Raw genomic sequence first — 61,029 nt, forward strand, 5'->3', positions numbered from 1 at the left:
GGCGAGTTTTGAAGAAAGACTTGTCTGAGGGAAGAAACAACCACATGCAGCAGTCAGTCAACCGACAGAGTTTTGATAACTCTGATTCACTAAAGAGTGAACCTGTTAAAATTACGCGATTTACTCACCATTCTTGACGCCAATACACGGAGTTGCCCTGAAGTACTGTTCTCTTTTTTCTTGAATGATTTTCCGCGTGGATGACAGGTGTCAATGGATACCATTCAAGTAGCCATTCGAGTAGCGGTAGGGCGGTGGAGCCGTACGTTTCTCTCAGAAAATTTTTTTACTGAAGTCTTGAGCCTTCATAAATGTTTGTCGCATTTTTTAAATTATTTTTTGCGGATCCTGGGCGATTTGAATAGAAAAAATTTTCTCCAAATATCAAAAATGTGAAACAAAGAAATAATTTCGTCCAACTCAGGGCAGCCATTACTATGACGCAAGACTTGGCAACGATGTACAGATGTTTAGAGCATTTTTCATATTTGACGCACCAGCAATAGTTCTAGCAACCGAAGCGAGATTAGGATTTTTACTGGGAACTTTTCAATTTTCGGCACTTTTGTAGCTAAATTTATTTAAAATTAATTTCCCAGGAAAAGAGAGTACCCTGGGAGCGAGGTTGTACCGTTTATACTCGTCCCCAGGGTCATCTCTGCTTTCAAGATGGCGGGCGAGCGGTTTATAGCGATAGTTTAGTGATAGTCGGGCGCGAGATGTTTCTTGGTGAAATAATCCACGACCTCTCAGACCAATCGAAGAAAAAAAAATACTCGCAAAAATGGCTCGCATGGCTCGCTGGCTCGCAGATTTAGCAGACCCTGTTTCATTTAGATAATGAAATATATCGATCGATTAAGATAAGCAAACTCTATACATAAAAGTACTCTACAGTTGTATAGGTACATGTAGCCTACAATATACGTTCCTGTAGAAAGCATTTTTTGAGCTTTAAGTCTTGCGAGTAAGCTTACGAGTGCATGCAGGTGCTGACCATACAAGTTTTACGACAGCAATTCCATACCACAGCGTTTGTGTTAAAATAAATTTTACGACTCGCTAAAGAAAGGTGCCATTTTGATTACAAAACAAACTAAGATCGTAATACTCACGTCTGGCGACACTTCCAAACTCTCGTGTTGCCGTCAATGTCCCCTAAACATCATTTGTCTCTCAAACGAAGCAAACGACTGTCAATCGAAACGACGCTGAATCGTGGCGGTTGAATCCAAAGCTCTAAATATTTACCGCGTTAACTACAAGTTTTCTTGTATTTCTCGGCATTTCTTTGGGAACAAAAACTTCGAATTGTTCAAATTGTCATTTTTCAAAGCATAAAAAGGAGATATTTGCGTTTAGGTGCCAAAATAATGGAAAAATTTCTGCTCCTTTCTTGTCATTCAACTGAACACGAAAGAACCACACATCACGTTCGCGCCGAAATTTGATTTTGTTGTGCTGACCTCTCGAACATGTGCAGACGTTATTCAGCCCTGTTGCTGTTGTCTGGTACTGAATAGTTGACAACTTATAACATGAGGATAATTACCACACAGTAGAACATAGCCGGGTCTTCATTTCCCAATGCATAAATGTTGTCCACCTTGCGCCTTGGTTAGAAACTGTTTTCACACACCATACTTGCAGTCTTAAGCATGGGAATGCCATGTCAGTTTTCACGCTGGAGTTCCTTCCTTATATATGCATGTTGGATAGGTTCAAGATGACACAGCCGGAACGTTTTACAACTGTGTTTCTTGAAGTACAACCTGGCGGGTATCACGGAACTTTCGCTAATGCTGCAGTTGCGCAACTCTAACAGTTAATCACTCATAATGTATCTCAGATGCCATTCCTAACATGAATGACTGTATCTGTAGTGCAAAGGGAAACGCACGCGTCGCTAGAGAACAGCTTCCACCTATCTGCTTTCTTTGCAAAGCGCATATCTTTCGCTACGCTCTCAGGGTCTTGTTAGCGAATGGTTTGCTGTTCAAGGCCAAAATTGTTCTCCAGTTACTTGTTGTCAGCTTCATTGAACCATGCTGACTTTTGGGGCGTTTTTGACGTCCAACCAGTCACTCTTCACCTGCCCAAATGCAAGTGAGATCAGGAGTAATTGTGACTTTCCAGGAGCGAAGCCACGTGTAAATTAGGGCTTAACAGGAGCTTGAAACACTCGAACGCACATTGTAATTCCAAAGAAACCAGGTCACAGTAAAATCAATCGTTAGCGTTCATTGGAAGGAGCGATGAATCAACAATAAAGGAATCAGGATAACAAAATAGAGATGTACTTGTGATGTAATAGAGATGTACTTGTGATGTACAGGAGGCAGCGCGGCCGAGTGGTTAGGGCGCCGGACTTGAAATCCGGAGGTCGTGGGTTCAAGTCCTGCTCCGACCACTAAGCTGGAGTTGTTTCTAGGTAGACCCTAGTTCAACTCCTGGGTCATGCTTGTAAATAGCCTACTGGTCTGCCTCCCGCCAGTTGGGATTTTTAAGCCAATTGTGTTTAGTTGATATACTTGTTTCTTTCAGTTTAAGTGGCATGCCTGTGAACTAGCTCGGTGTAGCTAAGCGCATTGACCACTATAAACAACATTTTTTTTGGTTGTGATTGTGTGGTTCGCACCAAAACCAAAACGATACAAAAGGCTTATGTAAGCTAATACTAGCTAAGATACAAAACATAAATCAAGGATAATGATGGAACATAGATCTTAAACTATAACGACACGATTACGACTTAAGATATGTAGACTTACTTTGATCTTGCTCCTGCGAGGGTAGCAATAGAAGAAGCGATAGCTTAGAACAATAGCGGTGACAGCGATAGCATAGAATAGCGAGAACGTAGATGGCGTAACTAAACTGATAAAAATGCGGTGTCTCTAATTACATGATTCCAAAGGTTATATTACGAAACTTGTATTGATCACAGCATGAAAAGCAAAAACTTAAAAAATGTACATAATCGTGAATAAGTAATAGGTATGTAAACAAAACGAACAAGAAAACGAGTTACGAAAGTAACAGTTATTTCATATGGGGAAGCTCCCGCCCGACGTCTTAACGCTTACTCTTTGAAACACTTTTTCTTGTTTTGACTGGCAAGATAACTCTTTCATATACCATCCATAAAAAGTCTGTCCCTTCCACACACTTAAAGTCGGCACAATGCATCCTCTTTTCAGAAACTTGCGATACCCCCCGTGTAGTCTATTAGAGGAGTACTTCCCTGAGGGGCGGGGTGGGGGTAAATTCGATTTTTTCCATCGCATCACCGCGTCGTTACCATAAACTGAATTTTCGCACATATTTCCATTGACTTACTATTGGCCTTTCAGTTGCTCAGGAATGACGGCGCCACTCAAATCATTTTGAGAGCGGTCACGCGCACACGTGCCAAATCATCATCTGTATCAAAGAAAACAATAAATCTTTGCTCAGAGTGGACTCATCGTTTTCTTTCATGCTCTTTTATCCGAGCGACCTTAATCATTGGGTCCAACCAACGCAGTGAGAATTTGTGCCATGAACGTTCCGCTTCTGTAGTGACATCGGCCATCTACCTCTTTGATCCAATCCAGGATATAACAGATCTTGACATATAGAAATGCGAAGTGGGTCAAATTTCACAAATACACCAGCTGTTATTTTATAGCGGGTAGATGCCTCCAGATTCAAAATCCTAACTTCTTCTACTTGAGAATATGTCAGAAAAGCAAGCAAAAGAAAGAAACGTGTATTCCGACAAATGAAAGTCAAATTAAGAGCTGCCGTGTGTCGATTTCCAAATGACATGAAAGGTCAAAAGGTCGCTCATATTGCTCAAGTGATCTATTTTGAAAATATTCTCAGAATTCGCCGATTAATTTACCCCAATTTTGTTTTCGCCCGACGTGTACTTGAAATGATTGTTCTTCCCCAGAGTATAGTCTCGTTGGGCGAAGCTATGTGCCAGAATGCTTTTTTGAGCCTTGAATTTCGTCTAAATTCAGAGTTGGTGAGCTCTGTCGCGAAGCATGAATTTAAAAAATTCGTCAAAAATTCACGTTAAACTTTCATTTAAATTTTACACCGCGAACAAGCAGAACAAATAAGGTCTTTTGATTTCCTGGGTTAACCTTTTCTTGAACGCTTTCACTTTTTAAACGGGAGCTTCCGAAAAATGCGAGCGCAAAATACAAAAAAAATTGCAAAAAAACAAAAAATAACAATCTAAACGACCTGAAACTTAGATTCTTAGAACTAGTTCACCTAGGCTTTTATTCTGGTAAGTTTGGGAAAATCGGTTTTTTTCTATTTTGCATGACCTTAGTTGATCCCTACAGCAAACTGCTCTTAAATTGCTTAGGTTTATAATCCTTCTCATGGAAAAGAGTGACATGTAGATGTTTCCCTTTCCAGCTTTCTTTGTTTTGTTTGTTTTAGTTTCCCGTGGATAGCGCAGTTCTCTTCCCTCTTTCTATCAGCCTGGCAACGTCAAATGTTGCGAACCATAATATGTAAAACCATGATTTCCTTGTAACAAGACCATAGCCCCTTACTACCGAGGCAATATCAGAACAAAGATTCCTTTTATATTTATTTTCTATTAAACTTTCAATTTCTGGCCTCCCACAGGAACCTGAAAAATTATACTGACGCCTATGGGAAATTACACAGCTTGTTAGCTAGTATTTTTTTCCTAATTCACACAGAAACAATCGTAAAAGAAATAAATAAGACCTAAAACAAATTTTTATCGAGGCAAGTGCCTCGGTTCGCCTCGTACTATCTGCAACCTTGATTTTTTTTACAATCCGGTAAAGAGGAAAGTTATCAACATTTGAAAATTGCAATGAAGGGCTTTGCAGGGAGATGGGGTTAAAGACAACGAACGGTCGTAATTGGCGCATAGCTATTAACACTCTCTTAACAATAGATTCAAAAAGTGAAAGCTCGCCTCTTATTTTATGAATACTTGTAGCTGTACATTATGTGCCTGAAATATGACTCAAATGGACATGGTTCCTCCCACAGCTGTTGTAATGTCAAAACTCAAAGCAGTTGCGAGGAGAACCTGGTTTTAAAAGTGTAAGCGAAATACTTAGATTGCGCTTTATTACTTTTTCTCGATGTATTTTAAAATTTTTTTTCACGTTCTGTCTCACATTTTGTTTAGTAAATGTAACGTCAGTGAATGGTGAGAGGCGTTTATCAAAAGGAGCTACATGCATAATAAATGGAGAGGTGATGTTAAGTTTCAAAGACTTGTCTGAACGTTTACTCTATATCTCGTCCTCGGAGACCCAGGGGCTACTAGCCGGGACGAAGCGATGTTTTCGGGCGAGCGATATCTTCGAGCGAAAGTTTACTCCAAGAGCTGAAGAGCCCCTGGGAACTTTTTGTTACCTAACCAGTTCCAGAAGTGGTCGAATTCTGTCCCGCTGATTGGCCAGAAAAATATTTTTCTGGCCAATCAGCGAGGAGGTGCAGCCGGGTAACTCTGTCGCCTTCTTACACGAAGTGGTTTTCTTCATCGATCGACCTGCTTGGACCGTACAGCGGGAAGATTCTCGTGGAGAGTTTCAGAAAAAAAGATTCAACGAAGCCGAGGAAATCGCAAGCCAACATGGGGGCTAGGAAGCAATACTCTTCCATCAATTTTCTCGGCGGATTTATCGAAGGTATATCGTAAATTTTTATAGCTAATGTACCCGATTTCTACACTGTTGTTTTTGGTTACGGGGAGAGCTAGTCGTCTGCATGAGCTTACATATTATTTCTCCTCGATCGTTTTACAACTTCTGAAACTCTCCACGATGTGCATTGCGCGGGTCACGCAACTATGTCGACCGAACGTGGGAACGATCGGCTAATTACAGTGCACGCACTTTCTTGCTATCGCCAAACCAAAATGCAACTTTAGTTTGTCTTCTGTACGATGGATCCACAGTGTGAGGTCGCTTGTTGCAGATTGTGTCTGTTTTTTTTTTTTTTTTGGATAAACGAAGGAAACGAAATATTGTTGGGAATTGAAAATTCCCCTAATGATGATTGTGCAGAAGTATTATTACGGTTGCCTGAAATTATTTTTAACTGAATTCATTCTGAACGACAACAGCGATAGATCATAGCTAGAGACTATAGCTGCCGAACACTAGCCAATTTTTTGTCGTAAAGCTGCAGATTTGTTTTTGTCGGGGTCAAATCGGGTTAGACTTTTGTTGGGCCATCAGCTTGCCGCACGCTAGCCGATTTTTTTGTCGCGACTAACCGCGTCGAGGCTTGGGGTCGAGTCATCCAAAATCAAGATGGCACCAATTTCACTGACGTGATTTCCATGACATTTTCTAATTGGTTGAGGCGCGCGCGAGCCCCGACAAATTGCCTTGGTCCACCGCACACTAGCCGACAAGGCTCGACAAGACGTTTTGAGAACTAGCACTGTCATATATCGCCCGACAAGCCCCGATCTTGTCGCAGACTTATCTGAATTCACCGCACACTAGCCGACAAGTGGAGATTTTTTGTCCGCCGACAAAAAATCCTCTAGTATGCGGCGGCCTTAAGGTCCGGTAATACGGGCAACAATTTTTTTAAACTTGCCTCGCAACATTGTTGCATTGTAAGTTGAAACACTCTGTTGCGCGTATTACCACATTTGTGATCAACTTGTCTCGCAGCAAAATACAGTGTTGCAAGTCTGCGAATTCTACACGCTTCATTTGTCAATCGTGTGTAAAAAAAGATGGGGCCTTTCATATAATTTAGCGTTTCGACGAACTTCCACTTGTGGCCGTCATTTTCTTCTTAATTTTCCGTGCCAGAGAAGTTCTCTCAGTACGAAGCTCAGTGTCGTTTCGGAACAAAATAAAGTTTTGTTGTTGTAAAAGATAGCTAGGGGAAAAGTTGTATTTCTGCAACAGTTTTTCCAAGCATTTTGCCTGTTTTGCCACTTGCTTTGAACGGACAAACGACGTGCCCCAAAGACTATGATACCCCTCGAGGTCTTTGCACAGCGCAAATTTATTACTTTCCGAGAGCCATGTTATATTTTTGGCCGCATTGCCGCGCTTTGCGACAGCCAATTACTCAAATTTGTTGCGAGACAAGTTGCAGCTTCAGTGGTAATACGAGCAGCAAAACTAAAATTTGTTGCAGAAAGCAGAACTCGAGCCTACTTAATAATAATAATAATAATAATAATAATAATAATAATAATAATAATAATAATATTTAGTGAGGAAATCCAACTCGCCAAAGGCGGTTTTCAGTGGAGTCCTCCTAAATAAAAATCACCTAAAAGTGACAAATAAGAATTACCTAATAAATTACTACGGTCAAAGTATTGAACACCGTCTGCCTCGATGCAGGATATGGGAGTTCTCTCCTTTCGAGATGTTATGTCATTAAGAGTTTTCCATAATGGACTTGGATTTGATTTGTTTTCGGTAATGAGAGTGGTATAGCATTCCGATTTACACCTCTTTATCTCCCTGTTTATTCCTCAGTTCTTTATAGCGCGACCAGTGGTGGGCAGCTTTTGATTTCAGGGCTTTACGATGGTAAAAATCTCGTTGGTGCATAGCTTCAGATAACCTTGCATTCATCCATGGAGAATGAACTCCTTTAATTCTTGATTTCCTTATGGGAGCGTGGCTGTCAGCTACGTTTGTAAAGAGCTTGTTCCAACAACCGACAGCGGAATCAATGTCCTCTTTGTTTAGCGCTTGGTCCCAGTCAATGTCTCTAAGATCTTTGAGAAATTCCTGCTTGGAGTAGTGTTTGTATGACCGGTATTCAATGGTTCTCCCAGGTGCCTTGGGAACACCTGATTTGATCACGCAGAAGATTAAACAGTGGTCGCTCAGAGGTGATGAGATGACGCCTTTGTCAATAACGCGATGAGAATTGTTGGTAAACAATAGGTCAATAAGTGTTGATGACTTCTCCGTTATTCTTGTTGGTGTATTAATTTCTTGGTCTAAATGGTGAGAATACTTTGCGCAACATGCTGCCTCAACTTGCAACACTGTAGTTTGCTGCGAGACAAGTTGGTCACAGAAGTGGTAATACGCACAACAGAGTGTTTCAACTTGCAATGCAACAATGTTGCGAGACAAGTTGAAGAAAAATGTTGCCCGTATTACCGGACCTTAAGGGATTTTTGGTTTGGCGCGATAGCAAGAACGTGAGTGCACTGTAATTAGCAGTAATTAGCCGATCGTTCCCACGTTCAGTCGACATAGTTGCGTGCCCGTGCAACGGCGATTTGCACATCGTGGAAAGTTTCAGAAGTTATTCAACGATTGAGGAGAAACAAGTAAGCTTGTGCACTCGACTAGCTTTCCCAGCAGTCAAAAACAAAAGTGTAGAAATCGGGTACGTTAGCTATAAAAATTTACGATATACCTTCGATAAATCCGCCGAGAAGAGTATCGCTTGCTAGCCCCCATGTTACGGTTTGGATTTCCTCGGCTTCGTTGAATCTTTTTTTCTGAAACTCTCCACGAGAATTTTCCGGCTGTACAAGCCAAGCAGGTCGATCGATGAAGAAATCTACTTCGTGTAAGAATGCGACAGAGTTAACCGACTGGACCTCCTCGCTGATTGGCCAGAAAAGTATTTTTCTGGCCAATCAGCGGGACGGAAATCGACCACTTCTGGACCTGGTTAGGTAAGAATAAGTTCCCAGGGGCTCTTCAGTTCTTGAAGTAAACTTTTGTCCGAAAATATCGCTTCGTCTCGGCTAGTAGCCCCTGCGTCTCCGAGGATGTCTATATTTAGATACAGATTTGTTTCTTCTGTCCGAAATGACTAAGTCATTTCCATTCCGAACGAAATTTGAGGAAACCGTTGCGACAGCGAAGACTTAAAAGAAGTCGGTCGTCTCATGGGAAGGAAAGGAGCTTTTAAATTAAAAACACGGCAAACTGTAGTTCAGGTGATCCAACAAAAACGACAGGTGTAGATCACAGCCCCTCAGATGGACCTATCAACCCTTCGACCAAGACGGGTGCATTTTTAAAACATTTTCTGCACAAAACGCGCTGCAACGCGACAAAATTTTTGGTTTTCACCATTGTTATAAAACAATTTTTTGCGTCTGAGAAACACTCAAAGACAAATGAGTTTTACAGGAGGAAAAAAGCAACAACTGACCACATTTTCTGACATTTTCTGGAATAATAGTCCAAACAATGTTAAAGGAAGAAGTTCAGAGGCACCAACGTGCACGGCCGTAGTAAAAGTCAGTAAAAGAAATAAACCAACCCTTAATCCTGTGATTACGTATAGGTTGCCAAACGGGTAATTGTTTCGCTCTGATAAATCAGTACAGATTTTCATGTAGCTCAGAATTGAATGTTTCATTTCAGAGTAGTTGCTCAGTCGCTCAGAGGGAACTGAACAACCTTATAGACCCAATAACGACTATATTGCTCATGACACTTTCAATACGTCACTACTGGAGGTTCCGTGCTTTCAAGAGCTGATTTCGAGTTCTACACCTATACACTGTCTCCTCTCTTACAACTGAGCGCGCTTTTCGATCAAAAGTCTTTCGTAGCGAACCAGCAAATGCAGTGCGACAACTCGACGCACTCGATTTTCTCAGAGGCCGGGATTGTATGAAGAGGATAGGATTTTGTTATAAAAAGGCGACTACGGGAGGTTAAAAACAAAAGAAAATTTCAAACCGTCTGTCTTAAAAGTGGTCGCGGTCGATGATGCGAGGAGGCCGGCGTCAAGGCTTTCCATTCACAGTAATGGGAAAACTTTAGTAGTTTGGAAACGCAGTCGCTCACGAGAGGTGGTCGCACAGGAGGCTTTACTGTAGGACAATCATGATTGCATCGACATATGGCCTGCAATTGCAATAATCTGGAGTGTACCGATCACAAACTGAAGAAATGGGTACCTTCTCTAACCCCATGCAATGTTAATTCTCTACAATGACGTGAAAATTTTTTTCGTTTTCTTTTTTTATTCCTTTACCACCAATTACAAAAAATCTTCTCATACTTATAATGACTATACAGTCACTTAAAAGTAGTTACAAACAAGCTACGAATATAAGTTAGCAGTGACTGAAAAAAGCAAATTAAAAAGGCGTTGACAACAGCGCCGGAAAAGGAAAGTGAAATTCTAGGAGACACCTGCACCTACAAAATATCTGTACTAAACTAACAGCTAGGTAAAAAGTATGTAGGCGTTATTTACGTTTAAAACTAATCAACATTTAGGAAAGACAACAAATCTCTTAATTCTATGGGACACGCTTAAATTGCCAGTTGTTCCGTTACAATCAAACGTATTAAGTGTTGCATCCACTTTTTTCAGCAAAAGTGGCACAGTTGTACAAGTTGTACATCTTGAATAGGCATTGCATTACAATGCGCTCAATTTGCCATCTTGGCGTTCAAATTTTATTTATTTTGACGATGGAACTCAACAGTCCCCGCCAAAGTAATATTTGGAATATTTGCGTCTCTTGACACAACATTTTTTAAATATACTGCCTTGACAATGAACAAGTGTGCATTGCATCATCTTGATATTGCCCCGCCAAAAGTAACAGTATTTTGTTACTGTACTTGTATTTTTCCAAACTGCGCAGTCTGGACATGTGTACTGCAACAGTCTGCATGAAAGTGTTCCGCTGTAACTTTCAGAAGTCATTTCGGTTACTTCAAATTTGTTTGTTGTGTTGAACTTGGCATTGTTTCGTGACTTGTTTTCTATTTTCTTAATTTTTTTGGCTTTGTTTTTTCCACTATTTTTCTTTTTTTTTTTTCTTTTTCTTTTTTCCTTTTTTTTTCTTTTTTTTTTTTGGCAATTTTTCCATGATTATATTGCTATATTTTTCTGCTGTAGACTACTTAAAGAGAAATTAAAGATGGTAAAGGTAAAAGTTTCTTTCTACTGAAAAAAAGGGGTCCTCTTTAACTGTTGCACCGCTTCATCTATCATTGCATTCGGCTGTTGACCGCCCACCGGGTTGTAACGTTCTTTCACATGCTCACAGAACTCTTCCTGTCAAGGAACAAATAGCGTTAGAGACCAGGGGAAGGTCACTTAACGAAAATTTGGGTAGGGGTGTGCCCCCGAGACCTTCAAATCCTGACCCTGTTTAAGACAAGAGGCCTTTTTTCAAGACCCTGATTTTTTTTTCATTGCGCGTACAGAAAGTATTTTTGTGTATAACTGACATCATATTATTAGATTTAAAAAAAAGTGTTGTGCCACACATGTAGACCAGGCACCACCAACGTTTACACCCTGTTCAAGCCTCTAAATAGTCAAACTGTATACTCTGTTTAAGATTCAAGACCTCGAAAACCATACCCTGTTTGGCGCTGGGCCAAATAAGGGAGAACCCCCCCTCCCTCCCCCACCCGATGATTAGAGATGAATGCAAAAGGTACATACATGCATACACGCATACATAAACTTTATTTAAGCTCGAATTTCAGAGTAGCTTGACAAGCTAATATTTCCGAGAACAAAATATTTGATAACGAAAAATGAAAATAGAAATTGCTATTTACATATTTACAATTGACATATTAACTAATTATAAAATTGTCATTTACATGTTTCATGAATTGGTTTTACTGATGTGCTTTTTGAAGTCTGACAAGTTACATAACCTTATAAAATCGGGTAGAGAATTCCAATTTTTTGTTGCCAGATAAGTAAAGGAGTGGAGACCAAAAGTTGCAGTTTTAGGTTTGGGCATTTCCAGTATATAGTTTCCACGCATGTTGTATGAAGTAGAACGGAACGAGAACATGTTTTCCATATAGGCCGGATAGCTAGTGAAAAATAGACTTCTGTACAAAATAGTGAGGAATTTACAGATGCGTTGATCGTGAAGTTGGAGACAGTTTACCCTGTCTAGCAGCACATTATAAGGCGATTCAAAATCGCTTAGAATGAATCTCAGAATCCTTTTGTTGAGAGCTTCTATTTTGTCCTTGTTGTTTGCACTGCAAAAGTGCCAAACTGTTGAGCAATAATCAAAATGAGGGAGTATGTAGGCCTTATACAGTTTCACTAAAATATCTTTGGAAATAAGGTTTCTGAACCTAACCATTACATCAAACTGGTTGTTGACTTTTTTGCAAATAAGAGATATGTAATTGTGAAAATTTAAATTGTTATCAATGTTCATTCCTAAAAGGTAGGCCTTGAGATCTCAGACTGTGCTTAGTGTCTTCTAAAGAGCAATTATACACTAATCAGTGAATCTTAATACAGTGGCTAGGGGAGCAGAGAGCTGAACATCGATCTTAGCTGACCACTCTAAGTGACACGCGGAGGATTGCGAAGAGTAGCGTGGAGGGTGTTGGTGGATTGCGTTACCGTTCTGTTCAAAGCCAGTCGACAAAAAGTAGCTCGAGAAATTTAAGATGAAGTCTTGATGCGAACACAAACTTTGCTCGTTTGTGGTTCCTTGCACAGTGCAAATTATAACTTCCTTTAATGTACGAAATGTTGAATTCTTCAACATTGGAAGGTAGGATGAATAACTGTAATTAATTCATCCATTAGTCTCTATTTTGCTCTGTAGAAAAGTGAGTGCGAGATAAAGACTAGGGGTGATGAGTGGTTCTCCCAAACACTAGAGCACGTTTTCTGAGTGCGAATGATTTTTCCACGCCGATAATACTCATTTCATAATACTAATCATACTTATTTCCCTAACATTCTCCACTTAATAAGTGTTATACGCATACAACTGATGCTGATCCTGCAATATACGTAATGGCCGCTTTTCCATATTTTCTAAAATAAACTTGGAATCTGTGCTTTGTGATCAGTGTGTTGAATAGTAAAACAATTTTACTGTTCGAGGAATATACCTTGATTTTAACATGGGAATATCGCCTGAGTAACAAGCGAGATTCCGCGCAAATTTCGCAAGATAAGTGTTAAATACAGGAGCCGAATTACAGTGATATCTAATTTTGTTTCCACTGTCGGTTCTAGCCATTAACTTTTCACAACTGTATCTCGGGAAGCAGTGAAGAATATGGTCCTGTTCATGTTACGCAGAGAGCAATTTCAGGTTACTAGCTGAACTCAAGTTAAAACACAGGCTTCCCAAACTCAAAATACGTGGTGTATGGGACAGCTTTTGTATATAGAGAATTGTATGGGAAAGTCACCGATCGGCGGAATTGTATGGGAGAGTCACCGATGAAGGCCGTTGGCGCGAGGTCGGTCACAAGCGAACTTTAAGCCAAATATTTTCGGTCTACACGGGTCTTTCGACCGCAGAAGCACACGTATGTTGAGTGAAATTTATTGGGCTTTATGGAACTGTTGGTTTTGTTGCGATTCGGGACTTTTCCTTTTGAGGAGAGAGTGATTTGTGGAGTGACATCTGGTCAGCGATCGATGAAGTGGTCCGCCTTTCCCTTCTTTTAGACGGAGAGACAACGATTTCGAACAACTTCACTAAACGGCGTCAGAATGGCTTCAAAATCGGCACAAGAGACAAGAACGCGACATATTTGAGGTAGGAAAACTCTGTTTCAAAGTAGATAGTTATTTACACTATTTTTGTACAATCGGTGACTTTCCCACACAATTCTCTATATACACAAGCTGTCCCATACACCACGTATTTTGAGCTTGGGAAGCCTGTGGTTAAAACCATTAGTTTACGCACACACCAGATAAGACAAAGACGATCGCTCTAAGCCAGACATAACTAATCGATGTTCAATGACATCAATTGGTAATCAGTGAGTAATCGAAGCCCAAAAATTTTGTGCCCTATCGATGACTCATCGATGACATCGATTACCCATTGATGTAATGGATTACCTATTGATGTTATTGATTACTCATCAATGACTCATCGATTACTCATTGACCATTATACTGCGCACGAAAGACGCATCTTTTTGCTTTCTTGTACCATTTTTTTCTTTTGTGATTCTTTTATCTGTGTTAGACGTATTTTTAAGCGATGACGTAGTCGGAGCTTATTGCTGGCACGCAGTGTATTCTTTTTGATAAGTGTCTTCCCACTTTTTTCGAGCTGCGCTTATGTCGCGCACGATTACCCCTTTGTGGGAGCGAAATGCACTCTGGGAGCTAGTGAATAAGACATACCAAAAATTCTCCATCTTTGGTTTCGGGGAGTGAGAAAGTTGTCCTTTGCGGCCGACCATTGCAGTTTGTAGGATCCGCGGAGTGCCTTTAACTTAAACTTCTTCTCATGTGCCTTGACAAATTCGTTGACTTTTCGCTCAACATTGTTTTGCGTGAATTTCTTGAGAATGAACAGGTCACGCTGTTCAAAACCTTATCAAAGTAAACACAATGAAAGCGTTACGGTTCCGGTCGCGTTGCGGAATGCAATTTGAACTGGATGCCCTGATCTGACCCATGTTGTATACATACAATGAGATACTGATCATAGAACTAACAATTTTTTTTTTTGAGTTATACCTGTTTACTTATTCACAGAAAATGCGCTTTAGAGGTTAGTTTTTAGCCACTCATTGTCATCTTTAGATTTTTCTGCGTGACTGAAACCCGTTACCTATTGATTACTCATTGGCCCGATTTATGCTGGAGACGGATCATCCGTCTGGGACGAGCTTGGCCAAAGAACGGTAGATCGTCTGATAATCCGTCTATGTGTAGGTAAGGGAAAGCAGATGGATCATCCGTCTTGACGAGTTATCAGCGACGATTCGTCTCACTAAACGGGCTATCGCGATAGCTCGTACACAGACGGATTATCAGACGAGCTACGTTCTTTGCCCAAGCTTGTTCCGGACGGATGATCCGTCTTCAGTATAAATCGGGCCATTGATTTCATTGATGTCATTGATGTCATCGATTAGTTATGTCTGGTTTACGACAGTGGCACTTTGCAATTCGCAATCGACATGATTTATATCGAACGGTATCGCAATACATGAAATACTCGATAAAACATTTTGCTAAGCTTAAGAACAATCAACAGGTCTTCGCTGGTCATAAAGCAAACCTACTTTCTTCAGAATTCAAAACCGTAAGATTTCTTCAAGCTTCCGCGTTGACCTTGCTGTCGAGTTTCGATTTCGGTTTGGCAAAGATCACGTGCTACTTTCAAACCAATCACACTCGAGAATGAAATGTTTTGTGTACTCCGATAGGGTATTTACATCTAGAAACAAGTGCGATTAAAAATTCTCCTTCCTACAAAACCTAAAGAGGAAAATACTTTTCATTATAATTTTTAATTATATCTCCGCTCGTCAACTCACCCAGCTTCCCTGTTCTATCATCCGAGTGCAAATCATATCAGCCAAGGTAGAAGACATATTCAGCACTTCTGGAGTGTAGCTAAGACCTGCGTTCGCCAAAGCTTCGGCAATCATTTCTCCGGTGATGAGGACAAGGATAGTCACCCTATCCCATGGATATGACAGCTCACGTTCGATTGCCCTCTCCCAGTCCAGCAACACTTTCTTCGTCCCTTTTATCGGTTCTGTCAATGATCTAACGATGTTTACGTCAAATCCATCTCGAACTATGGCCGTCATGAGGTCCAGCAAACATCGAGCTACTGATTCCACCGATTTAGAGAGGCTGCATGGTTGTAATTCAAGCTTCATCTCTGCATAGAAATTAAGAAGAATTGTCAGATTCCTCTTGATTTCGTAGCGGGATACCTTCCTCTCTAGATCCAATCTTGATATCTCGGTCAAAGCTTTCTTCAGGGAAGTTACGTCTAACCAGGAAACTTTGCCAGCATCTTCCAAAGAGCGAAGAATGTGCAAGGTATCTCTAGATATGTGCGCGGTAAAGTAATAATAAAGTTCAGCCCGCTGCTCTGCCTCCAAATCTTTAAAAACCTGGAGCAGAACAGCATTGTAAGCCTGTTTAAGTTCGTCAGTCAGTTTGTCTAAAGTCTGTGATGACATGGCGGTTGTCATCTGGCGGAAGAGAAGAACGGCGAGAACCCGACGTTTTATACCGTGGAATATTAAACAGCACCAAAATAGGGCAATACAATGACGTAATTAGAACCATGGTAACATGCATTAATTTATTTTGCATTAATCAGCACATCTAAAACACGCTGCGTCCTTGAAAAGGTGACTTCTCGGTACTATATATAGTGGTGTTATCCTTCATAAAGGCCCGTTTACACAGGCGATTTTTGTCGCGGCAACTCTATGCAATTTTTGTCGCGCTGAAGTTGCATCAAGTTTCACACATGCTCGAAACCCCTGCGATATCACGGCGACAAATCGCACTGAAAATCGCACCTGGTTTACACGTGCGATTTTGAAGTTGTAACTTTAGCGCGACAAAAATTGCCTGTGTAAACGGGCCTTAAGACAGCTGTCGGCTTAATAAGCTGGTTTAAATATCGAATGACGCTAAAGCACCTTGCGTCCATCCTGAAGTATCCATCCAACATCGTATTTCGAACGTGTTTAGGGAATATAAGCTTAAGGTGGCTCCCTACGGTATTAACAGTATCTACACCTAAAGACAGATGAAGAACTAAGAATGAACTATTTGATTGAACTTTGGATTTAAACTCCTGGCATTCGCATGAAGATAAGCAACACACCAGGGATTTCTTTTTCGTTCATAAGAGTGTATCGCAGACTGTTGCCATGGCAACAACCAATCGTAAAGATAACCATTGTTTGCTGTTTTCCACCTATTTGCTTTCCTTTCTACAGTTACCCTCGGTAAAATATTTTCAAACTCGGCAGTCTAGTGAAAACGATTTCGAACAATAATTCAATGTGAAAAAATGAAAAGTTTATCTGGTAGATACGTAAAAGATCTTTAAATTTCTTATTCAGTTGATCAAACAAGAGAAATCCCTAAGTAAAATTGTGTCAAAAAATGATGTTGTAAAATAGGCATCTATATTATGAAGAATACAAACTTTCAAAAAAATTTCACCCAAGGAAACACAAGATAAATGAGCGTGGTTTTGCTTCATTGGCTTCTTTGTGACGTCACAAAATCTCGAGACGACCGAGCGCGCATGCGTATCAATGGCCCACTGGTGTCATTGGCACGTTTGAAAGGGAGGAGAATCGTGTTTATATCGTATGTCGTAAGTTAAAGCTACTTTTGGCAATATTGCGACACATTTTTGGGGATGACAATTTAGAACAAGGAATTCTTACTCTAAGGATCGGATGGCTAGCATGTTGTGATTGAGCAATGACGGCTGCTAAAATTCGGTTGTTGTTTTGTTGTATTTTGTTATTTCCGATTAAGCGTCAATTCACAGGGAGCACACAATCCTGCAGAATAGGGAGAGAGTAAATAAACGAACAAAAAGAATGAATAGTTTACCTTTGTCTCCTGTTGTCATCTCTTACGCGATTTTACAGCGGGGAAAACCGCTTCTTACAAGTCCTGCGTAACACTGTAGCGCTAAACTCGTACCTAGGCCTTTTCGCGCTCTGCAAAAACATTTTTTGGTTTACATTGGTTTACATATAACATTGACAGGGGGGGCAGCTCTTTGCCCAAACGTTTTGAACGCAATCCGAATATTCGCTTGAATCTGTAAATTTCGTTGCTTTCACGAAACCAAACGAACACAAAAAGAAGTCGAAAGATTTTTCTACAACTTGGCCGAATTTGTTTTCGAATACTTTTGCGACAGTCGAAGAATTTAAGCTTCTTTTGCAAAGTTTTTCCTCAAATCGCTTTTCGCAACATGATCGTACCGTTAGGCCATCCACTTTTTTTTCTGTTTAGCGTCGTCCGACCGACCCAGATTTTCGCGTTTGCCAAAAAAAAAAATTTACCCAGAAGGCAATGAGGGCAATGACACATTATTTCAAACAATTGTCACTTTAATCTGAAACATAAGCAATTTTTTGCCTTACAGATTTTTAGTTTTTACTTCATACTTCAACTATAGAGAACGCTCACTCTCCGACGAGAGAGACTTTGTGTCCGTGTGATAGGGAAACACTTCCTCCATTGCCACCATGTTGACTTTGTAACCACACCTTGTTGTTTCCAGACTCCACGGATATTATGCTGAGGCCTCCTAGCTCCAGACTCCTTTTCCAATTTTGTTTTTGTTTTTTTTCTTTTCCGACCGACTGACCCAAAATCAGAAAACGCATTCGACAATAAACGAAAAAAAAAGGGAATGGCCTTACCTAAATCCGAAACGCGTCATCCAGCGCGCGCTCAAGCTCCCCTCCATCTCCCACACAAGCGTTTTGAACACGACAAATCTTTACAAGCCCCTCCCCTGGTTCGTTATTTTTCTTACCTGTCTAAAGTCGCCCGATCTCCGCTGAAGCGTTTTAGCGAGATTCCGCGATAATAAGTGGGAGCAGGGGAAGGATTTTGTAAAGATTTGTCGTGTCATGAAAACACGTTAGTCCGGGGGCATAACTCGAAATTTCAGGCAAATTGCTAATTGTGCACTTTTTGATACAAGCATGAAAATTGGCACAATGATAGTAGCCTGCGAGCAAGCTCACTTGTTGTTTGGGCAGCGTATCGCGGGCAAGGGCGGCGGAGCCGCAACCACGAGCCGGCGAAGCCGGCGAGAAGAATGGGGCGAGGAAATGTCGATGTCCAAGAACATTGGTGTTGTATTCATTAAAATCCCCGAGTTTGTCCGAGCGAATTCGAATGCAAGTAAGCAAACATGTTCACGGTGAACTTCATATTTTATCCCTCGAAAGCAAATACATGGAGACTTAAAAGCATATCTTGCAATAGAAATGAGCCTAAACAATACATAAACACATGGCAAACTACAGAGGTGTCAAACTCTACGAAGCGAAACGCGGATAACAGCGGAAATCATGCAGACCTATGACCTCTAAAAATTTGCCACAGCACGGTCAAACGGCTCAACTCTACTTTAAGTTCCTCCTTATAACACAACATTAAATGCCCTTCATGAACACGGGTGAAGCGACAAAAGGGTCGAGTGAGCGAACAGAGAACGGCAAGTGTACAAATGTCACGAACCGTAGAAGTCGTGTAGGCTAGTCAACCCCATTTTACACTAAAGGCAAAGAATACACATTTGCGTTCAACAGGAGTTGTGCAGGCCTGTCACAACTTTTTAATTACCAAGAGATTGTCCCTCATTAATCTGGTCTTCAATCAGGCTTATCAACGGGCAAATAGCTAAAATCACACTGTTCGGATGCCTTCTTTAGGCAATCTTTCCGAAATCTTCTTCTGTTCGATCGCTGTGGAGAACAGCTGAGAAATAAAAACGCTTACCGAAACCGGTCGGCATCACAGCGAAAACATCCTTCACTTCCAGCAAACAATTCACAGCTATTCTCTGCTCTTGTTTTAGTTCAAAACTTAAGTCAGAGTTAACCGAAAGCTTGAGGAACGCTCCTTGAATAAAGTCCACAGACGCGATCTTGGAAGTGTGAAGTTAAATGCACTAAGGTTGCACTGGATTCTGTAGCCTGTCATTTTTAACCAATCGGATCGCTGCGTTCGTCAGCGAACACGGGGAATTCGAAAATCAATAGCTCGCGTGCAGGCTCACTTTTCCTCGCCCCATTCTTCTCGCTGGCTTTGCCGGCTCGCGGTTGCGGCTCCGCCGCCCAAACAACAAGTGAGCCTGCTCGCAGGCTACATTGATAGCAGTCACCAATACGAACATTTTCAGATATAGTGCCAAGTTGGACATCCACTGGTTTCCATGGCAACCACAATTTATTAAAATTCATGTAATTCCCCTGTTCTTACCCTGGTTTATCAGCAAATATACTTTATTTCAATGGTTCCAACTTATTTACCAAGTTCGTTTCGTTTTAGCATATGACACGTTGCCCTTAATTGCGTGTTGCCATGGAAACGAAAAATTAAAATCCCTCGTTTGTTCAAAATAAAAGAAAGCTCTGTGTCTTGTAGATGGGCTTCCGGTTGTTTGGACCATTATCTGCAATTTCCGTATCACAATAAACTTAGTCGCGAATGCATTGGCCATCACACACACACACAAAGCAGGGTGGTTATACATTTACATCTTTTGCCGCTGCTCTTTAACAACGACAATGGTCGAGCACTTTACAGTTAGCAGCTGCTGCTGGTGAGGTAATCCATCGTGGCTGCTCCTAGTCCTCTCTACCGAGATGTGTGGTCAGCCGGGAAGTACAGGGGTTGGAGTGGATGGAATGGTTGCTTGTTCCCACACGTATCTACTTGAGTGGGGTTCGTGCATATCCATGTATGAGCACGGGCAGCCCAAGTTCTCTCTATGAACCACACAAGCAACACGATATAGCATCGAATTATAAGGGTTTATATGGATTTTCTACAAGATTTCCATGGAGGTAGTTAAAAGTGAAAATTCTGAATTAAAGTGGCTTACCTTATTCCATACGTGTTTTGTTTGCTCCTGGTGTGGTTATTTTGCCGATTTAACTTGATTTAAGTGTCTTTTTTGAATTCCGGTTTTACCTTCATAAAGAGAGGACAAGGCGAAGCACCTTAGTTGTGACAGCCTGCCGAACGAAGTAAAAAATCCCAGGCTAAAATGTACCCACGGCCACAAATCCACCGCAGAATTCAAGGTCAAAGGTTGATCTTTCATTTCAATTCTCTAGCCACACAATCGCAGCCCTGCAAGCGACGCCAGGCGGCTCTTCGTGTCCCCAGTGAAAAGATAAAATCGAATAAAACGATGGAAGAGCTCCGTGTCCGTTTGATCCGCGACACAACGACCGTTGAAATTGGCTTGGTAACCTCGTCATGTTGGCAAACCAAGACTCGCAGGGGTACTAGACCGCAATTTGTCCACCAAACTTCTTGTAACACTCGGGGTCCCCTCAGGCCGAACGTACAATGCACCATCGTCTCAAACACCCAATCAAAACCGCGCAGCGTCGTGTTTAACAAAATCGTACCGAACGCTTCTGCAAAATGGCTGCCAAACCAAAGAAACGTAAAATCAACGGCGAAAGCTCCGTAGAAACTGAGGAGGTACAATCATTTTTGAAGTGGAAGTCATGGTAAGTTTTCACGTTTATGCACCTTTGCTTTGTTTGTATAAAATATTCCGAGCTGATAAACTAAATTTGCTTCTCTTAGGGTATTGTGGAATTACGAACATTGTGAGGGAACTGTAACGGAAGCCAGCAAAATTTTATCCAGAGCATATGAAGAGAAAGGAAATGCCGCCGGCAAATTGAGCTCTGTTTTGCTCGGGAGAATTATTAAAGAACTTTGGAAAGATGAAGTTAAATTGGTGAGGCGAGGACCACATAAAGATCGTCGAACGTGTTACCTTAACTTGCGGCGTAAGGAACATATGCATGTCACTGAATTACCAGGAGAGACTTTCGAACAATTTCGAGGAAGTAGTCTAGAAATGGGACGTGGATGGAGCAAAATGAGTGACAACCCAAACAATGTGTCATTTCTTCGTTTCGAGTCGTGTTCGTTTAACAGTCACCGATTGTCCACTGAAGTCAAGATAACTCAACTCTCATCCTCTAGAATTTCTTACTCCCTTATTTCTCATGGCTGTGAAAACGATATCGGGAAGTTTATGGACATCTCGTACATAGAACGATACCCATTAAGCCAGAGAATCAACTTGATTCTAGCATTCGTTGATAATGCGAAATTGTGTAAAGGCACAACATTGGAACATGGGGAAACCACAACCCTTCCTTATGCCACTGGCCAGTATGTTGATTTGACGGAAGCAACTGACATCAACAGTGGCGTGGGTGAAACAAGGGTTTTCTCCCATAACTGTAATGTTATTACCGTCCAAGATGGCACTTGCTGTGCAAATTGCAGGAACATTAAACTTCTGGGTTCCCGAGCTAAACGCAGGAGGCTCGCAAGGGATTCCATTCACCCTCACACAAACAAGAGATATCTCAGTCTCCAAGAGTGAAGTTGTGCAACAACTTGCCAAAGAAAGGCGAGCACGACAAAACACAGAGAAAAGGGAGCGATACTGGAGAGAGAAATTCAATTCACAGTGCCTTGAAATGGCTGAGGAAGATCACGATGATCTTTCTCAAATTTTTTTAAATACTGGTGACCAAAATGTCCCTACCGAGATGGCGTGTCTCTGGGAGCAACAAAAACACCTTCTACAATGCAAAAGCAAAAACGGTTACTGGTCGCATCCAAAGTAAGGAAACAAATTGTCATTGAATCAATTATAACAACTCAATCTATTATAAACGACGGTTCAACCTCTTCATATAAGAAGATTATAAAGGCCCTTCTTTCACAACAAACCAATGATCATTATATAAATGGTGGACATGGGGAAGAGAAATATTTTCCAACCATATCCCTGCTCTTCTTTTAGGTTACAACAAACCATAATATATACATGTATCAATATAAACATATTCTGTACATAATACATGTATCAACATACTATAATACAAGAATCAACTAAAGGTCATTCTATCATTGTTTGAGTGTATACATGAAACTATCAACATGAACAGCAATAATACATTTGGTTCCTAAAAATGCTAAGGTATATTTTTTTGCCTCAAATACAGAGTTATGCGGCTTTGCCTGGATCTTTACTCCCGAAACCCTGATATACCCTCAATAAGGTGTGTATAAAAAAAAAACCATAAGTAGTTTAAAATATGTTTTCCTGAATTTAATTTTATTTATTTTACAAGGGGTACCATATCTTTGCCCAATGCTTAAAACTCTTTTTATATAGAAAGAACAGTTTCATTTTGAGTGCCATACTAAATCAAAACCATATCACTTGTACTCATTTACCAGTCCATCCTCACAAAGCACAAATTAATCATGTGCATGCATATGCAATTTGATTACAGTTAATGTGTGCCCTATTTACTAGAAAGATAAAAAAAAATTGGCAAGATACTTAAGAGTCCCTGGCCACAAATATGGAAAATAACTCGGCAAGGGTCAAAAATTCAATTTCGCTCATATTCTTATGGTAGATAGGCTAAGGCATGACAAAAACTTCTGGATAGTTTTTTTGGCAAAATATCCTTTTATTTCAAAGAAATATGCAAATTACCAAATTCCGTTAAAATCGTCATTTGACGCACCATTTTATTAAACAGGTTTGAGAGCCTTGCATGCAAAACCACATCATTCTTCTGTCTTTAAAACACTCAAATATTTTTGTACAATGCTTAAGTGTGTACTGGGTTGATTTTAGGGAATGTTGCGTCGTCTTTTTGGGTGCAAAATAATTAAATTTCGAAGACATTTATTTCATTCACTTAAAGGTACTTTGTGAATATAATTAATTTTCACCATGTGCAAAACTTTCAACTGGATTAAGCCTCTGGTGGTTGAATCGCAGAAGGATGGTCAACAGATTCCTGTAAAAACTTCTTTGGGCAAATGATTGTGAGCGACGCGAGAACTTTTCAAAGTACGTTAAAAATGCAAATATTTGACCATCCGTCGTCAAATTTCAGTTTACGGGTTAGACATATATTTTAGCAAGTGCCACATGACTTGACCTATATTAAGTTGAAACAGACACAGAGCTGATAATTTTGAAATGTTCTAACCTTATTTGCTGTAAAAGGCAGGTCCAAAGCCGATTTGACGTGTTTCTCTCACCATTCGTTGCACATAAAGCAGAAGTTTGCTTTTGTTTACATAACGTCCGACTTTACATCGCCAACTGTCAACTTATTTAATGGTCGAATACCATGAATCTGTGACCCTCTTGACACATATGATCACCACTGCATCTAAGTCAAACAGCTAAGTCATTTGTAAATAGTTGCTTGCTTTGCACTGCACCAAAATATTACATTTGATCATCATGCTTTGATCTATTGCTGCTTGAATCCTTGCTTGCAGTGGTTCCTTGTTTGTTCGTCACACAATGTTGTCATCCCATTTTAGGGGGTACGGGTAGGACAATTTCTATCCCAATACGTAAGGCTCCGTAAGGCTTGGAACCACTGGGAGCACACAATCTTGTTGAGTAGGAAGAGATTAAATTAAGAAATGAAAAGAATGAATAGCTGGTTTTCACATGACGTTACTAAAATTCGAACTACAAAACTACTGATCTTCCTGAGATTTTACTTTAATGATGTATAAGAGTAGCTGAAAACAAATATTCATACAAATTTTCGCTGCGAATGGGCTCTTGGTTTTGTGATACACTACAATTGAATTTCTAAGCTTTTGCGTGACGCAGCATTTACATGACGGCCTAGAGAGCTGTCATGATGGTTAAAAAAGTGACTTATTTCGGGGAACTTGGCTATCTGAACAGTTCATGTCTTACAAAAAGTATTATTTTAACGTTTTAGAGTTCCTTGAGGGATAAATTCATGCTTTTGTAGCAAAACTCGGTGACAGATGTTTCTGTTGGTTTCCGGCCGCCATGTTGGTGCCCATACGGATGGGAACCAGCATGGCGTCTCCATACAAATCTCTATAAATTTGGGAAAAAAAATTACTCTGCGTATTTCGCATAAGAAAAATTGCTGTGACCAGAATTTTGGCGAGAGTCTTTGCATATTTACCTTCTTTCATTTCCCAGATTCTGGACTTTATCTATTGACTGGTTTTGATTTTGATTTTGATCTATTTTGAATTGCGTGACACTGAAAACCAGCAATAGTTAACCTTTGCCCCTGTTGTCATCTTTTACTCGACCACCGCTACCTACATGTGCTGCGTAATACTGTAACGCTAAACTCGTACCTAGGTCTTTTCATGCTGTGCAATTATTTTGGTTTACATATAATACAGTAGGCTACCCTCGGGGAAATGGGAGGTGACCCCATAATAGGGGTTGACTGCTTAATAAAGGTTGGTGCCTTGAATATTTTTTGCTATTGGGTTATAAATTTCTTGGTGAACATGGAGTCAATTCAAGACAATCATGATAGACTTGTGTTTGAATTATCACTCGTCACCTTCAGTTTCAGACTCTTATCTGCCATCACCCTTTTTAAATTTTGGGTGGCCGCCTAATAGGGGTAGAGACAATAGAGAAACCCTTATTGGAACGAAGAGGTAACTGGTCAATAGGGGTTTATTTACAGTATTTTACTGACAATAATTTTGCACTGTATTGAAAACAATCCTCTATTTTCTGTTACAAACATACCAATGCCTCGCCACGAAACAAACAAAATATGCCAAATAAAATGGCATGGCCAGGGTTTGTTTACTCATGTAATTACTTATTAAATTTAGTCTGTTTTTCTCACGAATTAGACTCATGATTTCCTGTTTTTATTTCAGCTAGTTCTTGCTTCATCGATCTATAATTTGTTTATGGTGATTTTTTTAACTTGTTGTAGTGAGTACAAGCATTAGCTTTATCAGCTGTTGTCTGAAATATCAGAACGTACAACAAACGTGATTTGGACCAAGGCCACGTACACTGTAGAATACGATTATATAAATATACACATATTATTATATAACTTCACAGAAGTTCAGGTCTCACAAGTAATCATTGTTTTATTACATATATATGAACAGGTAAACAATGAATAAATTGTTTCACTTATCCTGAGAGTGCTCTATACAAAATAGATCAAACTGCAGCATATGCCGTGACAGCATTGCGTGACAAACAGATAACGGCTGTAAGATTGTACTGTGCCAACACGCTTATCGGCAATGGTAAGCAATCAATCAAAGGTAGTATTTTGGTGCAGCGTAAAGCAAGCAACTATCTACAAATGACTCAGCTGTTTTTGACTTAGATGCAGTGGTGATCATATGTGCCGAAAGATAGTCACAGATTCATGGTATTCAACCAATAATAGGTTGACAGTAGGCGATGTACATCGGATGAATTCCTATGCATTTTAATAATTGAATCCTGGCTATTAAACTGCTCCATATTATTTTTAAGTGACAGTTTATATTAGGAAATATCATTTACAGGCTTTATAAAAACAAAGTCAAGGAGGCAGTTGGTTGGAACCCAGAGGTTTTGAGATGGTGCCTTAATGCAGCCAAGGAAAGGGGAGTGAAAGAAGCAGATTATGCGGGTGGTTTAGTCATTGACGAAATGAAGATTCAGGTACCTTTTCAGACAGGAAAAATTACTTTCTAGTTCAGCTAAATTAGAAAATATTTCATTGTGTAGTAACATTTACGTAAGTTTGTTGGACACAATGTTTTGTTCCATAAATAATCCATACATCTCTCATGGAAGGGATTTTTTCTAAGACCCCTAGTCCCACAGGAAAGTCCTATTTGAAACTTAATGAATTTCCTTAAGTTATTTGACCTTTGAGACTCCCCACCCCCCCCCCCACCCCCAGGAATTTCCAATCCCTTCCATGGGGGTGTATGGGCATTTTCTGAAGATACATGATCTGACTCATAGTCGATAGGAGAGCTATAATCTTGTATATTGTAATTAACCAATATACATTATCTTTGGTAAAAAATTGTCAGGAGAATTTAGAGATGACCAACATTGGTGGCAAACACAAGCTTGTTGGTTTTGTTGACCTTGGATAAGGTCATGAGCTCATGACAGCTCTATCAGGCAAGACTAATTTACCTATACTCATCTGTACCTATTGAATACTTTCAGTTTAGAAACATTCCAAGCTGTATTTCACACTTAAAAAGATGTCCATTTTGGAATCTGCTACTGTCATTAAACGCATAAAATTCTTTAATTTGCTTGTAGGAAAAGGTGATGAACCAGAACTTGCTACTCCTGTGCTGCAGTTCATTTATGTCAGTGACAATGGGTTTAGGTTTCCTGTTGCACAATTCCCGTCCAAAGATTGCACTCCAAGCAGTTTGTACTTCTGTTTCTGGGATGGGGTCCTGGGAATGTTGGAGATTGGATTTGAGTGAGTACATGTATAACAATTAAACCTTATGATTAAATAAATCATTAAATCTGACAATTTTGATGTTGGAATATGAGAACCTATATTTCAGTTGATTACCTAAGAATTTCTATACTTAGAGGGTTTACATAAAACTTACTTCAGAGAATGACACTTCCATGCAAGTTATTGCAACCTTAAATCTATGAACAAAAAATAAAAAATAGTACTGTTATAATATACAATTACCAATGAAATAAGACACATGTTCATGCATGGCTTTTTTTAGGGTATACTGGTGCATCTTAGATGGGGCAGAATGTGACAGGCAGTTCATAAAACTGCACTACAAGGACAAAAACCCAGTTGAGACCAAATTTGTAGCAAGGAACTTCTACACTGGAGGGTCAATGATTTTGATGATGGATCCAAAGGTATTTTGAATGTTTTAAAAAGTAAATATTTCCTTTACCCTGCCTCATTAATCAGCCTTCAATTATGGTCATCTCTAATTTTGTTACACATGCACATACAACTAACAATGTGTTATCTAGATGCTTCTTGAGTAAAAAATTAGCTTCTGGATAACATATTGTTGGCTGTACATATATCTCCAGAAAGTCAGACAACAGAAAAATTAGACTGATCACTGGAATTTTCAGTTAACATGACAGGAAATTTGTGGTTTTTACAAAGTCAAGATTCTGAACAACTGTAGCCAATAATCAGACATTATGTTAGAAAATCAAAACACTCTTAAGTCATAATGTGGCTACACTGTTGCTTAAATACCAATAGCATTAATACTCCTAAGCAGACATTTTATGGACTTTCGATCCTGGTCCAATCCATCCCAGTGTTGTGGAGAACTGAATTGCAATATGTTTGGGAGTCTTAGATATAGTAACTGTTGGAATTATATAACTATACCAAAAGTGTAATATTAATTAAATTATTAAGCTTAATCTATTGATTATTTAATCTTCTTATCAGCATAACATCAAGAAAATAAGGAATAATATTGAAAAAAGCAACCAGAGAGGCCAGCCGAGGTGTTTAAAAGTTAACGGACAACAAATCACTTGGGATCAATTCAAAAGTGCATTTAACTGGGACCAGGAAAGTTTCTCCCTCCCACTGCACAAAAACCTCACATTACAGCATTTTGAGCTTGACCCAGCCAGTAAAATGAGGAATAAGCTTGCAGAAGATGTGCTTGACTCCAAGATGCTATTTCTCATGTAGGTACAAAATCACTGCTAATTCTATTACTACAATTAATGATAATTTGATTATTAAAGTGAATTGCATGTAGTTTTTTTCTAATTGTCTAGCGATAATTCCACTTGTTTAGCCCTGCCGTTAATTTAATCTTGCTGCTGTCAATTGTTATTTCATCTTTTCATAATCAACAGTCTAATATTTATGGTACAAATAAGCATATTTCATGCATCAGTTATATGCAATTTTACAGCTAAGTCCATTGATATGTTATACTATTAGAACATGTTCAAAATTCAGTAAAAAAGTGTTATATTTATCCTGCTTTTAGTCCACTGTTGAGTAACATTTTTATATTTATGCAAACCAAATAATATTACAGTACATTAGCTCTTTTCACTTATATCACAGAAATACCAGGAACATATTACAACCAGTACTGGAGAAGATGAGTCTGCCCTGGATTCTGTTAGATCTCTTTTAGGGCACACTTGTGAACTTGTCAACCTATTTAATGACAGGATTTAATGATTAATGACAGGACTTTACAAATGATTCAAGACTGGAGAAGCTTAACAACTTTTATAGTTGGATGTGTCACTGGGAAGAAAGCACTGGAGAAAACAACAAAGAATTTATCTCAAGCAAATTATGGTTTGATTTACAATCCATGTGCCTTGGTTTCCAGTCACTGGTCCACTACAAATTATGCAGGTTTCTCAGCTCAGGAATTAAACCTTCCATTGTGAATTAAAACTGTGTGGAGAACCACTTCTGTCAAATTTATTCATGTAACGGTCAAAATGACAATCCTACTTTCTTACAGCAACAGTCTTCACCAAATTCAATTAGGCTGAGGCAAACCACAATTAGCCCTAAACGTAATGCATTTTGTAACAGTACCTGTATAGATCAGAGGCCATCACTTCCAAGTTAAAAAAACACTTAATCTCTGGGGGCTAAGTAGAGTCATGCTGATAGGTGCAGAAAATTTTTTAGTTCGTGTTGTAACAGGCCTTTTTTTGGCTAAGGATCAATTCACTATGTTGAAGGGCAGTTATATGGCTGTGATAACATGATTTAATAATGTTAGATTATCTGAAATGTGAAATCTCAGCCCTTGCAGGATAATATTTTTTTTCCTTTGGAATTTTTGAACAAATTGATGCATTTGCTTCTTCCCTGGCTGTAGCTTAAGGTTCCCATAGGCATGGCAATTCTTTCACATGAAAATACAAAAATTAAAGTTGTTGTAAATACCAGTAGTTTGTTTATTAGCCCGCCTTATATATAACTACTGAAGCACACCTGTGTGTAGGGTGTGTATGACCAGTAGAATTCTTATTACAGCCTTAATATATGCTTATTTCTATCTAGAATTAAAAGGCAGTTGTATTTGTTTGTTACAAATATACACCATAACTTAAGAATTCTCATTTTGCAAAGGATTGAATTAGTAGTCACAGGATTGAATTTAGTTTGTGAGTGATTTGCTCCTGTGGTTGAAGGTGCTACTTATTTTGAAGATTAGCCCACCAGGGATCAAAAGTTGTCAGATTTATTTGAACTAGAGTTTACACGGCTCATTATGTCCGTGGTTACATCGTAGTCAACTGAAATTGAAATAATTATGAGATAAATTACTATTGACAACATTCTAAATCGAAGCGACAAACGATTTCAGAACTTACAAGTGTCAAAACCCTTTGAGCACCATCTTGATGCTTACGCTTACGAATGTTGATGACTTGGCTTCGAATGTCGTTACATGATGAATTTTTCCTTTTAAACTTAATTCACATGACCTGTTTTTCCCACCTCGCGTAGTCGAGGCGATTTTGCAATTACCAACGATAATGAATTCTAATTCTTTTTATGTGCAACTGAACATCCAAATCACTCCTCCCCAGTGCGGAAATTAGGTCTAATTGATTAGTTCTAATTGAGCAATGACTACGAGGTGATAGTGTTCAATGATGAGTAGCATGAGAAAATAGCATTAGTGTTGTTTCTCTGAATAGGCTTAATTGACAACTTGTGGATTGGTCTGTCATATTCACTACTCTGGGTCTTGATTCTCGCCTTTCTGACCAGGCCATCGTTTCCTGGATATGTGGCAACGACACGAGCCAGCTTCCATTGTGATCTTTCCTGATTCGGGTCCAACTCCAAAACTAAATCATCAACCTCAACATTTTCTCTAGTTCAGAACCACTTGTTTCATGGTAACAGATTTGGTGCAAAGTATCTCATCCAGCATTTCCAGAATTCATTCACTCGATCTTGGGTACTTCTTAGATGTCTGGGGTTTACCCTTTCCTCAGATTCTGGTTGAGGGAGTGGGAGATGATGACCCATGAGAATATCGTTTGGTGTGATGGGTGGACCTTTCCAGATATCATTAGAACTTGGATACAGAGGACATCCATTGATGATTTAGGTTGTCTCCAACAGAAATGTTCTCTGTTGCTCTTCGGTAAAGGCTTGACTCTTGTAGATAGCATCGAGACCTTGTCTGACAGACTTGATGAGAGTTTCCACGACACCATTTTGATGGCTTGCATGAGGTATATTCCATAGCCATTTGAAATCACTACGGAAATCCTTGGATAGAACACTTTGAATCTTGGGAATGTTCCAGTTCCGCATAATTTCTTTCACTGACAAAGTTTGTACCACAGTCAGACTAACAAACACTTGGGTGACCACACAAGCTCGTGAAACGACGGAACGCCATCAAAAAGGCATCAGATGTTTTGTCATTGACAAGTTCTAAGTGAACTGCTCTTGTTGTCATGCAGGTGAATATTACGACTTGAGCTTCTTCAGAATCTTCCGATTAAGCTTTATATGCAAGGGTCCAAACATGTCAATGGCGGTGTTGGAAAAAGGGGGAAAACCTGCTGCCACTTGTAAGGAGGGGATCTGCCCCATTAGCTGGTCCAGCAGTTTCTTCCGAAGTTTCCTGCAGGTGGTGCACTTTGTAGTGAGACTTTGGACATGCTGCAAACTCCTATTATCCAGTACTTTCTTCTGGCTTCATGAATTAAGCTCTTGTAGCCACACTGCACGCCTGGTGTGCAGATGACGCAGCAGCAGCTTGACAAGTAGATGGTCGTGTGGTAGGATTACTGGTTTTCTCATTTCTGGTGGGGACGATCTGGCATCTTCGAGACGTCCATGAGCTCGAATTAGACTGTCTTCGTCCAGGCTTGGAATCAACTTCTTGTCAATGATGGATGAATCTAAGTGTAGTTGGCTCCACTTGAACAGTTGATTCTGAGACTCTTTCAATTCTTGAACAGTGATAGGGCCTGTCTTTGCATTCTTCTTTCTAGCATTTTGGGCGAAACGGCGAACGTAAGTGAGTGTTCTCCGTATCTTCGGGAGTGTTGAACAGGTCTTCAGTAAATGGTGAAGAATGGTGTTATCTTCTCCTAGTTTGGCATTAGCTTCTGCTGTGGTAGCTTCGTGTTTCACAGCATTAACATTTGCTATGGCTGTTTCATGCTTCTCAGATGTGTCAGCCGTCTCTGAGGTTTTCATTTCCTTCAAGACTTCAACTTCTTCTACACGAGTACTTTGGTCTTCAGCTCGAAAACTGGGCCATTTGGCTTTGGGCAATTGGAGGAAAGATGGTCCCTCTAGCCAATCTGTAAGTTGTGATAGTTCGGTTTCTCTTGTGAGTGTGTCAGCGGGATTACTCTTCGACCTTATGTAGCAGAAGTCATCAACTCCGACAGTTTCTTGTATCTCTGCTACTCTCGCCGATAAGAAAGGCTTAAACTTTTGTGATGGGGTCTTTATCCACGACAAGACAGTAGAGAAGTCCACCCAGAAGATTCTTTTGCAATCTTGGATGTTTGCGAACTGCAGTGACGTTCTGCAAGTGTCGTACATCCTTGTAACTGTTAAACAACCCATGAGTTCCAGTCTTGGGACTGTTTTCGTTTTCATTAACATTCATTAACTCCCAATGGAGGAAAATGACTGCGCTGTATGCTTTCTTGCCTCCATCACAGAATCCATGGACTTGCGGTACCCCAACTGCATGACTTGAATTCAACTTTTGGTTGAATTCAAACGCTAGAAGATGATTCATGGTTTGCACATTTTCCTTCCACTTGCTTTGAACGCTTGCTGGCAGGATCTCGTCCCAGTCATACCCAGAGCTCCACAAGTCTTGTAGGTCGATTCTGAACTTGATTGCTACAGGCAGCCTGAGACCAATGGGATCCCAGAATTGACCAACAAGACCTAGGTAACGTCTCTTTGTCAGGACATCCAAGTGGCCAAGCTCATTCTTTTTCAAGGTAAACTTGTCTGCCTGTTTATCCCATCTTAGACCAAGTAGGTCTGTGTATCTTTCACCGTTGGATTGGTCAATTCCTGCCTGATTGGAATGCCAAGCTTTGATGTGGAAGTGACCTTTCTTGAGGATAGCGTCAATGTCATTGGTAATCTGTTTTGCTTTTGATTTAGTTTCTCTGGACCCACCAATATCATCCACGTACACATGGTCTTGAACTTCCTTTGCGGCTTCCGGAAAGTTCAATCTGAGCCATTGATATACAGTTGGTGAATCAGTTGTCTTACTCCTCCACAGAAATCTGTGATAAACTTGGTCATCTGGATGCACCAATACTTGATTGAACATCTTGCGGACATCGCCAGTGAATGCTACTTCGTTCCATCGCCATGCTGCCAGTACATCGAGGAGACTATTGATGAAGGTAGGACCTTTCTCAAGATGATCGTTAAGGGACAAACCATCGTGACCTTTCGAAGATGAGTCATAGACAAGTCGAAATTTTGTCGTCCTTTCTGGCGTGAACACGGCTTATAGTGGTAGGTACCATTCTGGTTTACCATGGTCGATTTGTTCAGGTGGAACGTTGGTCACAAAGTTCTGCTCTAGTAACTTTTGGACTTCCTCGTCAACAACTTTGAAGTAACCCTATTTCCGGAACGACTTTTCAGCCAAAAACATCCTTTTCAGAGCAATGTCGTAGTTACTTCGTTTGGGAGGTCCTCCTTCTTTCCAGGGCATCTTCACTTGTATTCTCCCGTCGACTTAAGTAGTTGAAGCTGCAAGGGACTTCATGAACTTGCTTTCACATGACACGTTTTCACTGTACGTACAGAGTTTGGTTGGTCTGACGCCAAGGAGGTCTTGGTGAAGAAGTCTCGATATCCTCCACGGCACTTACTGTCCCGACCTCTATAGACTGAATTTCAGATGTGGCAGAGCTGTTTGACTCGAACTGTCCCAAAACGTACCATCCAAGGTTCTCCTGGTTCTCCAGACGCTGTGTGGATATCAACGAAGGCTTCTACGAAGTCTGTACTGTTAGGAGATCTATGGCACGGCCCGAAAGATGTAGCTTATCTGAAACGTTCTTCAGATGGGTGTAATGTCCCACTTGCTCCTTAGAAATTGTTTTGGCACTACTGCAAGGTCTTGTAACAGTGTACACCTGAAGGGTCTTCCAAATATCCTCGTCAGTAAGTGAGGCAACTGTGATATCAATTATCTGTGAAGGTTCGCTCTTTTTCTTCCCACCAGCCAGATTCATAGTGAGATGCATTGCTGATCCACTTAAGCCGAGTCGTCTAGCGGCATTTTTGGAGAGTAGGCTAGTATTCGATCCAGAGTCCAGCATTGCAAAGACCTTGACAAAGTTTCCATTTCTGGTCATGACTTTAACATTTAGTGCAGGGCACAAACCAGTAACGGGTTTTAACTTGCTTTTCTGGTACACAGTATTTCCTTCGATGTTGCTGTTCCATGTAGCAGATGGTCCTTGGAATTGACTTTGGAAATGTGCTGCTTTTGGATTCAAACTTGTGTTTGTGTCACCAGCCTTTTCATTGTGTAGAGACCGGTGGTGGTTTTTTCTGCATTTGTCGCAGGTTGAACCATCAGGTTTTTTGCAATCGTTTGTGTGATGCGCTTTCAGACACTTGCGACATTGCCAATGTACCTTAACAATCTCCCACTTTTGATTGACTTTTAAATTCTGGAACTTAGGACAGGCAGCCAGGTGATGTTTGGGTTTAAAGTCAAGTGGACACGTTTCATCATCAGTTTCTTCGCTGTTAGTGGCGTTATTTTCTGTCTTTTTGGGACCTTTGTCTCGGCGACCTTCATTTCTTCCCTCAGAGGAAGTGCTGGTTTTGTCTCGAGAGGGAATACTTGCTTCCTGCTGTAACCAGGCAATGAGGTTGCTGACGGTTTCGTCATTCCCTTCTCTTTTCATCTCTTTGCCAAAATTTGAATTGTCCTTTGGATAAAGTTTGGACAAAAGTTGGGACATAAGGAACAGTGCTTCTGAGGACTCTAGCACAGGACACCCATTATCTTCCACATTGTTTATGTAACAAGCTATTGTTGTGGCGAAGTGTGTAAAGGACTTAGAATCTCATTTGGCTGGGCTGAGATTGTTTATTTCAGATAGCAATTCATCCATTAGTTTTTCGCCTGTCAGCGAACTCGGTATCCAAGATTTTCCATGGGCTATCAATGGTTTTGCAGGTTTTCACCTGGTCAGTCCACCACGATCCTTGTGGGATCGCATTTCGGAAACGGTGCAATTGTTCGTCTTTATCTTGGCCATATTTCGTCATCCAATGACTGAATTCCTTTTTCCAGGTGGCATAAGATCTGCGACCTCTATCCCATGTTGGTACTGGCAATCGTCGTAGACCACTTAAATTTGGTTTTGATCCTAGGGTGTCTGCCATTTTTGCCACTGCTGTTGGCATTTACGATATTGATGATGTCAAAGCTTCCAAGGTTACAGAGCTTTTGGATGTTTCAGAGGAATTCTGTTCCTTTTGATAGGCAGCAAATTTCAAAGCAATTTGAAGAAAGTCAGCCTTGACTTTGTCTCCAAGTTTCTTGGTTGTTAACAAGAGTTCCTCGTCAGTCTCAGTGCTATCATCAACCAGTTTGTCTAAAATGGTTTCTTGCTGCTTTTTGATAAGCCTGTATCTTGTCTCCACTTGATTAAAAGCTGTTTCAAGTGTTTTTACTTCTGGTTTTACTGAGAAAATGATTTCAAATTCTTCTATTAACTCGTACAGGATTTTGCCAGCATTTTCCATCTTTCCTGTGAGGGTTTTGATGTCTACTTTAGGCGGCATTTTGAGAAGAATTCAACTTATTTAGGCTTTAGCTCCAGCTTCGTTTACATGCGGTGTTACTACCAGCAAGGTCGTCGTCCTTGATGTGGTAATCCAGCAACGAAGATGAAAATGAAATGAAAATGTCAAACAAATCAGATATTCTTACTTGTCCTTAGCAAAGACAGTTCAGCGTAATCTTGATGAAGATCCGGTGTAATTCGAGAGCATGCACGACGATTCCGTTAATCAGTGACGGCTCAACTTGACCTTGTGGTACGAAGTTCGGCGGTTGTCGATAATTTCACGATTCAGCGTAATCTTTGATGACAAATTTTGACTGATTTGCTTCTATAGTAAGTAAGTAAGTAACAACTTTGTTTACAGAGGGTAACACATAACAGTGAAAAACTGACAAACCAGTGGCCCTCTATCCTAAGGTTGAAGGTGCTACATATTTTGAAGATTAGCCCACCAGGGATCAAAATTTGTCAGATTTATTTGAAGTAGAGCTTACACAGTTCGTTGCGTCCGTGGTTACATCGTAGTCAACTGAAACTGAAATAATTACGAGATAAATTACTATTTACAACATTCTAAATCGAAGCAACAAAGGATTTCGAAACTTACAATTTGTGTTCCTGAGTGTCAGATCCCTTTGATCGCTATGTTGATGCTTACGCTTACAACTGTTGATGACTTGGCTTCGAATGTCGTTACATGATGAATTTTCCTTTTAAAACTAAAGTCACATGACCTGTTTTCCCGGCCTTGTGTAGTCGAGGTGATTTTGCAATTACTGACGATAATGAATTCTAATTTTTTTTACATGCGACTAAACATGCAAATCAGTGAGATTCTCAGGTACAGCTGTATATTAAAATATTGGTATAATAAAATATATAATTAGAATGCCTCTCGATAAGCGTATCCTGATGTGACCATCTGAATTAGAGTTCCCTACAACCCTGAATTGTCTGTCATCTACCTGGACTGAGAATGGAATGCAGTTATTCTCTACAATAGCATTCAGTAGGGCTTCCCCTATCACTGTCTTTGTTGATCGTGAAGACACTCTGAGACCATACGCTTGGCATAGGGCTATCAATTAAGTTTTGAGGTAGACTCTGCTCAGCGGGCCACTGCTTCGATGCTGATGAATAAAGGCAACCAGACGACCGTGTGACACCATCTTGTTTTCACTTTTATCGTTCAGAATGTCCTTAAAAAAGCCAGCTCAAAGTGTAAAATAATATAAAATTTATAATATTAATATTGTCAATCTAATGGGAACTTAACAGTGATCAGGGGAGAATTCATGAAGCTTGAGTGTAATGAAATCAATACATGTACTGTATGACATCCCTAAACAATTTAATTGTTGGTGTATTGTTAGTTTAGAAATTAAGACAATTGTTGGGAACAATAGATCATTACAATATAAATATGTTCATTTTAGGAGGGCTTCAATAATGATCTGCAGTATAATATAATTGTCAAATAGTAATAAATGGCAGACTATCAGGACTGATTTTTCAGTTCATTTCAATATTAAATAAAAACAAAACTTGTTGTCTTACACTGTAGGATACACTGTCTGTCTACTCTCTCGTATTTTCTTTCCTTTGAAGAACTCTTTTGCAAAGTTCTGCACCCTTTTTTACCAGTGCTGCTCTCCTGAAGTCTCTTAAAAATTGGGAAGCCCCCATGTTGATGTAATACACTAGTATGCCATCGAAAAGTCTCTCTATCAGTTCCTGTGCAAAGAGAGAGGTTCCAATTAGTTTTTTCTTTTTTAACAAAGTTCCTATTTTTAATCAACTCTCATTATATGTTTCCTTTTTCCTTAGAAGCAAGGCCCCATTCTTTGGTTTCATATTAAATAACTTTTGTAAAGTTAAAGTACCTTCTATACAAAATGAACCTCAGAAATTCAGTGGCTTGCTAAAACACTATTGAGCCTTCAGATTTGTGGTCAGTGGACAAGCAGCTGTCCAGTAAGGGCTTGACCAGTGAAAAGGCAACAAATTCTTAACCCATCAGATCAGGTCAGGTTATAAAGCAATGGATGTGCCTTTTTTTCTTAATTTTTTGTTCATTACATTGGTAAACTTAACCAAGTAATATTGTATTCAGAATTTATTATAAGATATTTAGATTTTCTGGTAACAATTAAAATCGACAATATCAAACTTTCAGTGATGTACCAATAATCAAGTTAGTGAGCCTTTTATCTAATGCATGAAATATATGTCCATTACCTTGTCTTTAGTGGCATCGTCTTGGAAACACTTTAACCAAGTTGATTTCAATTCTTTATCTTTAGATACAGAATTGACAGCTGCTTCCACCATCCCTTCACATGCCCTCTTCAAAATGTGCATGTTCAACAAATCCACTCTCCTCTGTTCAAGATTTAAGAAGAAAAGGTAGGCCTCATTGGCAATACTGTCGTGAGTCTGTTACTTGCAAGGTTTCTGAGAACTTGGAACTTTCCTCTAGATGATGATACGGTCGAATGATGTTTTCCTTTAACAGTTCACAAACTCTTTGCTGATTTTCAACAGTAGCCAAAGTGGAACTGGAATTTGTATGAACATTTTTTGGACATACTTGCATGCTCGGGAGAGAACTTTCCTCACTGCCCAGCCACTAACTTTGTGTGCAGATGGCAGGGATCTGTTCACGATTCAGCAGTATTCAAGGGCAGTATGGTCCATGCACACCTTGAAGATGGGGGTGGACAGAATGGTTGCCCGCTTGGGGATCGTGGCTATGGGATCCAGCCATATTTATTGACCCCTTTCAGGCCTGATGATGTTTCCACTGGACCTCAAAGGAGATATCAAAAGGCTCATACAAAAACTAAGAAAAACCATCGAGAGGGCCTTTAGCCTATGGAAGTCCAGATTCTGATGCCTCGATGTATCTGGTGGGGCATCTGTGCTGCACAATATGTGTATATATTTGACAAAACACCACTTTCTGATTATATAGAGCAACCTCCTCGTGAACCAGACTTGGTGATTGAGGTACCAGCTCACCTTCATAATAATGCTGGAGTATTGGTGAGAGATCACCTTATAAATAATGTGTTTACATAACTTTACTTTGCCAAACATTTTCAGTTGGAAGGTGTAAAAGCAGGAACATCCAAGTTACTTTTTGCACCAGGAGAGATTTCTGCAAATTGTTGCTAGATTATAGTTCATGTGGTCAATATATCATATCCTCATAATTGTATGCTAGCAAAGTGCTTGAATGTGATTGGTTCTCAGTCCACTTCTCCCCCTCCCCTCCCCCCTTTGGTAACTATGGCCTTAGGATGTTCTTAGCTGGAGCCTTTCAACAAGTTATTAGAGGTACAATGAACTTTGTTTACTAATTATTCATGACGTATTGAGTCACGTTTACTTTTTGCATTGGAATGTGGGTTAATGTTGAGTAAATAACACAAACATAATGTTGTAAACAAGATAAACATAATGTTATTTGCTTTATGCAAAGTTTAACTGAGTATTCTCAGGGTTGTAATAACCAAAGAACAGAATTCTGTTCATGCAAATGACAAGATAAAAATCTAAAATAACAGTAACATACTCAATCATTATTTTGTTGAACTAATTGTCTATTATTTCAGTCATGTTGGAAATTTTCCTGAACAAATGACCATAGAACTGAAGCGCATTAATTATCGTCAAGGTATCTTCAAGACTTGAATTCTTCCCCTCCTACAGGGAGAGTACTTGGTTGTATTAGTAGTTGAGGTAATATGGTTTTTGTGGATTTGATGTGTAGTCATCTTGAACTTTTGTGAGGCTTTGATTTTTGCCAGATTTATTTGTTTTTAGTGAAAATGTTTTGTTGGGGAATTTTGGGAGTTGATAACAAGTGAACCCTAGCACATGGAGTCTAATATGCAACAGTTCCATCAATTTTATTATTAATTTCACAAAGGTCTCATGGCAGGCCTTGATTTATAATGAATATTGTTAAGAAAAAATTGCAAAAATTCTGTTTGTGAGGTGCTTCCCTGGAAATATAGTTTGTAATTGTCCACAACTGGAGTTTCCACTGCAACCAAAATGGTAAAAGAAAAGTGTTAGTGTTGGTAACGTCTTTGTGTCATTCTAATGTAGTAGACACCCAGATACAACTAGGTTATGAATTAATAGTGTCAGTGTAGGATGACTGGGGAATAAATTAATATAAAAACATGTCGTGCAAGGGAAGTACCCATTTTGGCTATCAGCTTCCGATATTTGGATTGTCAAATTATGAGGGAACATGTTGTGGTTTATGTTGATTTTCCTTGTTGCATATTTTGATAGATGAATACGAGACGGAGGAAAATAAAATCAAAAAGGAAAATTTTGTACATAACACAATGTATAAATTTGTGTTGTTGTAAAATTATATTTTGAAGTTATCTGGCCCATTGGTATTCAACGTTGATCAAAGTCACGTGTCCAATGAACATCTCAGAATTCCAGTGTTGGCATAGAAATCTATACTATTCAAAGCTAGAATTGGTTTTGAGAGGGCTGCCTTAGAGATCAGTTTTTTTCAAAATGAATGTTTCAGCGCACAGGAAACACACCTTCACTCTCCTGATCTTTAAGGGGGTCAATTTCCAATTGAACCTTCCTCGTCTTCAGTTTGTAATATGTGGTAACTGTTTCAAAGTACTAAAGGAAAAATGGTCGTTGTCTTCCTTAGAATTCAATGAATCATACTTCATAATATCCAACTGTTCACTACCTCCTGGGAGATATTGAAGGCATGTTGCTTTTGGTGGACTGCTAAGCAGCCAACCAAAGAAAATGATATTATTGTAACGATATCCTAATAGCTCCATGTATGTAAGAGTAGTATTATGGATCAGGTTCCCATATACTGTACGGTTACTTAGTCCTGCCAACAGAAAATGTCATCTCATCTCTACGTTCAGTCCTACATCAGTTCCTGAAACTCTGGCAGCTAGAAACTGTGTACTATAGAATGGACTCCTGAAGTACATAAACTAAATACAAAAGTATTAGTTACATTTATATTGGAGACACTCAGTTGATATGGAATTTGCCATCGTTTGTCAAGGATACCACGCATTTTCTGCAGAGAATCGGGGAACTCAACAAAACAGGCCCCTTTCCCGAGGACAGTCTTTTATACTCTAATCACCCTGAAACGATTATAAAATATTTTGTAACTAATCTTAATAAACACAAACACAGCATCAGGGGCGGGCATCTCGTTTATTGATGTAGGATACAGCGAGCGTTACATCATCATAAAGAAAATACAGCAGTGAATAAACAGAAAAATTAAAAAGCAAAGTTGAAAGAGATGCCTTCGAGTGGCTCTTGCATAACTTACAAATTCTTAAATAGCCTACTAGCCCCTTAGGGATTTACGCCTAAAACACTTCTACAGTTAACACGAACCATATATAGTGAACATACTCCAGTGTAATTAGCGAAACGTTACAAAATATATTTATACTCTAATCACCCTGAAACGATTATAAAATATTTTGTAACTAATCTTAATAAACACAAACACAGCATCAAGGGCGGGCATCTCGTTTATTGATGCCCGCTTTCGAAAATACAGAAAGAGAACAAAGGAATCTAAGTGTGCAAACTTCAAGACACTGAAAGTAAAGATTCTAACTTATCTTAATATAGCCGCAGGAAGCTAGCCGTCCTTGGCTCGATCAGTCTTCCATCTGCCGTGACATAAAAGTGTAGATTGCTGATGCCTGCTCCTTAGCGGCCCCTGTTCTTAAGTTATGTAGATCAAACAAGTGTATAAGATATCCTAGTTCCGCACACGCATGCCAAGTCTAAAACTTTATTTTACTACGAATTTTTTGAGAGCAAAATATGCTATATCTTCGAGAAAATAAATTCATAAAATTAAAACTAAAAATTACATATAATAAACATCTGTTTTGCTCTCACATGTATAAATTCTGACAAATGCATCGCAAAAACTAACGTCACAACAACGAAGGCTAGCTAACTCGTTGCGGCGGAGAAAAGCCGTTAGGCAGTCACGCAAATTGCAGCTAAGCGAAGATTAGAAGGATTAGCCTGGGGGTCCGCAAACCTATTATATATCCTCAAAATCATCTCGGGAGTAACAGCGCCCCCCTTTTTATGGAAACAGGTTTTGCAAGCTCAATTTTAGCCGCCTCGAGAACACTTCAAGTCAAATCGCAAATCGGAAAGCCATACCGATGGTGTGCCAATTTATGCCATAACAGGCAGACTCAAGTGTGGAGTAGAGGGAACTCTGCTGCAGCAAAATACTCCAAATAAGGAGCAACTGACGTCTCATCAGACGGCAAACAAGCGACTTCCTCAAAGCGCGAAGACCACTCTCTAAATGTTTGAAAGTCACTTGAATAACGCTCTGTTGTTGAAGGGGCCTTTGCTTTAGAGGGACGCAAGGGAAGACCTTCCGTCGACTTGCGAAGCCGTCTGGATCTCTTGAGTGGGCAACCTTTGAAGTAAACACTCATCCCTTTGAAGACTTGAAAGATAACAAAAGAAATGTGAGAACAATTAGAAAAAACAAAAATGCAACAACACGCAGATCAAAACATAAGGAAGGCCCAGAGGCCTAAATCTTGCATTCAGCACACTATATACTGGCAGTCCTGCACAAAAACGGCATGGCTCAACGGGCTAAAACAGTGTAATCACCTAAGATCAACACGTGATAAACGGGCAGTCCCGCACAAAGATGACATGGTCCAACGGCCTAAAACAGTGCAATCGCCTAAGATCAACCCACGACAAACGGGCAGTCCCGCACAAAAATTACATGGCCCAATGGCCTAAAACAGTACAATCATTTAAGATCAACACATGATAAACGGGCAGTCCCGCACAAAGATGACAAGGCCCAACGGCCTAAAACAGCTTAATCGTGACCGCGCGGCATGACTTCTCCATAGACAGATTCTACTGGACATTGGACTGTACAGCGCCGACAAGCTACTAAAATTCTCCGAGCCAAAAGGGAACTATTATTTGCCCCATGGAGATAAACATCTTTACCGTTCTCAAGAGAAAATCAATAACAAAAGATCTGAAACCCCACCTACGATTCACCAAAAAATTAAAGGCCAAAAGGGAGCTGAAAGGCCAATAAAGAGTAACCAGTTCTATTAACAAAAACATATGTGGCGGAAGACATTTTTAACTAACGAAAACAGGTGGCACTAGCCAACAGGTTTCTCCTAGCCAACTAAATGCTAGGGAATATTGGAATAGAAACTGGGAAAACTTGAATTTTTTTTTTTTTTAACTGGGAAAGTAATCAATTGAACAGGGAGCCAAATAAGAGGTTACTTCATGAAAATAGCTATCTTTAACTGACCAGTCATCAACCGACGATCTTGCATAAGTAATCAGCTGAACGAGGTATCAACTCAGCCTCGATTTTGATATTACTTTCTTGGCGGTATCAAATATATCACCAGCGAGTTGAAGCGAACACAGTTTCATACTACCAGAATCGACGATAAAAGGTACAGTTTGGTTGTCTGTAAACCACTTAACAGAGCACCCTGAAAGAAGATGGGCAAACTTTTCAAAGCAAAACGAACACAGTGGAGTTCTCTCCACGTGGTACTAAATCTGGTATACGTCTACATAGAATCTCAGTTTTTGCGCAAAAACAGGCATGTTACCAATGGCAATGAAAGCAGCCAATCCAATAGCGCTAACATCCGAGTATACAATACGAGATAGTCTGCGAGCAACGTCTGCAAAACACTGGAATTGAGATAAGAAACATTGTTCTTCCAGAACTCCAACTGTATGGAAACTGACAACGGGTTAACAACAGCAGGAGCACACGCGCACTCGACCACTGAACCTGTGGCCAGAAGATCAGAAATAGCCTGCTCGACAAATCACTGTACTGGACTGGATGGCTGAGTGATTATTAGAAAACTGAGCTAAGGGTAGAATGTAAATAAAGAGAATCTGATACCCATCAAAAATAGTATCGCGAATAAAGCAAGAAGCACCTATATGATTTGAAAACTCTACATTAACCTTAAGGTTGCCTTTAACTTAAATATAATGCGTTCCGTCCTGATAATCAGTCTTTTATTCACTCATTCAGTCATCAGGGCTAGTACAATCGTTAACCCTCGGACTAATACTCCCATCGTGGTACAAGGAGGATGAAACCCCCTCCTTGGGTTTTCGTTCTATTAAGGCACAGAAAATAAATTTACATTCATTAAATAGAAAACCCTGAGCCTGCTCTATAAAATAATGCCAGAATTTTTGGCTGTGACGTCGCATGACGTCATTTGACCCGCCATCTTGGATTTTACTATTTTCTTAAAAAAGTCAACAAATAATCTAGAATGCTTATGAAGCCAGAATGCTTATGAAATGTACAATTTGGTGAAATTCAGCAAAATGATGAACAAAGCTGAAAAAAAAAAATACAGAAGTATGTCAAAAAAGTTGATCTTTGTCTAGACCTATAAGAAGTTTGCGGTTGCCATGACAAAGTCAAAAGTAATGGACGCAATTGACATATCCAAAATTTACGCGAACGATGAATGAACAGCTACAGAAAATTTTCAGCCCCTTAGAGAAAATTGTCTTTTCAAGACTTCCAAAAACCTTGAATCACATGGTTCAACAAAATTATCAATAAGTTCAACTGGGTCAAAGTCTCCCAATCATTTGATTAAATTGAATAAATTATATACTCATCTTATCCCATTCTCTTCAATGCAGCTTGGTATTTGCCATAAGTATGTATTTTTACTGCTTGGAGGGGCTGCAGCGGCTCCTCTAAAACGGCTTGGGTAGGAAGATGGATTTGCTCAGTGGCTTCTTTGGCCGCATCTGAAACTCTTGTCTGCTAGTTGAGGCTGACGTCCACGAAAGGACTGCATGCGAAAAAAACAAAAAGGCTGATTAGAAGAAAAATAATTGGACAGGCCATGAGTGGATGGACCTTCAGTAGATGTAGAGCGGGTAGCTGTAGAGTTGGCCAGCTAGACGCATTTTTCCGCTTTTTCTCCCGGATCTTAGCTAGCGTTCGTATTTCGGCTGGTAAGAGCTTTTCTCTTCCTCTGAATCTTCGGCGAGTTTGTCCGATTCGTACTTGCACTGCTGCCCAAGCAGCGGGGTTCTTGTCCGCGGAACGAAATAACTTGGCTGCTGAAAGGTTTCCTTTTGAGATGGTCTTGCTGGTCCCGTCTGTTGCATCCAGCAGAGAGTTGCTGAACTCGTATTGTACTTTAGAGTTAAAAGAACTCGAATCCTTGGACACCGTTTTTAGCCTCTACAGTTGAGACTGAGTGGCAGCTTGTTTCTCGTCGAGATCGCGTTTGAATGCAGCGAACTTCCGATCAAACTTAACGTCCAAAAGACGAGGAAACAATGTTCGTGAAGCAGTCTCATGAAAAGGATCTCCCTTAGTGAAGGATTGCGCGATCGAAGCGGGAACGCTCGCTCGTTCAGTATCCGACGACATAACAGCAAAAGCAAAGTTGAAAGAGATGCCTTCGAGTGGCTCTTGCATAACTTACAAATTCTTAAATAGCCTACTAGCCCCTTAGGGATTTACGCCTAAAACACTTCTACAGTTAACACGAACCATATATAGTGAACATACTCCAGTGTAATTAGCGAAACGTTACAAAATATATTTAGTTTCACGGGACGTTGTTGCCATGTTTCCCAACCTTGAGAACAATTTGGGAATTAATGCTGTTATAGAAGCATGAGAGGTTAGAACAGTCAAATTTCCAGCTACTGATTGCATAGTTGAGGCCGTACAAATTAATTACAAATAATTACAAATTATTTTTTTGAAGATGACAACTTTTTTCAGATTCACGGCGCGGCCATGGGTCCTAAGAACGCATGCAGTTACGCTGATCTAGCCATGGTAATTATTGAGAAAAGACCCAAATCAGGGGAAATTAAACCCAACCTGTGGTGGAGGTACAGGGATGAGATTTTTTATCTTTGGACCCAAGGTCCTGTTAGACTCGATGAGTTTACGCATTTTATTAGTTCTTTGTATCCCACCATTAAATTTACTTCAGTTTCATCTCCCAATTCACTTTACGTACTAGATCTTACTCTCAATCTGGTGGACGGTTTCATCCAGAGTGGTATCTACTCCAAACCCACGGATAACCATATTTATTTGCTACGGAATCGCGCACATCCTGCCCATGTTACCAGAGCCATTCCCTAGCTACCAGGATTCGAAGGAATTGTTCTACTGATGAGGCGTTTAGTAAACGCTCTTCCGAGAATCAGGGCTATTTATATAACCAATTGGCGAAACTCGAACACAACAGTTGTGAGTTCCCCGGCAATAACTACAAGCATCGTTGATTCGTTCCACGAAAGCGGCAGTTCTCTACAATCTATTTCCTCTTCAAAGTCAACCAGTGCTTTTCTAATATCCTCACTCGATTCCTTTGTGATGTTGAGACTGCTCAAGTCAACTCTGTCTCGATCGACATCTGCGAGTCTTGTTAAATACCCAGCAAATCTTTTCAGGGACACTGAGCAACAACGCTAATCTGATCACTTTACCTTTCTAGGGTAGAAATCCAAGAGAATCGTCAGATCTCTTTTGAGTTCAAACCGGGTCAGCTTCTTTACAACGTCAAGCCTTTGCATTGTACGCATCAGTTCTTTCAAGAAAGTCACATCTTCCCACGAAATCTTTCCTTCATGCTCTAAAGAACGAAAAAGTTGTGATAGTTCCAGCATCTTGTTTTGAGATACATCCAGTACAGCAGCGACGAAGTCTTCTCAGTGCTTCTTTCAAATCATCATTAATTTGCAGCAGAACATTCTTATAAGCCTGTCGAAGTTGGTCAGTCGCTGTACAGGTATCAACAGATGTCATGACGGCTGCCGTGCCCTGACAAGGACCGACCTTTTATATGTTAGCATCTACGAAACCCAGTAGGGTAGTGTGCGTCTTTAAAAAGACTATCAACGTATGCAACCCTTCTTCTTCCCCTAAGATAAAGCATGGGAGATGGTGCGCACGACGCGATTCGTGCACCGTCTTCACTCGCGCCCCAAAGAGAATCATACACTACAACAGGCAACACAAGAAACTATTCCAAATGGTTGATCATGTGACACATATCAGGAATATGTTTTCAATGGCCGTTTTAAAATACTCCTATTCACAGCTGTCCATGTGAAAATTAGCTAACTATGCAAGTTAGGTTGCGTAGCAAGGGCTGGAGAAAAATGGGGCGCGAGTTAAAACGGTGCACGCGAGAGAGACGCGCGAGAAAGAGAGAAAAACAAAGAGGGGTGAATTAGAACGGCGTGCGCTAGTAGGACAGAAAAATGGGGCGCGAGTTAGAACGGCGGCGCGAGAGAAAGATACGCGAGGAGGAGACAAAAATGAATAATCATGTGGCGCGATTTAGAGCGGTACACGCGAGGAGACACACGAGGAGAAGAGAGAAATGAGGCGTGACTAAGAACGGGTGCGCGCGAGGAGGAGAACCACGAAGAAAGAGAAAAATGGGACACGAGTTAGATTGGCGTGTTCGAGAGGACACAAAGAGAGCAAAACATTAGGCTCGAGTTAGAACAGCACGCGTAAGGAGCAGACGCACGAGGAGAAGAGAAAAATGTGACACGAGTAAGAATCGAACGGCACGCGCACGAGAGAGACACTCGAGGAGCGGAGCAACATGAGACCCGCGTTAGAACAGTGCGCGCGAGGACACACAAGAAGAAGAGAAACTTGAGGCGCGAGTTAGAACGGTGCACGCGAGGGAGAAGACGCGCTAGTTGAGAAACGATGATCGCTTGTCAGTTACACCGTCTGTTAAGCAGGCTACGCAAGAGTTAGCACAGGTTTAAAGCTGGAGGCTGTAACATAGAAGAAATAATGAATTCGTTGCTCTTGCAGTATACCATGAAGACGACACAAAATGCGGTTTCATCTGTTGTTTTGTCTTGCCTAAATCTTTGCATTTATCGTCAATGCTTTAACGAAGATAAATGATTTAAAATACATCGCTAGAACTGGGAGGGAAAAGACAAAGCGCAGATTTAACGACCAACACTTTGACCATTCTGAACCAGTGTTACAGTGATCACTTCAGTTGGGAGTCTCATAAGGAGTCTGATAGTTTTAAAATTATGATCGTTTGGAGATGAAAAGTTTCACCTCAAAAAGAGTCCTTCGGTGAAAACTCTTAAAACAACCGAACAAGATGGAACAAGAACAGAAATGAATCGATCATTTCCATTTGATTGTAGGTCGTGTTTCTTAGCGATAATGAACCCAGGCATCCGCAATATCTTGCTGTCTTCTCTGTTATTATTGTCTTTGTTTTCGTCTTTGTTTTGTTATATTGTTTGTTGCTTTTTTTTTGGGGGGGGGTCCCTCTCAACAGGAGATTTGTTATACCCCCACTAATAATGTGGTTTATCCTAGTTAATAAGAAAAAGTATCACACCTTGTTTAGTACATGAACAAGTTTATTTCTTACTTCTTGACACATTTCTGAACTGCCTTAAGTTTTTATATTCTTCGGAACTGTCCCGCCATCAGTCATAACACTTCGTTTGGTTTCTTTGATTCTTGGATTCTTTGTTTGAGTTCGATATTGCTTCGTTGTGGTTAGGTTCGGTTTATCTTTCAATGCTTTTTGGTAATATTTTTCAAAATTTTTCTCTTTTTTTTTTCATTTTTTTTTCTTTCTTTGTTTTTTGTCTTGTTTTTCATTTTTTTTGTTTGTTCGTTTTGTTTTCCTTTTTTTTTTTTTAATAGATTCAACTACAACTAAACCCCAGCAATAAATAAATCTATTTGGCGAGCCTAAAAAGTTGACTACCAGGGGCAATCTCCCTGACAAGTCCTCCAGATCGAACGGGAGTTTCCAAAAATGTTGTTTTTCTTTCTTTCAGTTATTTGGAGAAGAAAAAAGCAAGAGCAAATTCGATCCTCTGACAAATCAAACTGAGATCTGGGAATGCACCCTTAAAAAAAAAACCTTCAAAATCAAAATTTCTTGCCTAAGTTATGCGATTTATTACTGAGGTTCAATCGCAGTTTATCTTTCTGTTTTTTTAGAGAGAGTATGGTTTAAAGATTATCTTCCCCTCCTCCTTTACCTGGGCTTGGGACCAGCAAGATCTCACTGCCAAGCAGGTCAATCCAGGCGGAGTTGCATAACCAAAAAAAAAAAAAAATGTTCGCGTTTTTCTACTGTAAGATGGCAGTGAGCTGCTCGATCATGTCGTTAATGATCTCCTCATCGGTGAAATGGTTACCAGCATCTGAGTTATGTTTGGAGAAGACTGATTCAACATGGACACGGAAATCCTCCTAGAAATACACATACATAAACAGAGAGGTCAGGTTTTATTTACATGTCTGGAAAATATTCAAATCTGCTATAAAACGTTTTCGTACTTAACTCTGTGCTAGATAGCCTTTAAGGAAAGAAGGGTGGCAAAAAGGACTGTAAACCAAAAGGGTAGTAACTATATTGAACTATCAGGAAGTACAGCCGCAACTAAGCACAAACTCCTTGCAGAAATTGTCATCCAAAGCTTACGCTTGACCCATCTTTAATCAGCAACGAAGTGGAACAATTTCTTCTTCATTTATCGGTCTGAAATTGTGTCATTTCGGTAAAATTTGCTCTTGTAAGGCAAAGAAGTTAAGTCTCCGATTGAAAATCGGACTTCTAAAATTTGATTTCAAGAATGAATTGGTAGGCCCGGTCCAAACGCCGCTCCACTCATCAGCAGAACCAAACTCAACAAAGTTCGACTTTGGAGCGACTTTGGAGCGACTTTGGAGCGACGGCTGATTCAGACGGCGTAATTGCGTCGAACTTAATTCGGGAAGGTCGTGGTAAACAATTTTCGATGAGAAAATATGCGTTCTGAATTGAAGAACTCTGTCCAAATAGAAAAGCTGCGACTAATATCTCGCTGTTATAGCAATATTTAAGCAAGCAAATTCAATCGCAAGGTTCAGTTTTTGTAATTCGACCTTCGAAGGGGAATCTCATAGGCTGGGCTAGCATCACGGAGAAACAGCAAAAAAATGAATTTGCGCTAAAGAAACTCGCTCATACCGTCCCGTTTGTCATAAACCGAAGGCATAAAGGGAGCGCCGAAACGACTTCGAGTCTCATGCATGACTGGTCACGCCACTCAATTTTGAGGCAATCACGAGTGCCGTTATATGAAAAATATATCACAGTAATTTATGCAATAGGTTCGGCACATAAGAGCGCCGTATTAATCAGCCACCGCTCCATAGTGCGAGACTGACTTCAGAAAAACTGTTTGCATGTTTCAATTTGATTTGATTCAACTCATTGGAATCTAACTTATCTTGTGTATCCATATTTTGTATTTTTGTAATGTCTTATAATTGTAATAGTGTAGTGATGCGTCTTTATACTCGATTAGCTTTGCTAAACGCAGGTAGTCTTGGCTCGTAATTTATCCAAAATACGGAAATAGATAAGCAAATAAATACGTTTCAGACCGTTCGAGTCTTGAACCAATGCGTGAAGACCACATGTATCATCCTAACCAATCACACTAAAGCATATTGCACAAAGAGGGTCATTACTGATTTCTAGGAATATATTGCACTTTGGGGTCCTATATATAATCAACTGAATAATAGCGAAAATCGAAAATATATATCTAACAAAAATTGAAAAGAAATAAAGATTATTGCATATTATTGTCAGCTTACCCAATTTCCCAGTTCCATCAACCGAGTGTAACAAAACTCAAAACAAATCTTCAAAACTTCCTTTGGCTCAGTTTGGCGTTCTTCGTCGATCGCCGGCATCATGAAAACTTCAGCGACAACCTCCCCAGCAATGACAACAAGTAATGTCAGCTTACTCCATGGGTTGACGACCTGTTTCTTTTCCATTTGTTCCTCAAAATCGAACAACACTTCTCGAACATTCTTTCTCGATTTCATCAAAGATCTAAGTTTGCTGTTAGTTAATCCGTCGGTGAAAATTTCCGTCGTTACTTTCACGAGATGCTTCGCAAATAGCTCGATCGACGACGCGGACTGATAGCACCGCGATTCCGACCCTTGCCTTTTCCTCGCGTAGTCCTCAAGGAAAAGGGTTAGATCCCTTCGGCTTTCAAATTCTTTTAAGACTTTGATAAGGTCTCGTCTTCGTAGCACATCCAGGACTTTCTTCAGGGAACCCACGTCTGTCCATGAAATCTCCCCGACGCTTTCAAGCGAACGTAGAATGTTTAATGCTCCGTTTGTTCCACTCGGAATACGTGGTTCGTAGTAAAACTGAAGCTTTACCAGCTGATCGTTTTCCAGATTATCAACAATTTGAATTAGCGCAGCTTTATAAGCCTTTTCAAGCTCATCAGCGATGGTATTCGGTGTTTGCGATGACATGATGGCGGGCGTCATCTGAGGCGGTCGGAGAGAGTGCGCGGGGCCGATCTTAAAAGGAGCAATAAAATGACGTCATTATACTTCTACCACAATGACCATGGCAACATGATTGAAAATCCTGACGACGGTTGGTCAAAAACAGAACTATCCGGACCTATCCGCATTTTATCACGTGCTTATCACGAGTAGTCCCTCTTTAGCTTAGTCCTTCGTGCGTGAACGCCTGGTGCGTGAACGCACGACGGACTAAGCCCGAAAGAGGGACTACTCATAGTCTACTCACACTGTATCATGTAAGTTAATCTGTCTAGGCATGACTCATTTTTGCTCATGGATGTTATTGCTCATGGATGTTACATCCATTAGCCTAGTAGGCAATCGGATGGCGCTCACTCACTCACTCACTCACTCCATTCTGATTAATTTATTTATTAAAACTGGATTAAATAGGTTTTTCCTGTCCCTCCCCTGCTCAGTATGGTTTTTGTCCCAAATACTTCGTCCTGTAAGTTTGGCAGGTTTTAGGGGGGACTAGACAGGCGAAATTTTTGTCCGACAACATGGAGTTTATACATGGCGGTTAACGCGGCACGAAGATGGTTTTTGGTTCAATCTTTGGAGTTGTAAAATGGAAAGTTGTTAAGCTAAGGAACAGTAGCTGCGACAAATGGATATGGAAAGACTTACTGTACCATTTTTGCGCGGCAGCATAGCGTATCGCGGCACGAGGATGGTTTTTCGTTCAATTTTAACGAGGAGACCTTCGTGGATTGGTAAAATGGAAAATTATCAAGCTAAGGAACACTAGCTTCGGCAATGGACATTGAAATCCTGAAAGCTATGATGCTTGCCTCGAAATCTTTAAGGCTACGATGCTAAAAAGGGACGATGTCACGACCGAGAACGAATCGTTTTTAAGTCTTTTAAAATGTCACCTGAAGGAGGAAACAATGCAACGGGGAATGGATGCTGTTTCATCTGGAACCTAGGGTAAGCCTCCTTGTTGTGTCGTATTTATAACTATGCCTTTTGTAAGGGGGGATTATTTCGTTCGGAAAGTAGCACTGCTACAAGGTCGATTCCGAAAATGGTCACGTGACAAAACATGGTTTTCTGACTCAAAAGAGCTGCCTTTCGCCATTTTGGGTCATTTTGGGTGTTGTCTCTACAGATTTATCTTCGATCGGTGTATATTCAATATTGGCGATTTATATTATCGGTGCTATGGATGTGGTATGTACAGAAAATGCTGGTAACAAGTCTCTCGTATATTCGAGGACAAAAGCATTATCGCAACCCTCGACTGGCCGGGGTAATTCGCAAGGCCAGGAGACGTGTAGCTTCGAAGAAGCTCACGTCGAGTTCCCCTCTCGCTGGGACTTAAATGCCGCAATAGTGGAAAGCGAGATTGAGCTAGAACTGCCAGATACTTATCAAACAAATGCTAAACAAATGCCAAATAATGTATACCAAACAACAAATGCCAAATACGAAATGCTGAACAACTGTGAAATACATGACCTATCAGATGAGCAATCGCTGAAACATGAAAATACCAAGGAGCAGAGCGAATCTGTTACGGTACCCGAGCAGTATATCGACGCATGTATTAGAAAACCTGAACTTCAAAATAAACATGGAACACCATTCCAGGCGTCAAGTAAGTTCAATTGTCTATGCAGTAGTGATAATCTTCAAGTTGCAAATGTACTCGAGAATAAAAGAAATATTCAGCTACGAAATTCAAGAGCAGTGATAGTCTTCCATTCTCGTTTACGAATGAGACGTCAAAGAGAGCCTTCAAGAATATCTTTCGGAATGGTTACTAGACTTTTTAACAGGAGACAGACAAGAAGGGCAGTCAAATTTTACATTAAGAGATGTGTCCCTGCATCATCTATGTTGAAGGTTACGCTTTGCGGATATACTCGTAATCATTTCTTTGACCAATGCACAAGATCGAAATTCACGGTTTTCCCAAAGAACAGTTTGAATAGACGTAATTTGTTTGTTGTTCGAATGAGGACATTTAAGCATAAAAAGTCACCTTTGTTTTGTATTGGTGCTGAAGACAATGTTTACCAAAAATTAAGGCAGCTCCACATTAAAATTTTGTATCATTTAACTAGCAGACTTGTATCACTTAGTGGAGATGTTGAGTTGAATCTAGGGCCTTCAAATCAGTCTAACGATGCCATGTGTAGTTCATCACCTACAAATTTTGTACCTCTATTAGAAACCAGATTGTCTAACTTAAACAGAACTGCAATTGATGTTGTAGGAGGTGGTGACTGCTTTTTTAGGGCTGTATCACATCAACTCTATGGCAATCCTAATAATCATTTTTATCTGCGCAGTGTCGGTGTTCAGTATTTAGTGCATAACCCTGAACAGTTTATAGAGAGTAACACTGAGCATTCTTGGCAAGATTATTTACAAAACATGTCAAATCAAGGAACATGGGTTGATGCTATCATAATTCAAGCAGTTGCTAACTGTCTTAACTTGTCAATTCATATTATTGAGTCAAATTCAGCCTTTTCTCCTGTTACTGTTGTTGAACCAATTAATGTGACAGATGTTAGGCTAAGAATTTACATTGGGCCTGTAGACGAAATTCATTATGTTTCTACAAGTCAGATGCAAAGGAGATACAGTAATAGTGAAACAAATAAAGACAAGAAAAACCAAGGTGCTCTAGAAAGGAAATTGAACCTAGGCCATATAAGGGAAATCGAGCGAAAGTCCTTTAGAAAACGGAAAGCAGCTAACCCAGAGCTTGTACGGGAAATTAATAAGCAGTCATTTAAGAAACGAAAAGCAGCTAACCCAGAGCTTGTACGGGAAATTAATAAGCAGTCATTTAGGAAACGAAAAGCAGCTAACCCAGAGCTTGTACGGGAAATTAATAAGCAGTCAGTTAGAAAACGAAAAGCAGATAACCGAGAGCTTGTAAGGGAGACCAACAAACAGTCTGTTAAGAGAAAGAAAGCCAGTAACCCAGAATACATTAAACAAATCGATAGAAATTCCAAAGAAAAGCTCAAAACAGTGTCAGGTTTTCATACAGCTAATGCAGTTAGTGAAACACCTTTTCATGATCTCCCAAATGTATCACAAGTAACATTTGGCAGTGACAGGTGGCAAGCACAAAAAAACAAAGATACTATTGCAATTTCCATGATAAATTTGTTTCACAAAAACATTGCACGTGGCCCACAATATGTATACACTTGTTGTGATCAGTTGTGCTACAAGTCCTCTGTTTTGAAATGTGATGCAAATAAATACAAGTCACGCTCACGAGATGTGGTTAAGTCCTGTCTTACTGGTTTTAAAAGTGTTAATGACACTGAATGGATTTGCATAACTTGTGATTCAAATCTGAAGAAAGGAAAGTTGCCCAGTTGTTCTAAAGCTAATAAAATGGGTTTTCCTGACAACCCTGATATATTAAATTTGACATCTTTAGAAGAACGACTAATATCACCACGTATACCTTTTATGCAAATCCGTGAACTACCTAGAGGTGGTCAGTTGTCCGTTCATGGAAACATTGTAAATGTCCCGAGTGATGTCAATTCCACTGTACATTGTCTCCCAAGGCCACTGAGTGAATCACAAACTATTCCCATAAAACTTAAAAGGCGTCTCAGTTATAAGCATCATTATCAGTTTCAGAATGTTAGACCTAAGAGAGTATTAGATGCAGCCAAATATCTTGTAGACACAAGTGACTTGTTCAAAGGAGAAGGTATAGAAGTTCAAAATAGATGGCTAAATGACATTAATTCTACTAACAATGAGGATTGGCAAGAATTTGTGGAAAACCCTAGTGTCCTAAATCCTATTGATGAAGCCCTTTCAAAGGAAAAAATGGAAGATGTAAGTAATAACAGCATTTCTAACACTGGAGTTGATAGCCAGGACAAAATAGTTGATAATGATGATTGATGTGAAGTTGAGGAATGTCCTTCAGGAGTTATAGATACATTACTGCAAGAATCCAACTTAGCAGAAAGTGCAGACAAAATTATTAGTTTTGCACCAGGTGAAGGAAACAAACCATTAGGGATATTCTTGGACAAGGACTCAGAATACCTTTCATTTCCTTCAATATTTTGTGGAAAACGAAGGCCTGACAACAATGAAAGAAAGGTCCCTGTATCATACAGTACAATTGCGAAGTGGGAATTAAGAAGTTAGGATAGGAGAGCTGCCATGTCTGTCCCTAATGTCTTCTATAAGCTGAAAAAACTGCAAAACAAGCAAATTCAAGATAGTGCTTGTATTTCACTCAGAAAGTGTAAAACGAAAGGGAAATGTTTCACTGCTGGAGACTTGAAATCTGAAGATTATCTCAATAAGCTTGTACACCTAGATGAAGGTTTCAGAGTTTTAAAAAGTGTTCAAGGGTCACCACCTTATTTTGAAAAGTGCAAAAAAGACCTGTTTGCAATGATTCGTCAACTTGGCAACCCAACATGGTTTTTCTCCTTTTCAGCTGCTGAAACAAGGTGGACTCATCTTCTTAAAACCTTAGGTAGAATTGTTGAGAAAAAAGAGTACACTGATGATGAAATCCAACAAATGACTTGGGAACAAAAATCAGATGTTATTCAAAAAGATCCTGTGACCTGTGCTAGGAACTTTGACCATATGGTGCAGTTGTTTATTCATGATGTTTTAAAGAGCAGTGTTGCACCTATAGGAGAAATAGCTGATTATTTTTACAGAGTAGAATTTCAGCAAAGAGGAAGCCCACATATTCATGGATTGTTTTGGATAAAGGATGCACCACAGTATGAAAAAGATTCCAATGAAGAGGTTGTCGCATTTGTTGATAAATTTATCATCTGCCACAAGCCAAACAGTTCAAGTGAAATGGAAAATCTTGTCAATTTGCAAATGCATAGACATGCCAAAACTTGCAAGAGATCAGGGAATAACGTATGTCGATTTAACTTTCCATTGCCACCAATGCCCAGGGCAATTATACTGAAACCACTTGAGGAATCCTATCATGATGAGAAGGAGAGTAAACTTATAAAAGAAAATTCTGATAAAATTAAACAGGTCCTTGACAGCATGAAATATGGTGAAAATATAAGCTTTGAAGATTTCCTGAAAAAATTAGGATTAACTGAAGAAAGTTACCTCTTAGCTATCAGGAACACATTAAAGCGTGACACATTATTTCTTAAAAGATCCCCATCAGAAATAAGGATCAACAATTACAATACTCACTTACTCCAAGCCTGGCAAGCAAACATGGACATAGAATATGTGTTAGATCCTTATGCATGTGCTACATACATACTCTCTTACATTACAAAAGGCCAGCGAGGTATGAGCAGACTTCTAGAAAAAGCGTCCAAAGAAGCAAAGGCAGGTAATAAAGACATTACAAATAGAGTTAGACATATCGGAAACAAATTTCTCAATGCAGTTGAAATCAGTGCTCAAGAGGCAGTTTATCTTGTATTACAAATGCCTCTAAGACGTTCATCTCGTGATGTTCAGTTTATAAGTACCTCACCTCCAGATGAAAGAACATTCTTAATAAAGAAACTGGAGAAGCTGAAAGAGTTACCTGATAGTTCACATGACATAGAATCTGATAACATAATAAAGCGGTATCAACGGAGGCCAAAACAATTAGAAAAATTTTGCCTTGTTGACTTTGTTGCTTGGTTTGAGTGTGTTAAGGACACACAAGATGACACAAATTCTAATGAGTCATCACACACACCCTCTGGTGACTTTCTTCCAGAGACTAATTTTGAGGAAAACACTGATGATGACCCAATTGACACTAATGTTAGTGACCCACGATGTGAACTAAATGAATACAAACTGAAAGGGGGCATGGAACTACTAAAACGAAAGAAGACTAAAATTATCCAATATGTCAGGTACCATAAAGATAAGGACCCTGAAAAACATTACAGAGAGCAACTTATGCTTTATACACCATGGCGGAAGGAAAGCATAGATTTGATTAAAGACTGTCAAACTTACCAAGAGAGATTTGAGCAGGTTAAGGATGAAGTTATCAGTAATAGGCATCAGTATGAATACCATTCAGAAATACTAGATAAAGCAATGGAGGATATGAATAATGCTGAATGTGACAACTTTGACAATGTCGCTCCAAATGCAGAACATATCAATCAGCAGGACTGTACTGTTAAAGACAAGCCCAGTGAACTATTTGGTTGCTTTGACCCCGGTAAAAACAAGCAGCATAGCCAGTACGATTTGCTTGATGATATTGGAATTTTCCCTAGAAGTAATGATCAGGAAGAACTTGTTGTAAAGCGCATGTCTGATGATGATTATCATCAACTTGTCCGCTCTTTGAATGAAAAACAAAGGCAGTTTTTTTATTATGTCTTGCATTCAATTAAAAGAAAAGATGACCCTCTAAGATTATTCTTAAGTGGAGGTGCTGGAGTTGGCAAAAGTACTGTTACAAATGCATTGTATGAAGCTCTGATCAGGTTTCTAAATAGTATCGCTGGAGAAAATCCAGATGATGTGAAAGTTGTCAAGACTGCCCCTACTGGTAAAGCAGCATTCAATATAAAAGGCAATACACTTCATGCTGCTTTTAAGCTACCTGCCAATAGAGGATTTGAGTATTGTGCATTGGACAGTGACAACTGAATACCATTAGAGCAAAACTAAACAAACTTAGGGTGATATTTATCGATGAGATTTCTATGGTTGGAAGTGGTATGTTCAACTTTTTGAACTTAAGGTTTTCAACAAATTATGGGAACTAATGAACCATTTGGTGGAATAAGCTTGGTAACTGTTGGAGATCTTTTCAAGCTTAAGCCAGTTTTTGATAAGTGGATCTTTGAAAATTCCCAATCTGGCTATAATGAATTTGCAACTAACATTTGGACAGAGTACTTCACCCTCTTTGAATTGACAGAAATAATGAGACAAAAAGATGACAAAGAATTTGCTCAGCTACTCAATCATTTGAGAGAGGGAAATCACTCTGAAGGTGATATATCCATTTTGAAACAACGACTTCTGAATGTAAGGCCTGAACAAGATAATTATCCTATGAACATGGCACATTTATTTACTACAAATGCATCAGTAGATGCTCACAACAATGCTCTGTATACCCTCTCTAAAGCTGATAAAGCTCAGATTAAGGCTGTGGACATTATAGTTGGGGACATTTCTGATGATCTCAAGAAACAAATGAAAAACAAAATTCCAGATGATCCAACAAAGACAATGGGTTTATATTCACTAGTGTTGGTAGCAACTGCAGCAAAATATGACTTGACTACTAATATTGATGTGACTGATGGACTCACCAATGGTGCAGAGTGTGTCATAGAAAACATAGACTACAGAGTTGAAAATTCCACCAGACCAAGTATTATCTGGGTCTCTTTTCCACATCCTGACATAGGCAGAAACCAGCGCGAGAAAATGCACGTTTGTACAGTGCAACTATAGATAGAAATTGGACACCAGTATTGGAAGTAACAAGACAATTTCAAGTCAATAAAAAGAGTCAAGTCCAAATTCTCCGGCGCCAATTTCCGCTTAGACCCGCTGCTGCCAAGACTATTCACCATTGTCAAGGCGACACATTAAATGGGGCAGTTGTTGATTTTCCAGCATCCACAAGAGAGCACATGCATTATGTTGGCTTGAGCCATGTACGAAACAGCTCTGCACTGCATATTCGTAATTTGAATGAAAACAAAATAAAGGTTACTGAGAAGGTTAAAAGTGAAATGAGCAGACTAAGAACACAAGCAAGCCTTGCGCCCTTGGCAGTGTTACAGACTGAAAATTCACCCCAAACAAAAACAATCTTGTTTCAGAATGTTAGATCTCTCCACCTCCACATAGATGATGTGCGAAGTGATTACAACATTCAAAAAGCTGATGTCAATATTTTTGTTGAATCAAAACTTTGCTTGTCAGATAGAGATGATACATATCAGCTTTGTGAATTTACTCTTTACAGAAATGATTTTAGTCAGTCTAACATAAGAACTTGCTATGGAACTGCTGTGTACATTAAGAATGATTTGAATTGTACTAAAATTCCATACAGATGTAACTTTAATAATTTGGAAATTACTGTTATGGTTTTAAGCCAACCAATTCCAAATATTCATGTCATTGGTATCTACCGCTCGAAAACTAAAGTTACAATTTCACAGTTAATTGATGCTCTTACTCATCTTCACAACTTGGTATTAATAGAACCTACAATTCCAACTGTACTGCTTGAGGATTTCGATATTGATCTAATGCAGGCAAATACAGAACAAAAAGCTCTAACAAAATATCTTGTAACAGACAAAGGATACACTCAGTTGATTAACCAGTATACTGCTGACTACCGTACACAGATAGATCATGTTTATACCAATGTACCACAATGTGTACAATCAGCAGGTACTCTGGAGTCATACTACAGTGATCATAAGCCTATTTATATTTCCATGAAAGCTGTCTGAATATTTGGTAAAAAATTTCACCATGTGTATCATATGAGATCATGATAATTATATTTAATTTAGCTGAATATGAAACTTTACATACCAAATAAATATCTAAATGTATCAAGCAACTATTTGAATCACATATAGAAAACAGTCGCAACATTTACTGGCAGAAACAAAGAATGGTTTGGATTTCCTGTGCTTTTCATGTTCTTAAATTCCTAGTCCTCATAGAGATTCAAAATTACATGTAATTCTACCAGAATTTGCAGATTCTGTACATAAGAATAAATTTTTCAGGTCAAAGAGATTATTTAGCTCCAATGTTTCTTAAGGAAAGCATACCATTTATAACTGGCATTTTCTTTCTTAAACCCTTTCCAGAAAAGCAAGAAATATCACTTGGACACTACATTTAGGTAAGTAGCTTATTTTTATTGGGGGTTGGGGAGGGGGGGGGAAGGGCAGCAAATTAAAGATATACATTACATGTATCATTTTTCTGCATTTATTTTCACACCCTTTTAAAATATGTGACTATTATCTTTATTGTGTATTGCAGGTGAAGCAAGCTGTACTATTGTGCAGATACATATAACCTAGATGAACACTGCAATAACAACTACAGTATAATATGCAAGTGACAGTAAGCAGATGTTGATATTAACAACACCATTACTGATGCTATACATCTTTACCAGCTGCCAAAAATAATATCGAAAGACTTCATAGAAACTGGCTTTAACAACACAAACTTGTCACCCTTAAGACTTCATGGAATTAATCTGAGAATTACAGATGGATGTAAAATACTCCTGCTTATGAAGAGAGTTGCTTTCAATGCTTGTGTTAGCTTCCACTTGAGCTGTTAAACTCATTCTTTGCAAAAGACATTGGTTACAAACATATAAAATGGCTCTCCAAACTGCACTTATAATTACACAGTTGGAAACACTTTGGAACTTTATCCTCGTATGTTGCTTAAAGTCAAGAATGTCAACACGTGAAATCCACCTGAACTCACTACATGTGTCAGAAATGAACCTATAGCCTTGCAGTGGAATACAGAAATACAACTTCAACTTAAAATTAGCAGCTCCATATAGTATTCATATACATGAACATGTACATGTAGAGCAGCATCAGTCCTTCATATTAGGACTGCAATTAAATGAAACTACTAGATCCCATCATAAAGAAACACAAAAATAGAATGTGTTAATCTGTCTCTATTAATTAAATACAAATCTTGCAATGTTTATTTCAAGTATAAGCTACCCTAACTTTTCCAGCTTATACCTGTTGAATTTTCATTCAATTCTTAAAATGGTTATCTTGCTGTACTTCTGCTACATGTGTGTCCTGCTGCTGTAAAGATTATTTTATTTATAACTCAGCAAAAAATTGATAACCTGCATGTATAGGAGACTGTTGGCTAAAATGTCTCCTCTTAGCTTTTATGTGCTACGTTATGGTAGTCAATATTTCAGTGTGTTACTAAGAAAGAAAATGTTCGTAATAAAAGGAGTGTTCATCTTGATTTTTGTTGTTGCGCTCTCTTGAAATCTATTTCAAACGTGTAATAAATAATTATTTATCAAAAGGATTTTACCAGAGAACGAATTCAGCCACCTAAAGGGTGTCAATAAGCAACCATGTTTGGACATCAGAACCTATGCATCACATTTGACCAACAGATGTTTATTTTCCTGTTTTTCACTCTTCTCTTTTTATTCTACTACCTTTTATACATTTATCCAATAGGTCATTTCCGAGTTGCCTTTTGCCTATGTGTCAAAACGAGTCTAAATGCGAAACCAGTCATATGACTTCCACCTACAGGTTCATTTTTCATGCCAATCAAACTCAGGTTTCGCACGAAGACTCGTTGTGAAACAAAAGCGCAAGGAAACATTCATCCATGAGCTGCCTCACAGGGGCCTTTGATT

At 39.5% G+C, this 61,029-nt stretch overlaps 3 protein-coding genes, 1 long non-coding RNA gene and 3 pseudogenes across 6 annotated transcripts; 3 read left to right on the forward strand and 4 right to left on the reverse strand.

Moving 5' to 3' along the window:
- Nucleotides 1-9,959: 9,959 nt before the first annotated feature.
- On the reverse strand, nt 9,960-15,965 carry LOC110069346 (uncharacterized). The gene is made up of 2 exons (XM_089282724.1): nt 15,267-15,965; nt 9,960-11,028 (listed from the first exon to the last, which is right to left on the reverse strand). Exons 1-2 carry the CDS (start codon nt 15,936-15,938, stop codon nt 10,915-10,917), a joined length of 786 nt encoding a protein of 261 aa, XP_089138850.1. The 5' UTR covers nt 15,939-15,965; the 3' UTR covers nt 9,960-10,914.
- A 4,893-nt stretch (nt 15,966-20,858) lies between these two features.
- Nucleotides 20,859-36,714, forward strand: LOC149117051 (uncharacterized; annotated as a pseudogene). The gene is made up of 9 exons (XR_016205534.1): nt 20,859-20,993; nt 21,073-22,132; nt 22,518-22,574; nt 25,882-26,019; nt 26,385-26,494; nt 26,642-26,810; nt 27,079-27,223; nt 27,783-28,030; nt 28,552-36,714. The product of XR_016205534.1 is annotated as an uncharacterized LOC149117051 (transcript).
- A 2,257-nt stretch (nt 36,715-38,971) lies between these two features.
- LOC110069345 (uncharacterized) lies at nt 38,972-39,956 on the reverse strand. Its single transcript, XR_002298884.2, has 2 exons — nt 39,736-39,956; nt 38,972-39,209 (listed from the first exon to the last, which is right to left on the reverse strand). It is a non-coding gene; the product is annotated as an uncharacterized LOC110069345 (long non-coding RNA).
- Nucleotides 39,957-43,247: 3,291 nt separating this feature from the next.
- LOC149117052 (uncharacterized) lies at nt 43,248-47,501 on the reverse strand (annotated as a pseudogene).
- Nucleotides 47,502-47,638: 137 nt separating this feature from the next.
- On the reverse strand, nt 47,639-50,627 carry LOC149117053 (uncharacterized). Its single transcript, XM_089282723.1, has 2 exons — nt 49,905-50,627; nt 47,639-48,509 (listed from the first exon to the last, which is right to left on the reverse strand). Exons 1-2 carry the CDS (start codon nt 50,601-50,603, stop codon nt 48,387-48,389), a joined length of 822 nt encoding a protein of 273 aa, XP_089138849.1. The 5' UTR covers nt 50,604-50,627; the 3' UTR covers nt 47,639-48,386.
- A 492-nt stretch (nt 50,628-51,119) lies between these two features.
- LOC149117054 (uncharacterized) lies at nt 51,120-54,544 on the forward strand. Its single transcript, XM_089282722.1, has one exon. It carries the CDS (start codon nt 51,813-51,815, stop codon nt 54,540-54,542), a length of 2,730 nt encoding a protein of 909 aa, XP_089138848.1. The 5' UTR covers nt 51,120-51,812; the 3' UTR covers nt 54,543-54,544.
- Nucleotides 54,545-54,809: 265 nt separating this feature from the next.
- Nucleotides 54,810-60,620, forward strand: LOC110055750 (uncharacterized; annotated as a pseudogene). The gene is made up of 2 exons (XR_016205533.1): nt 54,810-59,499; nt 59,643-60,620. The product of XR_016205533.1 is annotated as an uncharacterized LOC110055750 (transcript).
- The last annotated feature ends 409 nt before the right edge of the window (nt 60,621-61,029 follow it).

Source organism: Orbicella faveolata, unplaced genomic scaffold (assembly GCF_042242905.1).
Source record: "Orbicella faveolata isolate gen_17 unplaced genomic scaffold, um_ofav_v1 contig_12, whole genome shotgun sequence".
NCBI classification, from domain to species: Eukaryota; Metazoa; Cnidaria; class Anthozoa; order Scleractinia; family Merulinidae; genus Orbicella; species Orbicella faveolata.

Excerpts from the sequence above, each read along its gene's own strand:
- LOC110069346 (XM_089282724.1), bottom strand. The coding sequence starts at position 15,938 with ATGACAACCGCCATGTCATCACAGACTTTAGACAAACTGACTGACGAA. Across the intron at positions 11,029-15,266 it reads TGATAGAACAGGGAAGCTGG|GAAGAGTTCTGTGAGCATGT; the intron begins GTGAGTTGACGA and ends GTTCCTTGACAG.
- LOC149117053 (XM_089282723.1), bottom strand. The coding sequence starts at position 50,603 with ATGACGCCCGCCATCATGTCATCGCAAACACCGAATACCATCGCTGAT. Across the intron at positions 48,510-49,904 it reads TGATGGAACTGGGAAATTGG|GAGGATTTCCGTGTCCATGT; the intron begins GTAAGCTGACAA and ends GTGTATTTCTAG.
- LOC149117054 (XM_089282722.1), top strand. The coding sequence starts at position 51,813 with ATGGATGTGGTATGTACAGAAAATGCTGGTAACAAGTCTCTCGTATAT.